General features: G+C 36.3%; 3 protein-coding genes and 1 long non-coding RNA gene across 18 annotated transcripts; 3 read left to right on the top strand and 1 right to left on the bottom strand.

Annotated features, from left to right (window-relative positions):
* Positions 1-1520: 1520 nt before the first annotated feature.
* On the top strand, positions 1521-4138 carry LOC138880716 (uncharacterized). Its single transcript, XM_070160890.1, has 4 exons — positions 1521-2240; positions 2372-2488; positions 3909-3968; positions 4130-4138. Exons 1-4 carry the CDS (start codon positions 1521-1523, stop codon positions 4136-4138), a joined length of 906 nt encoding a protein of 301 aa, XP_070016991.1.
* A 5649-nt stretch (positions 4139-9787) lies between these two features.
* LOC104237770 (CBL-interacting serine/threonine-protein kinase 6-like) lies at positions 9788-11551 on the top strand. Its single transcript, XM_009791990.2, has one exon. It carries the CDS (start codon positions 10123-10125, stop codon positions 11419-11421), a length of 1299 nt encoding a protein of 432 aa, XP_009790292.1. The 5' UTR covers positions 9788-10122; the 3' UTR covers positions 11422-11551.
* Positions 11552-20653: 9102 nt separating this feature from the next.
* Positions 20654-22447, top strand: LOC138880717 (uncharacterized mitochondrial protein AtMg00860-like). Its single transcript, XM_070160891.1, has 3 exons — positions 20654-20747; positions 22083-22194; positions 22237-22447. Exons 1-3 carry the CDS (start codon positions 20654-20656, stop codon positions 22445-22447), a joined length of 417 nt encoding a protein of 138 aa, XP_070016992.1.
* A 20488-nt stretch (positions 22448-42935) lies between these two features.
* Positions 42936-53682, bottom strand: LOC104237768 (uncharacterized). Of its 15 annotated transcripts, none has more exons than XR_011403686.1 (9): positions 53316-53682; positions 52956-53026; positions 51515-52460; positions 51303-51406; positions 48835-48944; positions 47770-47883; positions 46469-46518; positions 44528-44589; positions 42936-43116 (listed from the first exon to the last, which is right to left on the bottom strand). It is a non-coding gene; the product is annotated as an uncharacterized lncRNA (long non-coding RNA). The 15 variants fall into 15 exon arrangements; XR_011403690.1 differs by having other exon boundaries at positions 51515-51562; positions 52386-52460; positions 52956-53682; XR_011403688.1 differs by having other exon boundaries at positions 51515-53026; positions 53478-53682.
* Positions 53683-72089: the final 18407 nt, after the last annotated feature.

The following is a 72089-nucleotide window of genomic DNA, read 5'->3' on the forward strand; positions in this document are numbered from 1 at the left end:
AATTCCATATCCTGGGCTAGCCATTTCCTATATAAAGTGGTTAGGATTTTAGGAAAATTCGTTCATATAAAATTCTAATTCCCGTTCAATTTTTTCTTGTTGTTAAATTCTGAAGCATTTTTTTCATAATGTCTGAAGAGCGCAGAATAAGAATTTCATTATATTGGGGAGGGGGGTGAGGTTGTGATGGAGAATAACTCTGTGAGATATAGTTTATCTCCACAGGGTCATGTTAAATTACCACTTACAATAGAGTACGATAATTTGATATCGTTGTTATGCAAAAAAATGGGTGTGAGGAAACGTTTAGTGATACTTAAAGTAATCGGAAGATATCCGTATTTCGTCACTCCGCAAGGGGCTGCTTTTTACTCGGAGTTAAACATTTACGATGATGAAACTTTGAGGGATTTTTTGAGGACTCCGGATGAATATCGGGAATATCTTGTAATAAATATGTTGGATATGTACATTAAGGTCGAAGACGTTCTAAACAATGAGGTTGCCGGACAGGTTCCGGATAACCCCCAGTCATCGGGTGGCTATACTGGAAGGTTTTTGCCGGATAGGTTCGGGATGAAAGAGTTTTCCTTGATTTAAACTTATCCCCGCCTGCTTTACATAATTCACAAGACGAGCGGTAAGCTTCAATTTTTCTTTGTGTTACGATGTACATTTTTATTGTATTGAATTTATATTAACGCTCATATATTTAACAGGGGGTATAAGCCGGATATGAATTTTATAAATTATGAATCCAAGCATAGTTTTGGTGTGTTGGATCATGGTGGTCCATCAGGGAGCCATCACCTAAATGAAAATGTCCATCATGAAATTTCATCCCATTACGACTTGTAGGTGAAATGATACGGCTATATGGAAAGTATTTCTTAAATTCAACATCTTATTATTTTGTTGATTGTACATTGAAAACGAGCAAGTTGAACCAAATGTACTCACTCAATTGCCCGAAGATGACGTATTAAATCGGGATCTGGCAGATACATAAAGTGAGGAAGAGAACAGTGATTACGACAACAATGTTGATGAATCTGGAGACGAGACACCCTTTCTTCGTGAGGATGGTGATGAGGAGGACGAGAAGGAAGGAACTGATTTGACGAGAGAGTATACTCCACCCTCCCAGACGAAGAGTGTACGAGTCCCAAATGCCATTTCATTCAAGGGAAATTCCTTACCTTAATAACTTGCCAATCATGCCGGATGTGGAAGCTCTCACAAGGGATTTTGATGAAATTCGGACAGCAATGTGGGATGAGTGTAGACCAACGGTGCTGGCAAAGGGCATGCTTTTTCCTGATAAAGCGCGCCTAAGCAGGGCTTGTAAAATGCACAACGTAAAAGAGTATCGTGAGATGACGGTATGGGAGTCAAGTCCGGTTGTATACAAGGTTGTTTGTCGTAGGTGGTTTTGGCCATGTCATTGGATGTTGCGTGCGAGCAAGAAGAAGACAGGTCTGTGGAAAGTGGGTAAATACATTCCTACCCACACATGCAAAATGGACACATTCAACGGGAATCACTTCAACTTGGACATTGACTTGATTTCCCTTGTTCTTATTCCACACATCGAAGCGTCCATAAGGTATAAAATCAAAGAGTGCATTACAGCAGTCCACCAGGAACATGGACATACCATTACTAAAAGAAAGGCATATCTCGGGGACAAACGAGCGTTTGAAATAGTCTATGGTAACTGGAATAAGTCATTTGTAGATCTGCCTAGGTACATGGCTGCACTGCAACAGTTTAACCCCGGGACGGTTGTTGAATGGAAGCTTGAGCGGATTCTAGGTAAACCAGAATATACATTCAATTACGTGTTTTGGGCGTTTAAACCAGCAATTGATGGTTTTTCGCATTGTCGGCCCGTAATATCCATAGACGGCACTCATGTCTATGAAAAGTACGATATCAAGTTGTTGATAGTCGTGGCAGTAGATGCTAATGGACAGATATTTCCTCTAGATTTTACTATTTGTGCCAATGAAAACCAAGAGACGTGGACGCTATTTTTGAACTACTTGAAAGAGCACGTTGTCAAACAGCGTTCCAGTATTTGTCAAATATCTGATCGGCACGGCGGTGTCTTAAGTTCTGTAGAGAACTTGTTTGCATGGCAAGAACCTTATGCCTACCATTGTTACTATGTTAGGCACCTTAAAGTCAATTTCCAGAAGGCACGTCCCAATAAGGATGTACATGATTTGATGTGGATGGTAGCAACAGAACACCAACAACATAAATTACGAAGGCACATGAAATATATCAGGCAAGAAGACGAGGCAGCCTATCGTTGGTTAATGCGACATGACCCTGAAAAGTGGACTTTGCATGCGGATGGTGGCAGACGATGGGGAACTCTGACTACAAATGTGTCAGAGTCTTTCAATGGGTTATTGAAGTCGGCAAGAGGATTGTCTGTCACAACCATGGTGCAGATGTCGTTCAAGCAGATGGCGGAGAGGTTTGTTGAAAGGTTTGCAGCTGTAACGTCATTGATGAAAGGGGTGTTGAATTTATGCAAGTGTCGATGCAGAGATTTGAGAAATACAGACGGCGAGCGCATTGGCATTCATTTTTGCAATATGATAACGAAAGAAATATTTTTGAAGTTCGCACCGCTATCCATCAAAATCGGGGTAATAATGTACATACTGTAAATGAATCTACAAGGTTTTGCTTTTGTGGGAAATGGTCCATCTACCACATACCTTGCTCACATGCCATCAAGTGCTTTCAACAAGTTGGTTTAGGTGTAACCAACTATGTTGATCAACAATATAGTGTTGCGAAGTACCTAAACACATATAGTGGGCAGTTGCAGCCAGTGGGTGCTGAGCATTATTGGCCGCCTGAACAATTTAAAATAGTGTGTAACAAGTCCTATTTGCGCCGAATACATGTGAAGAAGAGAACGCGTATATAGAACCAAATGGATGTTAGTGATACCGTTTATGCACGCAGATGTGGTATATGCTCGCAAACAGGACACGACCGTCGAAAATGTCCTTTGGGTGACAACAGTAATCAAGCTCGAGGTGGGTGTTCTTCTATTGTGCCTAACTATCAATGAGTTGTAATATTTAGTTGTTTTGTTTATGTTGCAAGATTTATAAAATAAAATTATGTTTGTTAATTATGAGTTGAATTTCTCCATTTCAGTTTTTTAATGATAATAAAAAAATTTATATATTCGGAAGAACTAGAAACAACATTGAACTTTCATAAATCTGATTAATTTATGACTGTGTGTTGTCTTGTCGATCTGATTAATTTATGATTATGTGTTGTCTTATCGATCTGAAAAAGCTGCCCAACTAACATAAAATTGTTTCATACCCGTTAGAACATTTAACACGCAAAGCATAGCGCAGGTAAATACTACTTTATGTATATATATAGCGCGGTTAAATACTACGTTATATGTGTGTGTTGTTTTGTCGATTTGACAAAAAGTTGTTTCGTACCCGTCAGAACATTTAACACGCAAGTCATATCGTTGTTAAATATTATGTTATGTCTATATATAACGCAGTTAAATACAACGTTATGTGTGTGTCTTGCCTATAAATGACGAGCTCATTCTACATATTTTCTTCGCTCAAAAGTAACTAATAGCAAATCTTCCTTGAAAAGCAAGTTTTTTTAACAGAAAAATGTCTCAGCCTATTTATGTCCCAAGGTGCAAGTGCGGAAAAAAATTCCAGATGCAAAGTTGTTGGGATAATGGTGCAGCTGGACGCTGCTTCTGGGAATGTTTGAACAAGTTTTATAAGGTTCCCGGCGAACCTATTTGCGATTTTGAGGTATGGATTGATTAACCTTGTCATCAGGAATACTATAAAGGATTGTTGAACGATCTTAATGATTTGTGTTTAAAACAGTGGGAACGTGAAAAACAACTTAAAAAAGAGGTTGTGAAGTTGAAAGCGAAACTTAAAGAGGTAGAAGAAAAAAAAAACTGTTAGAACAATTTAAGTGGTTGGAGCAGAGAATAATGGGCGGTAGTGACTAAATGTATGTGTTTAGTGTATCAATTTATCTTTATGTGTGTTGTCGTGCATTTTTATTAAGCTAAAGTAGTTGTAATGAACTTTATTTTCAGTCATTGTAATAGAATTTTACTTCTTTACGACTTGTGTTTGTGTTGTAGTACGAAACTAGCTAATTAACGGAGTAATAAAAAAGTAATGCACATATTATATAAAAGTTGTTGTTAATGTATATACAAAAATATTATTTACATATAATACAAAAAACAATTAATGTGTCACGCATCCAATGTGCTTCAACGCAGCCGCTGGCCTGAGGCGCATCGCATCCCCCCTGGGTACGCTATCGGGATCGTCATCAGAAAGTCGCCTCCTTATAGCCGGATGCGCCGCTGCATGATCATCAGTGGTGCTGACAGGATCAGAAGAAGGGGCCGTCAGTCCAGTAGAAACCTACATAAGAATAAAAAACTCAGAATAATAAAGTATATAATAAGTCACAACAATTTAAATTGTCGTACCACTATCTCGTCGGGCTCCTGAATGTAATCATCTGTCGCAGCCATGTCAACATCACGTTCAGCCTTAAAAAAGAAATTAACAAAGTTATGGAAAATAAAGACAAATTCTAATTCAATACTATGAAAACCATACATGCGAACTTGATGATGAACCATAACTCAGCCGACACCCACTGTGTAAATCTCGGGTCGGCCGCTCCTCAGCAATAGTAGACGGGTCTGGAAAGTATGTATCCCAATCCACTCCAGAAAGGTGCGTGCCCGTGATCAATAATTGACCCGACGGGGTCACCTGCGAAGTCCCTAGAGTGAGATCCATCCCAAAGCTGTATGACAGTATGTCCGTCTCATGTAGGGCACCCGGAAAATCGGCAGCAACATCATCAGCAGGGGCCTCAACGCCCCCTTGATGGGGACCACCTCCTCTCCGCCCATCGCCACGTCATCTGACACTCCCGCCTCGTCGGGAACCACCACCTCTCGGGCACCTCCACCTCGTCGGGTACTACCATCTCGTGCCACACCAGGGCCTCGCTCATACTACTCTGGCTCCACATAATCAGGAATGTGTGCCAAATGCTGATCCTCCCGGGCTTGCTGCAGTGTCCGGGCAGCCAACTCTACAAATTGGCAGCTATAATCCTGCAAGGCGTCTCTAGGATCGCCGACATAATCCTGCATCTACAGTCCCATCTGCTAGATTGTGTGTAGTCCAATAGCCTGCATAACGTATGAAATATAAACTACGTATATTGCACTAAAATACAGTTATATAATGAATAATAATAGAAAACATACCAGGGCCTCGTGTCGCCCGGCGTATGGAACGTACCGACCGCCAGCCTGATGAATAGGGTTCCCGATAAAAATTTGGGTGACGTGCCGGTACCAGGACATATACCTCTGAAGATCAACCTACTCGATATGTATAGGTGGGGGCGGAATCATCTGATCTCGATGGTCCTAAATATGGATCTGTGCCGCTAACCATGCCATAAATGCGTCATCCGCCCTGCAACGATCATCCCTCTGATAATATGTAGGCTCCCATATAGGCACCCTCGGTATATACTGTGGGCGGCCAAACTGCCGAAGTACTAGCTCCGAAGCATGATGCTCCACAATATCGAGGCATATGAGTGGGCCAGAAGTGCTCCAAATCAATCGGCCCGTCGAGCAATAAGGTGGCAGGGAAGCTATCAAATCGTCATTGTATGGCGTCTAGATGAACTATCAAATAAGAACATGAAACGTGAGTATGCGCAACACTAAGTTAATCTACACCAGGTAAGTTTAGGTACATATTTACCTGTGCGCCCTCCAGCAGATCCAACACATCCCTGTAGAGGGAGAGATTATGATGAGCATCATACTATCGTGAAAGTGTACGTCGGAGAACCCACCTCCTGGCTAGAGGGAGAAACAGATGTGCTACAGTAGGAGGTAATTGTGGTCGCGGTGGCTGAAAGTGCAAGAACCACTCCCAGGCCCAAACCTAACATACAAAGTTGACGTAATGTTTAAGATAAAGTCTAACTAGGTAGAGTTGGAACTGATGAATACTTTATTTGAATATGTTGTCACATGTAGAAGCGGTATAAAACCACAAACATCTCTCCGAGTGCCCATGCTCGCCCGACACATCTGCCTATACATGTAGCCGAGAACAGCAGCACCCCAGCTGTAATAGGGTAACTCATCTAGCAACTGAAGATGATGCAAAAATCTCAGGCTGATTAGGTTCCCCGAAGTGTTCGGGAACATGACCCCTCCAAATAGAAGAAGCAACAACAACCTCGTATACTGGGTGATATGTACCTCCTCTATATCATCGGTGATATCGGGGTGGAGTAGCTCCAGGTGCTGTCTAATAGGGGTCAAAGTCAACCGACTAGCACCCGACGATGCGGTCTCGTCCTGTGGCCTGAAAATCGTGAGCTACTGCAGCATGCCCAAATAAGCATCACGCGACATAAATCTCATAACAATAGGTAGTGAAACAGACATGCCATCAACGGGCAGGCCATATAAAACCTCAACGTCCTGCAGCGTGATGGTAGCCTCGCCAATGGGTAGGTGAAAAGTGTGTGTCTCCGGTCGCCACCGCTCAATCAACGCCGTGATCAAAGCCCAGTAAACCTATATCCGCCCGATCTCAATAATCCTATAGAATCTCGTGTCCTGGAGGCGATGGACTACACGCTCGTGGAGAACTCTGTGCCTCATAAAATCCCACAGGTCGTCCACTCTCCTAGCGTGGAGAGTCAGGGAAAGTAACTCTCCCTCCCATATATGGGCGGACCTATGATCGCCCTGAAGCACTAATAGTTCACGAGAGTAAGGGCCGGGATGTATAGGCGCGTCCATGTCGTCAACTGTAAATTAAACAACATTAATTGTATGTTTATTATTTAATTGTGCAAAGTATATATAACAATTGGGTTCCAGGCTTGATATTTGAGGCCCGGTAGCACCAATTTATCATGATTATTTATGTGTGTCAAATTTAATTTTTTGATAATTTTGTGTGTGTTTGTTTTATAATTTTGAGTATTTAATTGTGCAAAGTATATATAACAATTGGGTTCCAGGCTCGATATTTGAGGTTCAGTAGCACCAACTTATCATGATTATTTATGTGTGTCAAATTCAATTTTTTGATAATTTTGTGTGCGTGCTTGTTTTATAATTTTGAGTATTTAATTGTGCAAAATATATATAACAATTGGGTTCCAGGCTCGATATTTGAGGCCCAGTAGTACCAACTTATCATGATTATTTATGTGTGTCAAATTCAATTTTTTGATAATTTTGTGTGCGTTTGTTTTATAATTTTAAGTATTTAATTGTGCAAAGTATATATAACAATTGAGTTTCAGGCTCGATATTTGAGGCCCAGTAGTACCAACTTATCATGATTATTTATGTGTGTCAAATTTAATTTTTTGATAATTTTGTGTGTGTTTATTTTATAATTTTTAGTATTTAATTGTGCAAAGTATATATAACAATTGGGTTCCAAACTCGATATTTGAGGCCCAGTAGCACCAACTTATCATGATTATTTATGAGTGTCAAATTCAATTTTTTGATATTTGTGTGTGTTTGTTTTATAATTTTGAGTTTTTAATTTTATAAAGTATATATAACAATCTACCATTATAAGAAATACTTAAACTACAAGGATTCTACGCTAAAATACTATACAGTATACTACGCTAACATACTAGTTTAGCAAATAAAATACAAAACGGCATGGAAACACTACTATCTAAATTCGAATATTAACATAAAAAATTAAATCTCAATTTTTCATTTTTTTAGAACACTAATATCTAAGTCCGGATAAATATAACATACTAGTTTTGCAAATAAAACACAACGACATAGAAACACATTCAATAGGCAGTGATATACATTATTATACAAGTTTGGACATAAATAAATCGAAATATCTCGATGTAGTGAGTGTTTTGTATGACAAGTTGAAGACGAAGGAGTTAAACCACAACAATACAATGTTCTACTACGATGTGGGACCTACGTTCAATACCTTTTGTGTGACAGGTGGGGCCCATAATTTTTTTTAATTAAAACGACCAGTGGTGGGGACCATAAGCAGGTGGTTTTAAAAAAAAATAAGGGAAAGGGTTCTGGTCGGGGAAGAAGACGAAGGACACTATTTAAATGGGGGTATAACGTATGAAAAGAAAACGCTATATATAGCGTAGAATAACAAGACGCTATATGTGGAAGTCAAATCGTAAGACCATATAGCGTGCAAATAAAAGACACTATACCTTAACGGCAGACGTTACCGTTAATGTATAGCGTCTTATTTTTGCACGCTATATATAGAAATGTATTTTTTTTAAACACCTATTAACGTAATTTGAGTCCAAAAAATAATATTTAGGTTCCGGACTCCTTCAACTTTTGGCTATAAGTTTTGGAAAATACAAAAAAGAAAAAGGTTGAAAATCAAAAAGGTGAAAATATTAACCTTTCCCCAGCTAATACAACTAGAACTTTTATAAAAATATATTAATAGAGATAATATAGAAATAAAAATTAGAAATTTTAAAAACTATAGATTAATTCTAATTCTCTTTGCCCGTTCGCATTGACGGAGGCAGAGTTCCTATAAAAAAGAAAACACGTGAAGAAATTGAATGGATTCAATATCTAATATATGTATATATAAAAAATTAATCTTATATACACAGTGTAATTTTCGTGCGACTGAGGATTAAGCTAAACCCCCTTTCTCCCCCTAGCTCCGCCCCTGTCGTTCGATTTCAAAGAGTAAAGGGAATACATCAAAATGTCATTCTTTAGTAACATTTTTTTTAAATGCGGCATATTAACATAAATACAATATTTTTAAACCTTTTTAAACTACAAATGTGTGATTTTTCATATTTTCATATAATTTTAAGAAAAATTAACCCAAATAGCTGTCACTCTACCACTTAAATTAAAAATAGCCGGTGAATGTATAATATATGCATAATTTATGTTTTACATGTGTATAATTATATATAATTAATGTATCATGTATATGACTAGAAAAATTAAACAATTAATATGATCTACTATTTGTGTAAAAATTCCTAATTTTAAAATATAATTTGAGTAAAAAAATCACGTACTCCAAAACTAGATGGTTGAAATAAGAAAGGACAACAAGCATAAATTAGTATAATATGAAGTAGATACTAGTATTTTAGTATTTGAACTGAATTTTAGTAACTTTTTTATTTTCTTAACAAACCTTCTAAATGTGAAATAAGACCCACTAATTTTTAATATCTAGGGTGAAAGTGTACTATTTTACAACTGTACCCTTGAAACAAAACCTCAATAATTCAGCCTATAAAGTCAAATTTTAACCATTTTAGTTACTCTATATTTAGCTATTTAACTAAAAAAACCTGAAATTATTGAATAATATGCCAAATGCGGCAATTCGCCACGCAGGGGCAAAATAGTCATAAAAATACCAAACCTCGAAGTGACCAACTTGTTCACGTCACTGATCAAGCCAACCTAGCTGAGTCCTAGCTGTTAGTACACGTGTCACTCTATAATTGCCTAAAATATCATGCAGATTCCTTTAACATTCTCAGATCTCGACACGTGTTAAATCAACCAAAACCGTAGCCATCGGATCGTAACAACTATTTTCCTTATTAATTGACGATTTTACCCTTGAACTGACTATAAATTTATGCTTAGGGTCTCCATTCAGAAAGATTAGAGAAACAACAAAAGAAAAAATACCATTGATTCTCTGATTTTTTTCTGTAAACCCTAGCTAAAAAATACCCTAATTCTCTTTCGGGAATGCAGAGAGATGAGAGGTTATCGGTTTTCTGATCCCCTTTTGACTGCCGGAAAAATCCAAAAACCAGTCGCCGGCGGCAGGAATTGCCACCGGAAACACGTAGAAGACGGGTGAACCAATCACCCGTTTTCCCCCTTTGTGTCAACCATTTCCTTTTTCCTTTACAGAAACAGACACCCTTTTTAATCTTTAGCCTCTTTTTTACAAATTCAACCAAAATCTTTTTCTGTTCCAAAAAATGGCACCTGAGGAGAAATGCATGGCTTTGTATGGAAAATACGAGCTCGGCCGCCTTTTAGGCCATGGAACTTTTGCTAAAGTTTACCATGCACGTAACGTGCAAAACGGCAAAAGTGTGGCTATGAAAGTTGTGGGCAAAGAAAAAGTGATTAAAGTTGGTATGATGGATCAAATCAAACGAGAAATCTCCGTTATGAAAATGGTGAAACACCCTAATATCGTTGAGCTTAACGAAGTCATGGCGAGTAAAACGAAGATTTACTTCGCCATGGAGTTCGTTAAAGGGGGTGAATTATTTGCAAAAATAGCCAAAGGCAGGTTGAGGGAAGATGTGGCTAGAGGCTATTTTCAGCAATTAATCTCGGCTATTGATTTTTGTCATAGCCGTGGCGTTTATCACAGAGATCTAAAGCCTGAAAATTTGTTGTTAGATGAAGAAGGAAATCTTAAGGTAACAGATTTTGGGCTAAGTGCATTTACTGATCATTTAAGACAAGATGGGCTATTACATACAACATGTGGAACTCCTGCTTATGTTGCTCCTGAAGTGATTGGTAAAAAAGGCTATGATGGTGCAAAAGCTGATATTTGGTCATGTGGGGTAATTCTTTATGTCCTCTTAGCTGGTTTTTTACCATTTCAAGATGAAAATATTATGGCTATGTATAAAAAAATTTATAGGGGTGATTTCAAATGTCCACCTTGGTTTTCATCAGAGGCTAGAAGATTAATAACCAAGATGTTGGATCCAAATCCAAATTCAAGAATCACTACATCTAAGATTATGGAGTCAACTTGGTTTAAAAAATCAATGCCAAAAATCTTAAAATCCAAAGAGGAGGAAGAATTTTCTATAGGAGATGATATAAATTGTGTTGAAAAGGCTAAAGATCTCGAGACATTAAATGCGTTTCATATCATTTCTTTATCAGAAGGTTTCGATTTATCGCCATTATTTGAAGAGAAGAAGAAGATGGAGAAGGAACAATTGAGATTTGCTACAACAAAGTCAGCAAGTAGTGTTATATCAAAGCTAGAAGAAGTGGCTAAAACTACAAAGTTTAGTATAAAGAAAAGTGATTCTTGTGTTAGGTTACAAGGGCAAGAAAGTGGAAGAAAAGGGAAATTAGGAATTTCTGCTGATATTTTTGCTGTTACATCTTCATTTCTTGTTGTTGAAGTGAAAAAAGCAAGTGGTGATACGTTGGAGTACAATCAATTCTGCAGTAAAGAACTTAGACCTGCACTTAAGGATATTGTTTGGACATCAGCTACTGGAAATTCTACACTTGCTTGAGGATAAATAAATAAATAAAAAGGTGTAGAATATTCAGATTTAAATTTCCCTATATTGGGAATTGTTGATTAATTGTTATTTTCATGTTGTTAGAATTATTTGAGGTTGAATCTCAAGAAAGTTTCATGAACTTGTATTTTGCATTTACTATTGGTTGTTTTTGTTTGCCAAATGTGTGTGGTGCTTTAATGGTTTGTGTTTGTTGTGATGTTTGAATATTCAATCAATTTTCTAAAACTGCTGCAACTTGCAGAACTCTTTGTTTTAGTGACAACTGTTTTTTTTAAATTCTTTTTAACTTATAAATTTTATGAATTGTGTGATCTATAGGTTCTGACTTTGAACCATAGAACAAGGGTACTGATGCTTGCATCAGTTAGGTTGCTACATCATGTCCCTAGGGATGCGATTCTTTCCCGGATTTTGAGTGAGTAGGATGTTTCATAGGCTGCCTACATCATACCCTAGGGATGCGACCCTTCCCCAAATTCTGTGTGAGCGGGATGTTTTGTATACCTAGCTGCTCTTTAACTTATAAATTTTATGTCTATAAATCATGAGTTCGAGCCGTAGAATCAGCTATTGATGCTTGCATAAGGGTAAGTTGCATACGTCACCCTCCTAAAAATATGATCCTTTTTTGAATTATACATAAATACAGAATATTTCGTATACCAACTGCGCTTTTAACTTATACATTTGATGTCAATTGTTAGTCCAACGATAACACTTCTATGGTAGGCGATGGTCCAGAATATTCGACAGCATATTGTCCCCTTGTGATGATTGTGAAAGGTACCGTGAACTTGTTAGTCTTTTATTTTTGGTTCAATTATTATTATATTTTGGTGATTTAAGTGATTACTACTCTGAGCAGCCCTACCACGAGTTTATTATAAGAGTTTAAGCTTTACTGCAGGTAAAAATTTTTTTTTATCCAATCAGGTCGCTAAAAGGCAATTACAGGTAATTTTAAGGACCTATCGAATTGAAATCGTGAGACAATTTGGTTCTCTAGATCTATCTGTCGTCCTAGAGAAGGGGCATGATATTGAAATTATTGAATCGGAAAAATAAGTAGGAAAGGAGTGGAACGAAAGCAGACGTATGACTAAACACTACCCGGAAGGATGCCTTAGATTATGTGTCAAGAAGGAGGTAGGATATTCTTGAAATTAGAGGCTGATGTATCTAAGAAAGTTTGTTGAACTGAATTTCTTTTGTCTTGTACATCTCCTTTTGGTTGTTTCAATGTTCAAAATGTGTGAGCTTTGATGGTTTTGTGTTGTGACGCTAAGCTGTTTTTTAGTCCAATGATAACACTCCTCTGGTGGGAAATGGTCCATAGAATTCAGTAGTATATTATTGTCTCCTTGTTTAGAGGGAAACGTTAACGTAGCTGGTAAAATTACCGTCATGTGATCAGGTTACGAATTCGAATTGTGAAAACACTCTTACAGAAATGCAGGGTAATGCAACATACAATAGAACCTTGTAATCTGGCCTTTTCCCAAACGCGCATAGCGAGAGTTTAACGCAACGAGCGATTTTTTTTTGTTATTGTTCCCTTGTGACTTTGAAAGGTGCTATGAACTTGTTAGCTTTTCTTTTTACTTGGGTGATTTGAACCACCTCCACTTTCTGCTCACCAAAGCAATAGTATTTGGCATAATTGTGGTGTCCGGATTAATTTATATATTTTTCAATTAAGTTTATTGGATATTTGTTACCTTATACTAGTATAGGTACCGAATAATTATGTCTGCTTTGCCGTTACTAGAATTTGAACTTAAAACCTTATTTGTTACCACTAGACTACATCCTTAAATTGGATGATAGTTAAAAGATATTGAATTTTGAAGGATAAATCACATGCAGCTTGAATATTTTCTTTTTTAACGACTCAATGAGTGGTTTATCATTTTGGTCAATGAAGAAGTGAGATCTAGTTTTAGATATATATGAAGATTAATAGTTTCTTTTTTAATAATGGTTGTTCAAGCTAACGTACATGACGATTTCATCACGTATCCACCATCTTCCACTAACATAAAAAGATTAAAAATTAAAATTACAACTTGGTGATTTAAAGAAATTGAAAATTGGAAGGATAAGTTGATAGGTGCCTAATTTTATTACTCCATCTGTTCAATTTAAATTACACATTTTGCTTATCGGAAGTCAAACTATATAAAATTTGACCAATATTTTAAAATATATATTTTTTAATTATATTTACATGAGAAAAATTATAACTTATAGTATTTCTCGTATAATTTTGAATATTTAAATTTAAAATTTAAAATATTGCATTTAACTAATTCAATTTAGCTTCAAAATTTAATTAAATTAACTATAAATAAGTAAAATATATCATCTGAATTGAAACTGACGGAGTACTTTATTTACAGCTCAATGAGTGGACTAGTCAAATTAGAAGCGACAATCAAATTGGGTCAATGTAGAAAATAAGAGAGATGTAGATTTAGATCTATTTGAAGATTAAAATTGCATTATCTTTGGACTCAAATTTTATCATGTCACATGCATAAAGAACAAGTACGTCATTCTTTTTGTAGTTTTCTTATTAATTAAGATTAGTTCGAGTTAAGTTGCAAAGATGGGGTGATAATTTTCGTGTAGTTACACTAAATTTACAAATAGAAAAACATGTCTCTTGCAAATAAAGTTTTTCATTTAATTACGCTTGAATAATAATAACTATTATCAATGGCGGATCCAAGATTTTAAAGTCGTGGGTGCGCACTGATAAAAATTTTGAAAGAAGAGGAAAAAAGAGTTTAGTTATGGATGCTCAATCAATATTTATCTAAATATTTTTATAATTACCTATATAAATTTACTAAATCTTGTCAAAGATAATGGGTACTTGAGTACTCAAAATCAGCATGTAGATCCGCCCCTGACTATTATTTGTATTAAAATTTTGTGTTGAGATTCAAACGATATATAAGTATTTTAAAGTTTATTCGGAGCTTAATTAAGTTTTCTTATTTCCAAACCAAACGACTCCCATACATTAGCTTTCCCTGAAAAGGAGGAGATTCAACCGCACCGCACCTTCCAGTATGATTACTTTGTTACGACTTCACTCCAGTCGCAAGCCCTGCTTTCGACATTCATCCCCTTGCGATTAAGATATCGACTTTAGGCATAGCCAACTCCTATAGTATGATGGGCGGTGTGAACAAGGCTCGGGGATGAATTTACCATTATATGGTTGACCGGCGATTACTAGCGTGATTACCAAAAGATGTGACCAAAAAATATTTAAAAAAGAAAGAAAGAGAATAAAATAGCCTGAAAATTACCATATTTATTATCTGCTTAATTAACTTTGTAAATATATCAAAACTTGCGCAAATCTTTTTTTTCATTTTTAACTTCAAATAATGTTTTTTTCCAATTTTATCCAAATGGGCTCTGAAGAGTATTCCCTTTTGGGCTACAAAGTACCAATATATTTATTTATCTATTTATTATTGTTATTAATTTTTTTTTGTGTGTGGTTATAGTTAGCTGTTTCTGTGGGAGTGACTCGTACTTTCTCAACATTAAAAGGTTTTTCTGGAAAAAGATAAAATTCTCCAGGGAAAGCAATTTTGCTTTTTTCTGCTTTCCGTATATAAATTACTAATAAAAGATAAAGTGGAAAACTATACGAAAAATCAACTTTCCAAATTATTGTACTCCAAAGATGAAAAAATATCCAAGTGAAGAAAAGGCCACGTCAGATATATTATGGAGCAGTACTTATCTTATTAACTTACTTTAACTTTTTCTTTTTTATGTTTAATTTATTTTTTCATCAGATAGATAATTTTCATGTCGTTTTCGTGAATACAGTTTTTCTTACTTCTTGTATTCTATAGAAGGCTTAAATAAAAGCTTCAATAATGCAAAGTATTTGCACAAAATTATCAACATTTAAAAGTTAAAACAGTCGAAAAGGTTCAAATAACACTACAATCCTATGAAGGTGGAAAATATATCAGATTCTATTGGACGATTTGAATTGGAATATCTATAACTATTTAGTCAAAACAAGAATTCATTTTGATTGAACTGTCTAGTTTGCTTTGTTAATTGGTTTATTGTAAGGTATAACTCATTGCAAGATTCATCGACCTCCGGTTGTCCCCACCCAATAGCCAATAGGCCGAAAAAGGTTGCAATTAATTGCCCTTTCCCATTATCATCAAACAAAAAACTACCATACACGCCTTTTGCCGGCAAGCTACCCACGCCTACCTCCTAGAATAATTAGTCCTGAGATTAGTTATATCGTGATTTTATTCCAACCAAACATGAGATAAATTTATCTTAAATTTAATTACGGAATTAATTATCTCTTATCCCTCGTGCTAAGTGAGCCCTATATGCACAAATTATCAAACGGTTAAAACGATAGAAGTAAAATTTACAGCTAAACATAAAATCCACTGTAAAAGTAAAGCAAACTCATGTCTTTAAAATAGGAAATTTCTTGTTCATAAGGATGTGACTCATCTATCTACAACTTGAGGCTAAAAAGTTAGAAAAATATAGTTGAATGACATCAATTGGGGTCCATGACCATAGCCAAAAATTAATTAATGAACAAATATAGGAACATTTCTAACTAGAGCTAAGGCAATCAGCCAAAAATCCAGCTAGTGATGTCAAAAGCTAGAAGTGTCATTTTCAATAATCAGACTATTCGATTGCTAAGATAACAAGTGGCATTTGAATTAGTCACTAATATCTAGCTCAAAATTGAAGACTAGAATTGAACTATATTGAATCTCATGTTGTTTCTTTGCTACACTCGGTGGTTTAGCCATCGATTGATAACTGATTGACTGTAGGTTTGTATCCTACTGGCAGGGGTATTTATAGTCGCACGTGAACTTATGATCTTTCGGCCAAATTAGATATTTTATATGTACATATGTGATGACCTATCACTTGTTTTAGAAATAAATTCTGTGTTTCGAGTCCTTAAAAACCCCTTTATGTATCACCTCGATTTGTGTGCGCAGTCCGAGTGTGTAGCCGGAAAGCCATTATGTGAAAATCTGTGAAAAATAATGAATTTTAACTTTAAAATGAATTAAGTTGACTTCGGTCATATTTTGGGTAAAGGGACTCGGACCAGTGATTTGACGGTCCCGGAGGGTCCCAAGGAAAATATAGGACTTAGGCATATGCCCGAAATCAAATTCTGAGGTCTCAAGCCCGAAAAATGAATTTTTAAAGAAAATTATTTTATGAAATATTTATGAGTTTTTGAAAATAAAATGTGTTTAAAATTTGACGGTATCGGGCCCGTATTCTGGTTCCGGAGCCCGGTACAAGTCTTACATGTGGTTTAAGTCGAGTCTGTGAAATTCGGTAAGGAACGGACTTGAAACGATATGAATTGGACCGTAACTGAGAAAATTGAAAAATTTGAAGTTCTTAAGTGATTTCATGATTTTGATGCTAAATTCATAGTTGTTGATGTTATTTTGGCGATTTGATCGCACGAGTAAGCCTGTAGGGTATTTTTGAGGTAGTGTGCATGTTTGGTTTGGGGACCCGAGGGCTCGGGTGAGTTTTGGATAGGCGTCGAAGTGTTTTTGAACTTAGAAAATCTGGTTTTCTGCTGTTGCTGGTGTCCAGTTCTTTTGTACTATGCGATCGCATTGTGTAATTTCAGGGGGGCCTATTTTATGCTATGTGATCGCATAGCTTCTTCCGCGATCGCAATGGGTTAACCCAAGCCTGGGAAGGGAACCATTTTTTCCTCTATGCGATTGCAATGCCTAGTCCGCAATCGCAGTGCCCAATCCCCCTTACTCTATGCGATCGCAGAGACCAATTTTGCCCAGTCATTTAAACAGTAACAGAACATACGGGATTTAACTTAAATTTCATAACTTCTTCTTCTAAATTCCAAATTGGGCGATTTTTGAAATAGAACTTCACCACAAATCCGTAGGTATGTAATCTTAGACTCATTTTCTTCAATTTCCATTAACACCCATTAGATTTATAGGCTTAAATCATGTTCTTAAGGGTAGAAAATTAGGGCTTTGGTTAGAGTTAGGACTTTTTGTATAATTGGGATTTAGACCTCGTTTTGGGGTCGGATTTTGGAACTAATTACATAGTCGGGCTTGTGGGTGAATTGGTGATCGGGTTTTGGTCCGAACCTCGTATTTTGACCAAGCGGGCCCGAGGTTGATTTTTGAATTTTTGGGAAGAATGATAGGAAATCTATAATTAAGTATTGGAATTGGATTGTTTAGCGTTTATTGATGTTATTAAGTCGATTATGTCTAGATACAATTGATTTGGAGCCAAATTCAAAAGGAAAAGCGTTGTTTGAGGCTTGAGTTGGCCGTGGAAGTTCGAGGTAAGTGTTTGGTCTAACCTTAGCTTGAGGGATTATGAGTCGTGTCTTATTTGCTACGTGTTAACTGTGGAGTACGACGTATAGGCATGGTGACGAGTATTTATACGTTAGTGTCAAGCATGTCCGTGAGTCTTGTATTGTAATTGTTATGACTTCGTTGTGGTTTATTGTGCTTCATATGAGGATTGTCATTATTGTTCCCTTGCCGGGATATTATTATCATTATTGTTCCCTTGCCGGGATGTTATTGTCATATTATTGTTCCCTTGCCGGGATGTTTATTTTGGTACTATTGTTTCCTTGTGGGGATGTTGTTGTAATATTATTGTTCTCTTGCAGGGATGTTGTTATATTGCTATTGTTCCCTTGCCGTGATTCATTTATGATTGGTGTTGATAAATGAAATGGGAGCGGGTTGTATGCCTGCAACAGTAATATATGAAGTGGGAGCGGGTTGCACGCTTGCAACGGTAAAATATGAAATAGGAGTGGGTTGCACGCCTGCAACGATAATATGTGAAATAGGAGCGGGTTGCACGCCTGCAACGGTATCATATGAACTGGGATCAGGTTGCATGCCTGCAACGGTATTACATGTGTACCTATTCTTCTTATTTCTTTATCTTTACTGGTAATTGATTCATGGCATTCCTTATATTTCTCTATTGTTGTTCCATTGTTCTATGTTACTCCCCGCGGCATGTTTCCCCCGCCCAACTTTAGCTGTAATTATCTGCTTATATTTCCGTTGTATATGTTTTAACTGCATAGGTTTATTTGGTAGTCTGGTGCTAGCCTCGTCACTACTTCGCCGAGGTTAGGCTAGACACTTACCAACACATGGGGTCGGTTGTGCTGATACTACACTCTGCACTATGTGCAGATACTGATACCGGAGAGCTTGGACCGCAGTGAGGGTGTTGTCTTCAGTCTACACAGGCGACCCGAGGTAGTCCTGCAGACGTCCGCGGGCCTTGGCGTCTCCTCCTATCTTTTCTCTTACTGTTTTTACTTATTCGGAGACAGACTTATGTATTTCATTCAGACTTTCTTTGTAGCATTCTTAGACCGTCTATGAAGCTGTGACTCTAGTTCTAGGTAGTCTTGTTTAACAGTTGTATTGGATATACTCAGTAGTTTTATTGTTTTTCTTCCGCTTGTCATAAATTTCACTGTCTTTAATTATTACTTATAATTGTTAAAGGATTAAAATGGGAAAAGGTAAATTCTTCAAACAGTCCGCTTGCCTAGCTCACATTAGTAGGCGTTATCACGACTCCCGAGGGCGGGAAATCCAGGTCGTGACAAGTTGGTATCAGAGCTCTAGGTTACATGAGTCTCATAGTTCACAGACAAGCTTAGTAGAGTCTGAGGGATCGGTACAGAGACGTCTGTATTTATCCCCCAGAGGCTACAGAGTTAGGAAAAAAATTCACATTTATTCCTTCTTGTCATACGGTTTGGTTTCTCAATGCTAATTGAATTTCTACTCTAATCTTTCGCAGATGGAGAGAACACGCACTTCTTCATCCACTGATCAACATCCCGAGCCCCCAGCAGCAGCTCCCACGAGGGGCAGAGCTGAGGCCGAGGCAGGGGCAGAGCTCAGCCCAGAGCAGCAGCACCAGCGGCGGAGCCTCAGGTTGACTTTGATGATAAGGTTCCGGCCCAGACAGTTCAGGTGGGCCCAGCTCAGATCTTAGAGGGGTTTATTGCTACCCCAGTACTCCAGGATGCTCTGGTCCGCCTAGTGGGCCTTTGGAGAGTGTCACCTGGGTAGGCTTGCTTCCTGTAGCACCAGCCGTCTCTCAGGCTAGAGGAGGAGCCCAGACTCCTGCTACTCGCACTCTGGAGCAGATGGCTCCCCAGTTTCAGACTCCAGTAGCTCAGCCGGTTAGAGTAGTTCAGTCGGGTGTAGTAGCCCAAACCAGTGATGGAGCAGCTATGTCAGTCGATGCTTTGTGGAGATTGGACAGGTTCACCAAGCTCTTCACTACTACTTTCAGCGGTGCATCTTGTGAGGATCCCCAAGATTATCTAGACAATTGTCATGAGGTTCTTAGGAACATGGGGATAGTGGAGACCAATGGGGTCGACTTTGCTACTTTCCGCTTGTCTGGATCCGCCAAGACTTGATGGAGAGATTATTGTTTGGCTAGGCTAGCCGGATCACCAGCTTTGACTTGGGAGCAGTTTACTCAGCTATTTTTGGAGAAGTTTATCCCTATCACTCAGCGAGAGATCTACTGGAGGCAGTTTGAGCGTCTCCAGTAGGGTTCTATGACCGTTACTCAGTATGAGAATAGATTCATCGACTTGGCTCGTCATGCTCTTATCATACTTTCCACTGAGGGAGAGAGGGTGAGGAGGTTCATTGAGGGACTTATTTAGATGATTCGACTTCAGATGGCTAGGGAGACAGGGAGTGAGATTTCTTTTCAGGAGGCGGCCAATGTGGCCAGGAGAGTGGATATGTTTCTGTCACATGGAGGTGGTCAGGGGTCTGACAAGAGGCCTCGTCATTCAGGCAGATTCAGTGGTGCCTCGTCTTAAGGTAGGGATTCGTATGGTAGAGGCCATCCTCCTAGGCCTTTTCAGTTGGCACTTCAGGTCTCTCACGATGCTTCAGGTGGTCGTGGTTCTCATATGTAGTATTATGATAAGCAGTCCTACAGTGCACCACCGGCTCATATCAGTGCACCGCCGCTTTAGAGTTTTCAAGGTCGTCAGCCCCAACAGCCGAGGGCTTGTTTTACTTGTGGCGACACGAGGTACATTGCTAGATATTGCCCTCGAGCACCGAGCAGTTCTCAGCAGCAGGGTTCCCGTGCTATGGTTCAGGCACCAGGTGTTCCACCGCTCGCTCTGCCAGCTAGGGGTGTGGGTAGAGGTGCTAGAGGTGGAGGTAGAGGTATTAGAGGTGGAGGTTAGGTAGCTAGAGTTGGAGGCCAGCTAGTAGCAGGCCGTCCCAGAGATGTAGTTTAGGGTGGCGGGGCCCAGCCCCAATGTTATGCTCTTCCAGCAAGGCCTGAGGCTGAGGCTTGCGATGCAGTTATCACAGGTACTGTTCTAGTTTGTAGTAGAGATGCTTCAGTTCTATTTGATCCAGGATCTATGTACTCCTATGTGTTATCTTATTTTGCACCGTATTTGGTCATGCCTAGTAATTCTTTGAGTGCCCTTGTATATGTGTCTGCACCGGTGGGTGATTCTATTGTGGTAGATCAAGTCCATCATTCTTGTATAGTTGTGATTGGGGGTCTTGAGACTCGTGTAGATTTGTTACTTCTAGACATGGTTGATTTTAATATCATACTGGAGATGGACTGGTTATCACCTTACCACGCTATCTTGGACTATCATGCCAATATTGTGACATTAGCCTTGCCGGGTTTACCTCGTTTAGAGTAGAGAGGGACTCCTGGTTATTCTAACCATAGTGTTATCTCTTATATAAAGGCTCGGTGTATGGTCGAGAAGGGGTGTTTGGCCTATTTGGCATATGTTCGTGATTCTAGTGCCGAGATTCCTTCTATTGATTCTGTGTCTGTTGTTCGTGAGTTCCCTAAGGTATTTCCTTCAGACCTGCCGGGTATGCCACCCGACAGGGATATCGACTTTTACATTGATTTGGCTCCGGGCACTCAACACATTTCTATCCCGCCGTATCGTATGGCCCCGCCTGAGTTGAAAGAGTTGAAGGAACTGTTGCAAGACCTGCTTGAAAAAGGTTTTATTAGACCTAGTATTTCGCCTTGGGGTGCGTCAGTGTTTTTTGTTAAAAAGGATGGATCGATGAGAATGTGCATAGATTACCGGTAGTTAAACAAGGTTACAATCAAGAATAAGTATCCATTGCCGAGGATTGATGATTTGTTTGATCAGCTTCAGGGTGCTAAGGTATTTCCAAAGATTGACTTGAGATCTGGCTACCATCAGTTGAGGATTAGGGCATCCGATGTCCCTAAGACAGCTTTTCGCACTCGGTACGAGCATTATGAGCTCTTGGTGATGTCATTTGGGTTGACAAATTCCCCAGCAGCTTTTATGGATTTGATGAACCGAGTGTTCAGGCCTTACTTGGATTCGTTCGTGATAGTCTTCATTGATGATATTTTGATCTATTCCTGCAGCCAGGAGGAGCACGAGCGGCAATTTAGAGTGGTTCTTCAGACTTTGAGGGATAGTTAGTTATATGCCAATTTTTCGAAGTGTGAGTTCTGGTTGAGTTCAGTTGCATTCTTGGGTCATGTTGTATCAGCAAAGGGTATTCAGGTTGATCTGAAGAAGATAGAGGCAGTCAAGGACTGGCCTAGACCCCCATCAGCTACAGAGTTCCGGAGTTTCTTGGGATTGACAGGCTATTATCATCGGTTTGTGGAAAGGTTTTCGTCTATTGCAGTCCCGATGACCAGGTTGACCCAGAAGGGTGCCCAGTTCAGATGGTCAGATGAGTGTGAGGCGAGCTTTCAGAAGCTCAAGGCAGCTTTGGCTACTGCACTGGTGTTAGTTTTGCCCACAGGTTCAGGGCCTTATACAGTTTATTGTGATGCATCTCGTATTGGACTTGGTGCAGTGTTGATGCAGGATGGCAATGGCCTATGCTTCGCGGTAATTGAAGATTAATGAGAAGAACAATCCGGTTTTGTAGTTGGCATCCATTGTTACACGTTGAAGATTTGGAGGCATTATCCGTATGGCGTGGCATGTGAGGTGTTCATGGATCACAAGAGTCTGCAGTATTTGTTCAAGAAAAATGAGCTAAATTTGAGGCATGGGAGGTGGTTGGAGCTGTTGAAAGACTATGATATTACCATATTATATCATCCGGGAGAGGCCAATATAATGGTCGATGCTTTGAGTAGGAAGTCAGCCAGTACGGACAGTCTTGCTTATATCCCGGTCGGTGAGAGGCTGCTTGCTTTGGATGTTCAGGCTTTGGCCAATTAGTTCGTGAGGTTGTATGTTTCTGAGCCCAATCGTATATTAGCTTGCACAGTCGCTCTTTCTTCTTTATTAGAGCATATCCGAGATTGGTAGTATGATGATCCTCATTTATGTGTCCTTAGAGACACGGTGCAACAGAGAGGTGCCAAGCAGGTTACCTTGGGAGATGATGGAGTTCTGAGATTGCAGGGTCCAGATTGTGTGCCTAATGTGTATGGGCTTCGAGAGTTAATTTTAGAGGAGGTTCATAGTTCTCGGTACTCTATCCATCTGGGCACCGCTAAGATGTATCAGGATTTGCGGCAGCATTATTGGTGGCGGAGAATGAAGAAGGAAATTGTTACTCATGTGGCTCAGTGTTTGAACTGGAAGCAGGTTAAGTACGAGCATCAGAGGCCCGGTGGTTTGTTCCAGAAGATTGAGATTCCTGAGTGGAAGTGGGAGAGTGTCACTATGGACTTCGTTGTTGGACTCCCATGGACTCAGAGGAAGTTCGATGCAGTGTGGGTTATTATTGATAGGCTGACCAAGTCAGCACATTTCATTCCTGTGGCAGTCTCATATTCTTCCTAGAGGTTAGCTGAGATCTATATCCGGGAGATTGTTCGCCTTCATGGTGTGCCCGTGCCTATCATTTCGGATCGAGGTACACAGTTTACCTCACATTTTTGGAGAGTAGTTCAGCGAGAGTTCGGCACATGGGCTGAGTTGAGCACAATGTTTCATCCTCAGATGGAGGGGCAGTCCGAGCGGACCATTCAGATTTTGGAGGATATGCTCCGAGCTTGTGTCATTGAGTTTGGCGGCTCGTGGGACCATTTTTTGCCTTTAGCAGAGTTTGCCTACAACAACAACTACCAGTCGAGTATTCAGATGGCTCATTATGAGGCTTTATATGGTAGCAGTATTGGTTGACGGTTGGATGGTTGGAGCCGGGGGAGGCTCGATTGTTGGGTATGGATCTGGTTCAGGATACCTTGGACAAGGTCAGGATAATTCAGGATAGGCTTCGTACAGCTCAGTCCAGGCAAAAGAGTTATGCCGACCGCAAGGTTCGTGATTTGGATTTCATGGTCGGTGAACGGGTATTGCTTCGAGTGTCGCCTATGAAGGGTGTGATGAGATTTAGGAAGAAGGACAAGCTTAGCCCTCGGTTCATTGGCCCATTTGAGATTCTTGATCGAGTGGGAGAGGTGGCTTATAGACTTGCGTTGCCGCCGAGCTTATCAGCCGTGCATCCAGTATTTCATGTGTTCATGCTTCGGAAGTATCACAGCGATCCATCCCACGTATAAGATTTCAGCACTGTCCAGTTGGACAGGGACTTGTCTTATGAGGAGGGGCAGATAGCTATTCTAGACCGGTAGGTTCGTCAGCTGATCGAAGAGTTTTTCTTCTATTCGTGTTCAGTGGAGAGGTCATCCTGCTGAGGCATCGACCTGGGAGTTCGAGTTCGACATGGGAGCCGGATCCCCATCTTTACCCCGACTCAAGTACTTCCTTCTTATGTTAGTTCGAGGACGAACGATTGTTTTAGAGGTGGAGAATGTGATGACCACGCAAAAGGTCATCACTTGTTTTAGAAATGAATTCTACGTTCCGAGGCCTTAAAAACCTCTTTCTGTATTACCTCGATTTGCGTGCGCAGTCCGGGCGTGTAGCCAGAAAGCCATTATGTGAAATTCTATGAAAAATGATGATTTTTACTTTTAAAATGAATTTAAGTTGACTTCGGTCAATATTTTGGTTAAACGAACCCGAACCAGTGATTTGATAGTCTGAGAGGGTCCGTAGGAAATTTGGGACTTGGGCGTATGCCCGAAATCGAATTCCGAGGTCCCAAGCCCCAGAAATGAATTTTTAAAGAAAATTATTTTCTGGAATATTTATGAGTTTTTGAAAATGAAATGTGTTTAAAATTTGACGGTATCGGGCCCGTATTCTGGTTCCGGAGCCTGGTATAGGTCTTACATGTGGTTTAAGTTGAGTCTATCATATTCGATAAGGAACGGACCTGAAACGACATGAATCGGACTGTAATTGAGAAAATTGAAAAATTTAAAGTTCTTAAGTGATTTCATGATTTTGATGCTATATTCATAGTTGTTGATGATATTTTGGCGATTTGATACCACGAGTAAGTTCGTACGGTGTTTTTGAGGTAGTGTGCATGTTTGGTTTGGGGCCCCGAGGGCTCGGTGAGTTTTGGATAAGCGTCAGAGTGTTTTTGGACTTAGAAAATATGGTTTCTGTTGTTGCTGGTGTCTAGTTCTTTTGCACTATGCGATCCCATAGGAAGGTCCGCGATCGCATAGTGTAATTTCGGGGGGGGGGGGGCTATTTTATGATATGCGATCGCATAGCTTCTTCCGCGATCGCAACGGGTTAACCCAAGCCTGGGAAGGGAATCATTTTTTCCTCTATGCAATCACACTGCCTAGTCCGCGATCGCTGTGCCCAATCCCCCTTACCCTATGCGATCGCATACCCTTGTTCGCGATCGCAGAGATCAATTTTGCCCAGTCATTTAAACAATAACAGAACATACGAGATTTAACTCAAATTTCATAACTTCTTCTTCCAAATTCGAAATTGGGTGATTTTTGAAATAGAACTTCACCACAAATCCATAGGTATGTAATCTTAGACTCATTTTCTTCAATTTCCATTAACACCCATTAGATTTATAGGCCTAAACCATGTTCTTAAGGGTAGAAAATTAGGGATTTGGATAGAGTTAGGACTTTTTGTATAATTGGGATTTAGAACTCATTTTGGGGTAAGATTTTGGAACTAATTACATATTCGGGCTCGTGGGTGAATTGGTGATCGGGTTTTGGTCCGAACCTCGTGTTTTGACCAAGCGGGCCCGGGGTCGATTTTTGACTTTTTGGGAAGAATGATAGGAATTCTATAATTAAACATTGAAATTGGATTGTTTAGCATTTATTGATGTTATTAAGTCAATTATGTCTAGATACAACTGATTTGGAGCTAAATTCAAAAGGAAAAGCGGTGTTTGAGGCTTGAGTTGGCCGTGGAAGTTCGAGGTAAGTGTTTAGTCTAACCTTAGCTTGAGGGATTATGAGTCGTGTCTTATTTGCTACGTGTTAACTGTGGAGTACGACGTATAGGCATGGTGAGGAGTATCTATACGTCTGTGTCAAGCATGCCCGTTAGTCTTGTATTGTAATTGTTATGACTTCGTTGTGGTTTATTATGCTTCATATGAGGGTTATCATTATTGTTCCCTCGCCGGGATGTTATTATCATTATTATTCCCTTGCCGGGATGTTATTGTCATATTATTGTTCCCTTGCAGGGATGTTGTTGTAATATTATTGTTTCCTTGCCGGGATGTTGTTATATTGCTATTGTTCCCCTGTTGGGATTCGTTTATGACAACGGTAATATGTGAAATGGGAGCGGGTTGCACGCCTGCAACGGTAATATATGAAATGGGAGCGGGTTGCACGCCTGCAACGGTAATATGTGAAATGGGAGCGGGTTGCACGCCTGCAACGGTAATATGTGAAATGGGAGTGGGTTGCACGCCTGCAACAGTATCATATGAACTAGGATCGGGTTGTATGCCTGCAACGGTATTACATGTGTAGTTGTTCTTCTTATTTCCTTATCTTTGTTGGTAATTGATTCATGGCATTCCTTATATTTCTCTATTGTTGTTCCGTTGTTCTCTGTTAATCCCCATAGCATGTTTCCCCCGCCCAACTTTAGTTGTAATTATCTGCTTCTATTTTCGTTGTATATGTTTTAACTGCACAAGTTTATTTGGTAGTCTGGTCCTAGCCTCGTCACTATTTCGCCGAGATTAGGCTAGGCACTTACCAGCACATGAGATCGGTTGTGCTGATACTACACTCTGCACTGTGTGCAGATACTGATACCGGATCGCTTGGACTGCATTGAGGGTGTTGTCTTCAGTCCACACAGGCGACCCGAGGTAGTCCTGCAGACGTCCGCAGGCCTTAGCATCTCCTCCTATCTTTTCTCTTACTATTTTTACTTATTCAGAGACAGACTTATGTATTTCATTCAGACCTTGTTTGTATTATTCTTAGACCATCTGTGAAGTTATGACTCCAGTTCTGGGTAGTCTTGTTTAAACAGTTGTATTGGATATACTCAGTAGTTTCACTATTTTTCTTCCGCTTGTCATAAATTCCACCGTCTTTAAATTATTGTTTATAATTATTAATGGATTAAAATGATTAAAAGATAAATTGTTCAAACAGTTGGCTTGCCTAGCTCACATTAGTAGGCGCCATCACGACTCCCGAGGGAGGAAAATCCGGGTCGTGGCAACATATTTTTTAGTATTGGTTTAATTATTATCTGGTCGTATGCTCCAAAATAATTGAATGATACACGTAATTGAATACTGAGTTATTTACCGAACACAGTGCCGACTCAAGGGCCAAGCGACTGAAGTAAGGGCTTTAGGCCCCTAGGATTCTAAGGCCCCATTTGTTTTAATTAAAAGTAAAAATAGGTTAATCTATGGTAATTTTTGTAGAAAATATTTAATATTCATGGTAAAATTATAAGATTCTTATATATATAAAAAGATGAATTACTTAGTCAATGTGATTGATGGTGACTGGTGATTAATTTATATTCTAATATTAATATTTTTTTCTATCTCATAATAGATCTTGTATTTTAAATTCTCCTTCTTCGTTACCAAATTGTCTATTTTCTAAAAAATACGAACGAAAGGCATTGAATAAATTAAAATTGTATTTTTTATTCTTTCTCTGGTTCTCAAGCATTAAGCAAATAAATTAAAATTATTGAAATTTCATTCTGATATTAAGTTATCAACATTTAAAATTGGGTTCGATTATTCTAACTTGCTACTATCTTTTTCTTTGAATTTAAATTTTTTACCTATAGTAGTATATTCCTTTTTATTTTTTTTATCATAATTTAAATATGTCAACTATAAAGATGAATCAAGTTACTTAATATGATATTTTTTTAAAGTTTAAGGACTCTTAATATTGGTAAAAAAAAGGCCTCTTAATAAACTGTCTTTAGGCCCCTACTGTTCTTGAGCTGCCCCTGACCGAAAGAAACATGGATCGATTTTCCCTTAATACTTTTTTTAGTAGTGCACTCATTACTCTAAAAATCCCTGATTTGCCTCTACTGCTCCGGAGATATGATAGATTTGAATTCTTTAATTCAGAATTTAGGGGATCATTGACCGTATCCGTTTCTTGTCTTTATTTCTATCATTTTCTATCTCATTGTGTAACTTTTAATTCTGTCGAGATTAGAAAATCACCATTAAATACTTCTATCTAAATTTAAGATAATCTTTTGTGGCATAACTTTGGGGCTATTTATAGCCAGCTGATTAAAAAGTCTCAGATATACTAATATAGTGAGAGGTTCAAGATTCAAGGTTCAGAGGATCATCCTATTATTTAGGATTGTTGATACCAAAAATTACTTGTAAAACTGAATATTGGATACTTATAAAACAAAGGATTGTTTTTTTTAATAATGGGAATGTAGAGTGAATCAAGCTTGATAAACCTAAACTTCATGATCCAAAAGCTAAACAATTGAAATGAATATAATTTAGTTTGGTCGGAATTTATTTTATTGTTTGTGAAAAATCTAAATGTGACAACTCTTAAAGAGATGTATAATTATCTCAATTTGTGCAACTTTAGATCTTTTATATCACAGGTAGATCTTGTAGAAATAGGAGTCATGTGACCTGCACTGTGTAGAAAAAGAAAGAACTGTTATTTGTTAATTAAGTCAGTTAGTGGTAGTTAGTTTTAACAGTAAGATGGCAGTTGTCATAGGAGTTAGTTAGAGTTAGTTTTTACTGTATATATGTAGCTAAGATATAAAGATACACATTCTATATATTCTATACAAAATACAATTTCTCTCTAAAATGTCCTCTTCTTTGCTCCTTCGTCTCTAATGGCAGATTTCGTTTGTATAAGCTCAAATATTCACACGGTATCAGAGCTATCAACTGTATTTGCGAGTTAGCTTAGTATATTCTAAGAAGATTCTGCTTCAATTACTCTTTTTGATTTCCAATTGAAAATTCAACAATGGCGAAAACAGATTTGGATTATAATCATCCAATGTTCCTTCATCCTTCGGAAACAACTGGAGCTCCGATAATATCGATTCAATTGATCGGCTCAAAGAATTATACCACCTGGAGTCGAGCGATGGAAATCTAGCTACTTGGGAAAATAAGCTAGGGTTAGTCGACGGAACTCTAAAAAAAGAGGAATTTTGATACAGAGCTAGGTCACCAGTGGAATCGATGTAACGCAATAGTTTTAGGATGGATTCTGAGCTCGGTGTCAAGGGATTTGATAACAGGAATACTGTATGTGTAGAATGCTAGGGCAGTTTGAAGATATTAGAGAAAGGTTTGATAAAGTGAATACTTCACGAGTGTATCAATTTCATAAAGGAATAGCAACAATTACACAAGGAAATGAGACTGTGTCAGTGTATTTCTCAAAGCTTAAGAACCTATGGGATGAATTTGATAATATAGTTCCACCACCACGTGACTGTGTTAAATCGAAAATGTTTATAAAATTCATGGAAAAACAAAAGGTTCTACAATTTCTGATGGGATTGAATGAAAGCTATGAACAAGCTAAAAGTCAGATTCTAATGACTAGCCCTACACCAAGTATAAACAAGGCATATTCAATGCTTGTTGAAAGGGAGAGTCAAAGATCAGTTGTGAATTCCTCTATGATTAGAGAAAGAAGCGAACTGGCAGATCTATTAGATGGAAAAGGAATTGACTATCAGAACTATAAAAAAACAAATAAAAACTGGAACCTAAATGTGATTTCTACAAGATGAAAGTTCACACTAAAGAAGGATACTACCAGATAATTGGATACCCACAATATTTTAAAGGAAGAAGGAAAGGGCCTATGAATACAACTTACAATGTTCGAATTGAAAACATGAATCCAAATTTGGCAGGAAATGATACAAGAAGGAATGAGACACAGGATAAAGCAGGAGTTGGGCATGTTCTTATGGCACCACAACTTACTGCAGAACAATACAATCAAATCATGAGGCTTCTCAATCAAGCATCACCACAGACACAAGATATCATGACAAATATAACAGTTATAGTACATTCCTTTCTAGCTTGCATAGAAAAGGAAAACTGGATAATTGATACAGGAGCTACCAATCATATGGTAACAGATCTAAACATATTGACTGATGTAAAGATAGTGAGTTCTGATTGTAGCAGCAAAGTACACTTACCAAATGGAAATGTCACTAATGTATCACAAATTAAGCTCACAGAGACAGGGGAGAAAAAAATGTGTTGTTTGTCCCAGATTTTCAATATAACCTTCTATCTATTTCAAAGGTAACTAGAGAGCTTCACTGTTTTGTAGCTTCTTATCCTGACTTCTATTTATTCCAGGACCTCTCTAGTGAGAAGGTGAAGAGGATTGGTAGGGAAAAGGAAGGCGTCTACCTACTAGTCCCACAAGCCACTATTAGGTCTGGAACTGAGAAAAGAATAATAGTTAAAGGTTTTGATATAAAAAAGGGATATGGAGATGTCTCATTGTGGCACACGAGACTAGCACATGCTTTTGAAAACTCACTAAAGGAATTATTTGGATGTAAGGTTGAAAGTTGCAAGAATGTAATAGATAGTTGTGACATTTGTCCACTAGCTAAGCATAGTAGATTACCTTTTCCTTCTAGTAGCAATAAATCAAGAAGAGTTTTTGAATTGCTTCACTTGGATGTATGGGGACCATATAACACACAGACTTTTAATGAAAATAGATTCTTCTTGACTGTTGTAGATGAATTCTCTCGAGTAACATGGATATTCTTGCTGAAATTTAAGAGTGATGTGTTTTTTGTGCTAAAACATTTCTTCAAATTGATACATGTTCAATTTGGTGCCACAGTGCAAACTATAAGAACTGATAATAGTGATGAACTAGTAAGTTCAGACATGCAGGATTTAGTCAAAGGATTAGGCATTGTGCATCAGAGAACTTGTGTACACACATCTCAACAGAATGAAGTGGCTGAGAGGAGGCACAAACAGCTTCTTGAGGTTGCTAGAGCAATCAGGTTTCAAGGGTACATACCAATCCAATTATGGGGCCATTGTGTATTGGAAGCAACATACATCATCAACAGATTACCATCTGTAGTGTTAAATAGGAAGTCTCCCTATGAGATGTTCTTAAAAAAAGAAGCCTAATATCAAGCATTTAATAACAATTGGATGCTTATGCTATGTTAGCACACTCCCAAGACTTGAAAAATTTGATAGCAGGGCCGTCATGTCAGTCTTTATGGGATACTTAGTAGTCACCAAGGGGTAATATTCTATATGAATTGGCAAAGCAAAAATTCTTTGTCAATCGAGATGTGATATTTAAGGAAAATGTTTTTCCTTTTAAAGACATTCAGGAGCAAACATCACAACATGAGGATCAGGGATCACCTTTCTTTTTTACAAATTTTCCATTACCTACCAATGAGGTAGATCCTAATTTTTCTGGTCCTGTGGATTCTTCATCAAAGGAAGACTTAGCAAAACATGCTGACCCTGTAGAGGTTGATAATACTCCTTTAATTCCTGAAGCAACTGAGCTGATACTTCCTTAGAGTCACCACCAAATATACCTGATACTACAGATGTCCCAAGCTCTTCAGCAGCACCAGGAATTTTTCTAAGGAAGTCACAAAGGTAGACCAAGGAGCCGATTTAACTATCTGATTATGTTACACCTCATAGCATGGCTAATGCAATACTGTATCCTATTGAGAACGACCTGTCCTATGCAAAATTATCTGCAGCCTATCAAGCTTACATGAGATCTTTCTCTTCTATTGTTGAACCAAGTTCTTTTCAAAAGGCATGCAAGGATCCTAGATAGGTAGAAGCTATGAAAGCTCAAATCCAAGTATGACAGGACAACAAGACCTAGGAATTGGTCAAGGCCACATGGGAAGTCTGTAATTGGATGTAGATGGGTATACAACATGAAGTTGGAAGCTAATGAGGAGGTTGAGAGGTTCAAGGCAAGATTGGTAGCCAATGGCTGCAACCAGAAAGAGGGCCTTGACTATCAAAAAACTTTTTCACTAATGGTTAAAATAGCAATTGTCAAGACTGTGCTTTCACTAGCAGCAGGGTATAACTGGCATATACATCAACTAGATATATAAAATGCTTTCCTATAAGGGGATCTTCATGATAAAGTGTACATGGAACTCCCTCAGTGATTTTTAAGTCAGGGGAGAATCCTATGGTTTGCAGACTTATCAAATCCCTTCATGGGTTGAAACAAGCTAGTAGATAATGGAATCTAAAACTGATAGAGGCACTCTTACAGTATGGTTTTACCCAAAGCAATCTAGATCATTCCCTATTCATCAAACAACAGGATGAGGACATTGTCATTCTATTACTCTATATAGATGACATGTTAATGACAGGAAATAATTTGAGGTTGATTGGGGAAACCAAAAATTCATTACACAAAGTATTCAAGATCAAAGATTTGGGTGACTTAAAGTTTTTGCTGGTAATGGAGTTCAGCAAGTCAAAGAAGGGGATTCTAGTTAATTAAAGAAAGTATGCTTTGGAGATAATTTTAGAACTAGGCCTAGGAAATGCAAAGCCAGCATGGACACCTCTTGAGGCAAATGTCAAACTAATAGTTCCATAATATGACAAGCTAATTGGCAAAGAGGATGATCATCTCCTAGAAGATAAAGGACAATATCAAAGGTTAGTAAGAAAGCTATTATACCTTACATTGATTAGGCCAGATATTGCATTCTCAGTACAGACTCTCAGCCAATTCCGGCAACAACCAAAAAAATCTCACTGGGAAGTTGCAGTGAGAGTTGTAAAGTATGTCAAGAGGGGACCAAGTTTAGGGATCCTACTAAGTAGCCCCAGATCAAACAAGTTGAGTGTCTTCTATGATGCAGACTGGGCATCATGTCCAAACACAAGGAAGTCGGTGTCTAGTTTTCTAATCAAATATGGAAATTTATTGATTTCCTGAAAGTCAAAGAAACAAAGTACTGTGTCTAAAAGTTCAGCTGAGGTAGAATATAGGAGCATGGCAAGCGCTACATCAGAATTGGTGTGGGTTGCAGCCCTGTTGAAGGAATTAAGAGTAGAGGTTACATTACCAGTTGATGTATACAGTGATAGTAAAGCAGTAATACAGATAACAACAAATCCAGTATTTCATGAGAGGACGAAGCATATAGAAATAGATTGTCATTTCATCAGACAAATAGTTCAAGAAAGATTGGTAAAACCTCATCATATAGGCACAAGGGATCAAGAAGCAAATATTCTAACAAAGGAGTTATTTATCACGCCCAACTGTAGTCCTAAAAAGGATAAGCGGTCACTGAAAATATAATCCGGTCTAAAAATCTGGAGTCGAATCCCACAGAGAACTAAGGCTTTGCTATATCTATTTAATATCACTAAAAAGACAAGTTTGAACAATTTTCTAAATTATAAAGATTGAGAATTATATTTTTAACTAATTAACTAGCAAATACTAGAAAGCGGTAAAATTATCAACTAACGAGACAAATGGTTGGAGACTAAATTAAGGAGGTCTAGAGTTATGATTTTCCCAATTATCAGAATCCTTCTAGCTATGTTCCCTACAATTTTTTTTGCCAATGTATTCTCTACTGATCGTGAGCACTTTAGGTATCGTAATTATCTCTCGAGCAACTACAATAATTTACTAGACATATTCTCTCGAACTACGCTAGTTGGCTTTATCTAACCGCTCATTATGACCACGTCAAGGGTTTGTTATTTCTAAACCTGCCTTTAAACCTGTTGTATTGATTTCTCACATACGTTAGGAGTGACATTGTTCAGCAACCACCTAAATATGTATCCTTTCTCAAGCAACACATAATAAATAGGCACAGTCAATCACTGGCTATTCAATCAACAATAATAAACACATAGTTGAACAAGTAGAGAAATCGAACGGCTCAATTATATAAAAACATAACAAGAATTTATCCTACAAAAAGTTCTATCAAAATCCTAGATAACAAACTAGCTATTCATAATAGTATGTAAAACTATAATACTAAAAGTCATAACCAACAATGAAAAATAGGAAGAGGAAGGAAAAACTCGTAGAAGAATTTTGTGCCTTGCTCCTATTGTGTCTCTGCCTCCTTAGGTCGAATCTGTGTCAAAAGTATGTCCAACCACCTCAAAATACCATTTTTCCATATATATATATACCAAGTAGGGTCAGGACCAAACAATTATACCTTCTCCTATGCGAAAAAGGATAATTTTTCAGGTCTAGACGCCCACGGTCGCGGTCCGGGCACGGTATTTTCCCAGCGCACTACCTCAGTCCGCGTCCAGATCCGCGGTCGAGGTGTCAACCGCGTTTTTAACCCTGTTTCATTTGGAATTTGAAAAAATGTAAAACATGAAAATTGTAGCCCTTTGAGTTAGCTTTCCATCCATATATTATATAGCCCAAATATAGTTCGGAGAAAATATTTACATCTATTTTACTAGACAGTGCACAATATGCCTACTCGAGTCTTCGTTTGTTCTTAACTATCAAATTTGACCCCTGAACACGATCCCTGCTTAATTTCTTGGGCTTTTGCTCAGACTTCAAAGCTCAAAATCATGTGAATTCACTCCATAATATCTATATAAACTCGAAATCACTCCTACAAGGCATAAAACATACAGTTAGTGCAACACTAGCGATTAAAGTTCAAACTCAATTAAAGTGCAGTAAATTAGATTGTAATAAGCGACTAAAATACACAATTATAGCTGATCATCAGTTACCAAGAGCTCAACATGAACATCTAGTTGGAAAGTTTGGAGTGCTGAATGTTTTTGCACCCACCAGCTTGAGAGAGAGTGTGGAAATAGGAGTCACGTGACCTGCATTGTGAAGAAAAAAGAATCATTATTTGTTAATTAAGTCAGTTAGTGGTAGATAGTTTTAACAGTAAGATGACAGTTTTCATAAGAGTTAATTGGAGTTCGTTTTTACTGTATATATATAGCTAAGATGTAAAGATACACATTGGATACATAATACAATTTCTCTCTGAAATGTTCTCTTCTCTGCTGCTTCGTCTCTAATGGCAGATTCCGTTTGTATAAGCTCAAATCTTCAACAGATCTAGACATAGATATTACAGCACAAACGAAAAAAATTTAATAACCAAGAAACAATATGTACAGCACAAACGAAAAAAATCTAAAAATTCACTTTATAAACATCAGACAATTTGATAAACTGGTCTTGAACACATTGATTTAAATCTTGAACAGTATTAACTTAGATTTATATAATTGGGTAAAAGAATATTTATATTATTAATGTAATTTAACTTGTTTTAGTGGGTTACTTAATTATCATATTTTCTATGTTATTGGTTCCACTAAATATGAACAGTGTAATAAAACAATAAAAGTAGAAGAACAATATTGAAGAGAAAGAGAGATGAAATTCTTATTGAATTTTGGGATGATTTACAATGGCGTAAGCACCTCTATTTATAGGGGAAAAATGACTTAGCCACAAAGTAAAACTCTCTAAAAGATAGACATTTACTCTAAATAGAATTCTATTCATAACACTCCCCCTTGAATGTCTACTCAACAAATAATGTGCCTCGTTAAAACCTTCACTAAAATAAAACCCAATGGGAAAAAAATTCTGCAAAAGAAAAAAGAGTACATATATTTAATAATACGCCTTTTGGTTGCTTCGTTAAAAACCTTGCAAGGAAAACCCAGTGGGACAAAACCTTATAAGGAAAAAAGAGTGCAACGCGTATTAAACTCCCCCTGATGAGAGCATCATTTCACATCCTTGAGTCTTCCCATCCCAATCTTGTGTACTAGCTTCTTGAAGGTTAACGTCGGTAGAGATTTTGTGAACAAATCAGCCATATTATCACTTGAACGAATTTGTTGCACATTGATATCGCCATTCTTTTGAAGATCATGTGTAAAAAATAACTTTGGTGAAATGTGCTTTGTCTTATCTCCTTTTATGAATCCCCCCTTCAATTGAGCTATGCATGTTGCATTGTCTTGATACAAAATCGTGGGTAGTTTGTCACATTTCAAACCATATTTGTCTCGAATAAGATGTATTATAGACCTCAACCACACACACTCTCGACTTGCTTCATGAATAGCAATTATCTCAGCATGATTAGATGAAGTAGCCATAATTGATTGCTTAGTCGATCGCCGAGATATTGCAATGCCTCTACAGGTAAACACATAACCTGTTTGAGATCGAGCTTTGTGGGGGTCAAATAAATACCCCTCATCAACATAACCAACAAGATCGGGTCTGCAATTATTGCCATAAAATAAGCCCATATCGGTAGTCCCTTTTAGATACCGCAATATGTGTTTGATTCCATTCCAATGTCTCCTTATGGGAGCAGAGCTATATCTTGCTAAGACATTAACTGAAAAAGTTATGTCAGGATTCTCTTCTTGAGGTCAGAATGAATCCTTATTCACATCAAGTGATCGAACAACCATCAAACTACTTAATGGATGTGCTCCATCTATGTAAAACCGTTTCAATACCTTTTCTATGTAGGCATATTGAAGAATAAAAATTCCGTTTGCCAAATGTTCAGTTTGCAGACCAAGACATAATTTTGTCTTTCCGAAATCTTTCATCTCGAATTCCTTCTTTAAATAATCAATTGCCTTTTGGAGTTCTAAAGGAGTTCCAATAAGGTTTATGTCATCAACATATACGGCAAGTACAAAAAATTCCGATGTTGTTTTCTTTATAAAAATACATGGAAAAATGGCATCATTTATATAACTTCCTTTAATAAATATTCACTAAGACGATTATACCACATTCGTCCTGATTGCTTTAAACTATACAAAGATCTTTGCAATTTGATTGAAAATATTCCCACGACTTTGAATTTTGTGCGTTAGGCATTTTAAATCCCTCGGAAATTTTCATGTATATCTCATTATCAAGTGAGTCAAAAAGGTAGGCGGTAATTACATCCATTAAATGCATGCCAAGATTTTCATGGACAGCAAAACTAATGAGATAGCGGAACGTTATAGCATCCATAACGGGTGAATATGTCTCTTCATAATCGACACCAGCCCTTTGTGAAAATCCTTATGCAACAAGGCGTGCCTTATATAATTGTACCTCATTTTTCTCATTCCTCTTGCGTACAAAGACTCATTTATAACCAACAGGCTTAACACATTAGGTGTTTGGACTACAGGCCCAAAAAATTCACGTTTCGCAAGTGAATTCAACTCTGATTGAATTTCTTCTTGCCATTTTGGCCAATCAAGTCTTTGTCGACATTCTCCAATAGATTGAGGTTCAAGATCCTCACTTTCTTGCATAATACTAGATACAACATTATATGCAAAGACATAATCTAGCATCCACTCGATTCAAATTTGTCTCAATATTGATTGGATTTATTTATAGTTCCTTATTTTCTTGAGTCTTGGGCTCAGCGGATTCCTCATGAATCTCAGAACTTATTAAATCGTGGATTTCTTCATGAAATTATTTCGTAGTGTCATTTTGATAATTTATTTTCCTTTTTCTAGGATTTCGATCTTTGGAACATAATGGTCTGCCACGTTTTAGACGTGTTTTTGACTCATTAGCTATGACACTAGAAGATTGTCTAACAGGGACATCAATACGGATTGGAACATTCTCTGCAGGGATATGTGATTTTGTTATCCTTTTCAAATCCGTAAATGCGATTGGCATTTGATTTGCTATTCTCTGCAAATAGATAATCTTTTGCACCTCTTTTTCACAAATAAAGGCACGTGAATCAAGATGAGATAATGATGAATTTTTTCACAAAATTTTCCATTTGGTTTAACCAACTTCTCCCCTTAATTTTGGGAAAAGTGTCTCATCGAATCGACAGTCTGTAAATCGTATAGTAAACAAATTCCCTGTCAATGTTTCGAGGTAGCGAATAATGGAGGGCGATTCAAACCCAACATATATTCCTAACCTTCTTTGCGGACCCATTTTGGTGCGATATGGCGGTGCTACAGGCACATATGCTGTGAATCCAAAAATTCTTAAATGGGATATATTAGGTTCATGATCCAAAACTAATTGCAACGGGGAATATTTATGATAATTTATCAGTTTGAGACGAACTAGCATTGTTGCATGCAAAATGGCGTGACCCCAAACAGAAGTGGGCAGCCTCGTTTTCATGAGTAACGATCTTGCTATCAATTGTAGACATTTAATTAACGACTCTGCAAGACTATTTTGAGTGTGAACATGAGTTATAGGATGTTCCACTTTTATCCCAATTGATAAGCAATAATCATTAAATGCTTGGGATAAAAACTCAGCAGCATTATCAAGTCTAATAGACTTAATTGGATTATCGAAAAATTGTGCCCGTAATCGAATTATTTATGTCATTAATTTTGCAAACGCAAGGTTGCGAGATGACAATAGGCACACATGAGACCATCTAGAAGATGCATCTATTAAGACCATAAAATATCTAAACGACTCACTAAGTGGGTGAATAGGTCCACAAATATCCCCTTGCATACATTCCAAAAACGCAGGGGACTGAATTCTAACCTTTGTTGGTGATGGTCTAATAATTAACTTACCTTGATAACAAAAAGTGCAAGAAAATTCATTATTTAAAAGAATCTTTAAATTCTTTAATGGATGCCCATTTGAGTTTTCTATAATTCGTCTCATCATAATTGATCTAGGGTGTCCTAATCGATCATGCCAAAGTACAAAAGTATTGGAATCAGTAACCTTTTGGTTCTCAATAGAATGTGCCTCAATTGCACTAATTCTTGTCCAATACAGGCCACAAGATAAAGATGGGAACTTCTCAATAACCCTCTTTTGGCCAGAGACATTCTTGGTAATGATGAGATATTCAAGATTATTCTCATCTATTGTCTCAATATGATATCTATTTCGGCGGATATCTTTAAAACTCAACAAGTTCCTCTTGGACTTGGAGGAGAACATTGCATTCTCTATGATAAGTATTGTTCCTTTAGGCAGAGTTATAGTAGCTTTTCCAGAGCCTTCAATTAATTTACTACTATCAGAAATTGTAGTAACATCTGCCTTACACATACTTAAATGAGAGAAATATTTCTTCTCTTTGAATATTGTATGTGTTGTACATGAATCAACTAAATAAATATTTTTACAATTGAACTTTGATCCAAGTTTGCTTTGTGAGATATTCGTATTTGCTTAATCTTCTCAAGGAGCTTCTTAAGACGGTAGAGTCTTGTGCTGATAGCGTGTAATAAAACAATAAAAGTAGAAGAACAATATTGAAGAGAAAGAGAGAGGAAATTCTTATTGAATTTTGGGATGATTTACAATGGGGTAAGACCCCTCTATTTATAGGGGGAAAATGACTTAACCAGTGTATTAAAAAAACGCGTTCTAAAAATATCTCTAATTTTTACTTGTTTGTGCATCAAATAGTACACTAGGCATATCATCTCTATTTTATATGAATGTCTTAAAATAGTATCTTAATAACAAGACAAAGGTATACAAGGCACAGGGAATATAAAAATGCAAACTGTAGGTGGTTTCTTTATTCACTCCCATATAATTTACACATATTTCAGTATATAAATCGTTGTTTCTTTTGCTCATATTCCAATCCAATTAATCGGGTTTCAATATTTTCCATTTATATTCTGCAATTAACATGTAACCCTTTACCACACCTCACCCCCCAAAAAAATTAAATTATGGACCAATTATATGACAAAATATAACTATAAATTAGATTCATGTATTAGACTCCTGAAAATGACAATCTAATTAAGGCGACAAAGAATCTCTATTATTATACTTACTCAAAACAACAATGATACCTTGTACTTTCAAAACAAAACATGACGTTTACGTTAATCATTTTCTTAAGACTTTAAAAATATCAAATTATTCATAAATTTATTAAATGAACAGAGAAAGTACATAGGTGTAAGGCCAGAATGCTTTTGTGGTCAATAATCATAAATTTGGGGAGATATTTAGATCTGAGGTGACAATTTTATTAATAATATATTATGAACTTAAGTTTATTATTAACAATCAATTATTTAAATTTATATTTTTGGAATATTATTTCGTAGTATTTGAAATGGACGATGCAGGTTTTATTCAAAGCTAAGCAGAATTATTATAATAATTATTAAGACGGCAATGATTGAATTATGTAATTGAGATTGACAATCTCCTTAAACAACTGTCAATTACGGACCTCAACAAGTTGGAATGTCTATTTAATTATAGACTATGTATAATGATGTAATGTTATAGCTAAAAATCTTCAATGTGTCTGTACTAAATTAATTATTTAAGGAAATCTACACTATATAATCGCCACTAAAATAAATAGTCGATTACTTTATATTTTTTGTATATTAATGTATAACACACACACACAATATATATATATATATATATATAATCAGTATATATTTTTTGTATATTTTGGATAACGCCTATAATTATTTGTTGCCGATCGAATAAATGTGTTAAAAGCTCTAAATTTAATCCGATAGTTTTAATAAAATTCAGAACTTAGAAGAAAAAAAGAAATATTTACTATACAAATAGTATGCTGGATTTACTGTTATTTTTTCTAATCGATATATATATATATATTCTCGATTATTTTTTGTTTAATCGGTTGGCTATTTAGTTCAAATCTACAAAATATTTTTAGAAAATGAACATCAGAGCCCACAAACGACTAGTGATCCATTAAGTTCAAGGCCCAACCTGTAATAAAAAGTTGAAGTAAACAGTAAAGTCCAAAAATATCCACGTAGATACCCATCAAGTTCAAGGCCCGATTCCTTTTAATGATGGTAAAAATTGCACGGGGCGTCCTATTTGATCGCCTCCATTTAACTTATACCCATTTTTTTTAAAACTTTTAACTTGTACCCGCTTTTTAAACAATTTCAGCTCCCTTTCTCCTCCTCCTTCTCCTTCTCTCTTTTATGCAAGAAATCTGTTACGGCTATGTATAAGTTTGACTATAGTTAAAACCACTAATACATCTCTGTACAAAAGTGCCAGAAATCTAGGCTTCTCGTGCTGCTTTTCTAATGTAACTTATTTTCTTCGTCAGTGTGAACTCTTATCTGGATGAGCAAGAAGCAGGAAACTGTTGAGGATATACCTTGTGGTAACATTGTTGCCTTGGTTGGTCTGGACCAGTTTATTAACAAAAAACAACATTGACGAATGAAAAAGAAGTCGATACCCATCCAATCATAGCAATAATATTGAAACCCCCAGCATATTTTGGATACCATACGTTTTCCCATGCTAATAGTGTTGTATATTTTCTTGTCCAGTCATTTCTTATCTTCCACGCACTCATGGATAACATTGTTGAGTTACACCTATGCAGTTGCAGTCTTGGAACTTCAACTCTTCGCCAGTTAAAAAAACAAAAACTTCAGCTCTAGAGCTGAAGTTCCCCAGTTACAAACAAAAAATTTCAGCTCTAGAGCTGAAGTTCGATAGTTAAAAAACAAAAACTTCAGCTCTAGAACTGAAGCTTACAAACAAAAACTTCAGCTCTAGAGCTGAAGTTCGACAGTTACAAAACAAAAACTTCAGCTGTAGAACTGAACTTCAGGCCCGGCTACTAGAATGCTGAAGTTTTGCGCGATTGCCTTTGCTACTTCAGCCCCTTATGCTGAAGTTATGCGAAAAAGCGGGTACGCTTGCAATTTTTTTTTGCAAAGCGGGCACAAGTTAAAACGTGACACAAAAAGCGGGTATAGATGCAAATGCCCCTTAATAATGTGTCAGTGTGTTTGGCCCAATTCCTTTTGAAAATGTGCATGCTCTACGGTGTGTTTGGTCCAATTTTTTACATAGTGGGAGGGAACACCACACATAAGGTAATCAATAGTCAAAGCTGACGAGACAACAAAGAAGTACATTCTTTCAGTTAAATTTAACTCTATATTGATATCCCAAAGCACAGCAGCACACCATATAGCAATAACGCATCATAATAGCATAGGTTACGTACCAAACACTAGATATTTAAATTGATTGATTCAACTTATTTATGTCCCTTAACCTTCAAACATACAAAATATTTTCAAAATCATAGTTCCTTCCCGTTGAAAGAAGCCTTAAAGCAACGGTCAAGGTTGTCTCAGTGTAACCTATAGGCCACGGGTTCGAGCCGTAGAATCAGCCACTGATACTTGCATCAGGGTAGGCTGCCTACATCACACCCCCTTTGGGGTACGGCTCTTCCCGGACCCTGCATAAATGCGGATACTTTGTGCATCGGGCTGCCCTTTTAATTCCTTCGGGCTGGACATAATAAATATGCCTATGACGGCCATATATGTTCCTATAAAGTTAGATTCAGCAGCAAGAAGGGTTCTGTAGAGTAGGAGAATGCTTAGGTTCGTCTACGTGTGATTTCTCATTTGGTTCCTAAAACGTGAGGTGAGCTACTGATTCTACTCTTAGAGTGACTCACACTACTAGAAATTACAGCTACAGTAATAGATATACTAACCGTCCCTATAGGTCTATTGGGACGGATTTGGACGCTTTCCGGGATTCGGCGTTACAATAGGTCTATTGGAACGGTTATTTGCAACGGTTTGAAAATCGCCTTCATAGATAGGGATATTGTAACGGTTTGGACTGCTACCATTACCCTATCTATAGGAGCGGTTTTCTTTTTTGTTGGGACGGTTATAAACCGTCATGGTATACTAATACAATTGATTTTTTAAGTCTATTGCAACGGTTTTGCATGATATATTGCAACAGTTTTATGATATATTGGAACATTTATCAGTACCAGAGATATTGTGACATATTGGAACGGTTATTAAGTGTTGCTCTTATTAATTGCTAGGTCTATTGGAATGGTTATATTCTCTATTGCAACAAATTATAATTTCCAAAATTTACGGAAGCAAAATGAGAAATATTTTCCTATTCTATGAAATTGTTTACACCATATCCAACTAGCATTACCCATGTACAAAAACAAAATATGGATAGATACATTGTTTGGTCAACAATTCAAATGTCAAAATAGATGAGTTTGCATACAAAAAATTCTAAACTAAAATATCCTTAAACATAATAATAGAAAGTCTAATAACGATCAACAACACTCAAGTAAAGTCTTCTCACTGCTTTCATCCGCAATCACTGCACCTACAAAAGACAATGAGAAATAATTAAACAAAATTTTTAGGATAATTGAGTCATAAACCAAAACAACAACAGAATATGCTATTACGAAAAACAACATTATAACCAACAACTTAACATACTGCGGCTTAGGAACAAGCAAATTAGGTCCATTTCCATAACTATTGTTTGCATAAGCAATATTGGTGGCTGCTACAAGGAACAAGAGAATGCAGAAAGCTAGCAAGTAATTGCTTGGAGCCATTGTATCTGATTTTGACTACTGGCAAGTAATTACTCGTTTATTTCGTAGCAAAAGAACAGTCCCATCTTCATTATGGATCACTCATGTTCTTCGGTACAAGCCATTCAGATATATATGACCGAACTTTTCTTTTTTTAAGAAACACAAGTGGCTCATGAAGCAGGATAAATGATTCAACCAGCTAAATGGTCCGCCATCTCCAAAAAAATTCTTAACAGTAGAAAATCAGCAACTTTTGCAAAATGGAGGAGGAAAACAAAGTTTTGTGGCTACTGCTGGGCGAAAGGAAGTTGGTGATCGAGCAGATGTGCAAGTGTTGGATTTAACTACTGATAATCAAGGAATATCAGTAGGTAATGCAGCAGGTTCATTGAAACTCAAACTCCCAGCTGTTGCTTTGAAGGTTAGTGCTGATGCAGTTGTTGCTGTTTCTGGGCAGAATTGTCAAGGAGGGGCAGGACATGTTCAAAATGGTGCAAATTTGGTTAAACACATAGGCAGTCCAGATGGGGACTGTCAAGGTCCTAAAGCTGTTAATAGTGCAATCAATGTTCCAGAAAAGACTTTTAACCGGTCTCCAATTTGAAATTTTAATTTTACATTGAAGAGCTAAGAATGAACCATGAACAATCATGAATCTCTCTTGGACTTGTTGGAATGGTTGAGAGGTGAACCGAAGGGCTTGGATGTGATTCGGGTCTATCTTGTGAAAATTGAAACTTGAAGAACTTAAGAGAAAGTTTATATTTTGGTTTGGATCTTGACTCTTAGATTTGAAGTTTCCGAATATGTTTTGAGCTCTTGGACAAGTTTGTATATGGTATACTACACAAACTTATTGTAATGATTGGACGGGATTCCGGGGGTCTCGGTGAGATTTGGGGTGTTCGAGAGAGGTTTTGGAATATCAGGTTGCAGAAGCTCGTCTTAGAGGTGGCGTTGCGCGGACCCCAGATGCGGAGTCAGTTGCTATTTAAGCCACATTTCGCACAGACTTCATTTTAAATGCTTTTTTAGGAAAAAATGAAAATATTTTTTTTTAATGCATCCGGTATCCGAAACTCACTTGAAGATGTGATTTTTCTGCATAAACAAGTCCCATGCTTATAAGTGAGTGGAGTGTGGGAGAGGGATACGAAACGTAACAATGTAGGAGAATGGATCACTTACCTTAATCATACTTGAATTAAGGTTACACTGATTTTCATCCCTCCGCTTCAGCATCCAAATCCCTGCAAATATCATTTTAACAAAGAATAGCTTAACTACCTATATACACATTCTCTAATTAATGCACAAGATTAACAAACTTCTCCTCCTTTATCTTTTCCCCTTCTTGACACTAATCACCATTAAAAAACTTCCAATAAGTGAAGTGACTAATTTATCCCTTCCTTACCTACATCCAGCCTGGCATTAGAGCACTCCAAGCCATTCTAGACCACCACGTGAAGACATAAAACCAAATTGTCATAGAATATAACTACAAAAGAGTCGATCAACAACAACAACGACAATAATAATGACTCAGTGTATTCCCACAAGTGGGGTTTAGGGAGGATGAGATGTACGTAGCCTTACCCCAGCCTTATCCCTAGAAAAGAGTCAATCAATGCACAAAATTAAATCTAGACCTTTGAATTATATATCCAAGTGGTATAGATTGTAAATTTCGACTTGCAATAGGACTATATTCTTTTCGATGTATGGCATTTGGTAAAGCCCACCTTACAAACTTGACATACGTTGCGACTTGACATAGCCCACCTTCCAAACTTGACTACGTTGCGACTTGACATAGCCCACCTTGCAAACTTGACATATGTTGCGACTTGACATAGCCCACCTTCCAAACTCGACTACGTTGCGACTTGACATAGCCCACCTTGCAAACTTGATATACGTAGTGACTTGACATAAACTAGAAATAGGACTATATTTCTTTCGACAATATGGAATTTAGTAAACCCCAGTCACCAAAAGGCCCAAATAACTTATTTCTTCTTTTTTCCTTTTGATTTGGTATACCCGCTCACTAGAGACCGATAGTGGTTTTTCCCACTCTTCCCCTCAATGACTCGAACCCAATTCTACCTGGATTACTCAAAGCACTCCCATCACTATTGACCTTCACAAAATTTGTTTCAGGTCTTTGCCAGATGACTTGAATGACAGAGGTGTGGTTCTTAATTTGTTCAACTATCGGTTTTAGTTCATTCCAGTTGAACGGCCATGTGATATGAGGGAAACAGGTTCTCAGCATCACTGAAACATCTGAGTTACTAGAGAACAAGACCCTGGCCACGGAGGATGACTTTACTCCATACTTTGCACTGCATATGTTCTTCCAAAGGTTACACAGCATGCCTATTATTAATCTTTTCCATTATTTTATGCATTTTATTCTTTACTGGAAATAGCTTTTAGACAATCAGATAAAGATTATGAATTCACAATTTTGCTAGGAAGTGAAGAAACTACCATCACGTAATATATAGTACATTCAATCCTATCATCAGCTGATCATTTTACTGGTTTTATGTTTTGCTTATCCAATTCTTTAAAATACTAGAAGCTTTAGAACCATGTGATAAGGAAACGATGGCAATGACGTAAAAATATATTCAAAAAAAATACAAAAAAGCTCCATTGGGAAGCACCAAGACATGAATTAGAAACAGTTGGCTGAAGATTTAATCATGAACACAGTGTATTGAATAGAAAAAAGTTTTTCATTTATGAGATTGCATAAACTTATAGGAGTATTATCTTTTGGCCAAATATTAGTAAACAATTGGCATTTTGAAGGAGGTCACGGGTTCGAGCCGTGAAAATAGCCTCTTGCAGAAATGCAGGGTAAGGCTGCGTACGATAGACCCTTGTGGTCCGACCCTTACCCGGACCCCACGCATAGCGGGAGCTTAGTACACCGGACTGCCCTTAGTTGGCATTTTGAAGGACTAAATATAACTATATATTCAATATAACTTTACATGCCTTATCTTGCAGTTTAATTTATTATGCTATTTGGATAAAAATTGTCACTTCAGATAAATGTTAAATTACGCATACTCCTGTAACAACTTTGTAAATGAAGCTTAACAAACTTACAGCTTACAGAACTCCAAGCTCAGCCAAGGAAATGGGTAGCCAGCATCTTCCTAGAGCAGTAAAAAGTAGAGCATAATTTAGAGGAGAAAAAAAAAGGAATAGAAACAACTGGAGAAGACAATCTTGGAATCCAAGAGTTGAAGTTAGTAAATCGACAGTAGTTTTTTCGTTAAAAGGGCAGCCCAGTGCACTAAGCTCTCGTTGTGCAGGGAGTCCAGGGAAGGACCGGGCCACAATGGTCTATTGTACGCAGCCTTACCCTATATTTTCTACAAGAGGCTGTTTCTACGGCTCGAGGTCACACGGCAGCAACTATACCCGTTACGCCAAGGCTCCCTTCCACTTTTTTTGTTAATTAATCAAATATCATCTTATTGATATATGTTAGAGTATCACACATTGGTTGAAGAAATGAGGAGTTGTCTCCTCGTATAGTTTTGGACAATTCTCATCTCATTAGCTATCTTTTTGAAGTTGCAATATACTAAAGGTCAATTTTCTTAACATGGTATTAGCACCAGGCCCATCCCTTGATGTGTTTCCTAATGTTTGTGCCCTATATTAACCACACTCTAATTAATCCATGTCTGAGCGTCATGTTCCACATCGGTCGACGGAGGGGATATTGTCTCCTTATATGATCTAATCAAGTAAATCTCACCTCATGAGCTAACTTAATTTGGGGTTAAACTAGACCGAACAATATCCAAGATTTGTATAGATGCCACCAACTAGCTATTCTAGGGGTGACGTTTAATTGATTGATGGATTAACATAACAATTTATACAAAAATTTGCAAGTCGCATCAATGTTACACTGGTCTTGACAACAAGTGGTCAGACATTTATCATCTCATCAGATTCACCTAAGTGAAATTAAGAAATTAAACGAATCATCATGCTATCAAGCATTGTAATCTTGGTACATCAATGAACTGCAAGAGAGACGTTGCTAGAAGTATGAATAGCTAGAGCGGAGAGATTTTAGCAATGCATGATGACAAGTTCTAAAATCAAGTGAAATGGTGTAAACTTACATTTCAAGTTCCAGAAAAATGTCGCATGGACAAAAGAGAAGATAATAATTCTAATTCAAGTAAGAGCTAATTAAATTGAAATTGCTCTACTATTACCTAAATGTTAGAAGATTTTCATGAATCTTTGCACAACAAGCCTAAAAGACAAGCCGAGAAGGGAGAAAAACCTAGCAGCATCCATATCAACGAGGGAACAAAGCAGAAAAGGGTCACCGCTAATATTCTAGGTAAGGGATTTAGGGGGAGAAATCGAGTGAGGTTTACCGTATCGAAAAATTCCTCCTAAAGCCAGCATAACCTCGTGCGCTTTGCTCTGGCTGCCTTTCTTCTTATCATTAATATGAAATGCTTGGCATACCAATAGTTCATCTTTAGATTCTGCATTGTACAAGCAAGAGCTGCTTGGTTACCAATAACATTAGGCACAGGAGAACAGCTACAACAACAACTATGCCTCAGTCCAGTTGATGTGTTTCCTAATGTTTGTGCCCTATATTATAACCACGCTCTAATATCCATGTATTAGGGTGCAAGGGGATTTTATAGCAGCCCACATCAATTGGCGCTCTAATTGGGTCAATCTCACCTCCTGAGCTAACTTTTGGAGTTGAATTAGACCCAAGTTCTATTTTCTTAACAATATCCAAGATTTGTATACGTGCCACCAACTAGCTATTCTAAGGGTGAGGTTTAGTTGACTGATGGATTAACAGAACAATTTATAATAAAAATGCAAGTCATCTCAATGTTACACTCGCTTTGACAACAAGTGGTCAAATATTTATCATCTCATTAGATTCACCTAAGTGAAATTAAGAAACTAAGGGCTTGTTTGGTACAAGGGATAAGGGACGGGATTAAATTTGAGATATATTTTTCCCTTCAAGAGGGTGGGATAACAATCTCGGGAAAATTAATCCTGGGGTAACTTGTTTCCCAACCAAACGACCCCTAAATGAATCATCATGCTATCAAGCATTGTACTCTTGTATATCAAATGAACTGCAAGAGACGTTTCTGGAAATCCAGTAAAATGGAGTAAACTTACATTTCAAGTTCCAGATAAATGTCACATAGACAAAAGAGAAGATAATAATTCTAATTCAAGTAAGAGCTAATTAAATTGAAATTTCTCTACTACTACCTAAACGTTAGAAGATCAAATCATGAATCTTTGCACAATAAGTCTAAAAGACAAGCCGAGAAGGGAGTAAAGTCTAGCTAGCGATATTCGTATTAATGAGGGAACAAAGCAGAAAAGGATCATGGCTGGGGGTTTGTGGGTGGGGGGTGGGGGGTGGGGGGTGGGGGGGTTGAGGTTTACCGTACCAAAAATTCCTCCATAAAGCCAGCATAACCTCGTGCACTTTGCTCGGGCTGCCTTTCATCATTATCATTAATATGAAATGCTTCGCATGCCTATAGTTCATCTTTAGATACTGCAATGTACAAGCAAGAGCTGCTCAGTTACCAATAACATTAGGGCGGGGAGAATAGCAAACTGCAACAACTGCGCGTCAGTCCAAAATAAGTTGGGAGTCCGTTATATAAATCGTCTCTGAACAATAACAATAGGGGAAAAATTATATCGTTATAATAGAGTATTCAACATTTTTTTCTGCCAATACAAAATTCTTGCTAACCTAGTGAGAATACTTATCCAAGTCCAACTAGCAAAGAACGCAATAGAAATTGTGTATTGAAGAACATTATTAGAATTCACAGCCTCTAACACTCAAACGTATAACAAATATCCCACTTGAGCTGCTTCCTATATTCGAAGTGTTTTTAATTCCTTAATTTTGTTGCGAGAAAACAATGCTAGATCTCATAGTTGTTAATTCTCTGTCAAATTAAAGAAAATTGAGTTAGGCATAAAGGACTTCCCAACTAGAAATTTATAGATGTACCATCACACCACGTCCAAATATAGTGTTCTTAAAGGTAGGGTAAGGTGTGAGTACACACTACCTTTCCCAGACCCCACTTGTGGGATTACACTGGGTTTGTTGTTGTTGTTGTTACCATCCTACCATGTTCAAATATAGTGTTCGAACACTATTTCCTCCACCAAGATGCTATAGAAATTGCACCAAGTCCTCACAAAATGCCTATATCTAACATAGTGTCTTTTTATTATCTTGAGCCGAGGATCTTCCGGAAACAGCCTCTCTACCCCTTCAGGGTAGGAGTAAGGTCTGCGTACACACTACCCTCCCCAGACCCCATTTGTGGGATTTTACTGGGTTGTTGTTGTTGTTGTTGTCTCCAATAGATTGGTAGTGAATAAGCAATTTTACTATCACAAGCTACAGTAACACCATTTACCCCTCCCAATAGTCACAGCTAATAGTCAATTACTACTAAAACAAACAAATAAAATATACCAGTAAAGAAACACAAAGATGAAGATACTACTTTCTAGAGATGTTTTCCAACAACAACAACAAACCCAGTGCAATCCCATAAATGGGGTCTGGGAGGGTAGTGTGTACGCAGACTTCACCCCTACCTTATAGGGATAGAGAGGTTGTTTTCAATAGACCCTCGACTCAAGAAACTTCTAGAAATGTTGTCCCAATACCAAATTTCAGACACATGGTTGTCGGTTAATTTCAAAGGAGACTCATAAATTACTCACTTCAGCAAGACCATAATCTGCTAAATAATTTTGGAAGTCTACATGCAGTATCTATACTTTTTCAACATACAAACTCGATTAAGCCACACAATCACTTGAGAGAAATGTGAAATAATTTTCATTATACAATTTTTGAAAAATGATGGAGCAACATGTACTTAGAGCAAGTGCAAAAGTTATCAGTCTCCTTTTGGACCTTTTATACTTGTAAATTAGTCCCTTATGCACTCGTACATAATATTTCCACAATTAAGTCATTTATAAGATAATTACAAATAGAACTATACGATAAACATTAGTCGGTAATCTGCTAACATGACATAATAGGCTAAACTTCAGTGAGAGTAGTGTATAACCTTACACTGTCAGTGTATATAACTTAAATCTATTCAAGAAAGTACTAGCTCAAGTTTTGAAGAGGAGCCTAGGAGCAATGGTAAAGTTGTCTTTGTGTGATCTAGGTTACGATGGAAGCAGCTAATAATACTTGCATTCCACAGCTAATAATACTTGCATTAGGATAGACTGTCTACAACACCCCTTGGGGTGCGGTCCTTCCCCGAATTTTACATAAATGCGGGATACTTTATGCACCGAGCTACCCTTACTAGCTCAAGTTTACAATCCCAAAGTCAAATATTTGTGTCAAACATATCCATTCAGCTGATATAAACTAGGACTAAACTGATCCCAAAAAGAACTCCATATTTACTACATCTCAACAAGAAATAGAACATAGACATGCAAGTGGTGCAAAGCCACTTCCTTTATCAGACAATTCACCAATTGCAGCAGTGAGAGAAGAAAGAAAAACATACACCACCACCACCACCACCACCACCACCACAATGCTTATACCAAAAAAGGGACCGACTAGATGAATTCATGTCGCTCCATTTAAGTTAAATCCAATCCCAATATCATATAAAATAATAACAAAATGTACTAGAAGTTCTCACATTTTCTCTGACGAGACTAAAAGACTGAAGAAAGCATTGAACCTAAACTAAACATATAAATCCCAGCAAATTGATATTGGTTGTACAGATCTTTTTCTTTCATTGTACCCTATTTTTCACTAGATTTGCATAGATTCCGAGAGATTTTAAATTTACTAAGACAACGGAAGAGAGAAAAGCATGATAAAATCAAATACCTGTTAATCAAAAGAAGAGAAAAAAGCTGCTTGATGTCGCCACCGGCAGGCAATAGTGGCTATCAAAAAGGGTTAGAATATTTAAGTGTAATTACAACGAAGGGCTGCAGTTAACAAAGAACAAAATGAATTATATTCTTTACAAACAAAAAGAACTAAATCAAATACAAACAAGTGAAAATTATAGCTCATTATTCATGTAATATTCTAACCTGTACATGGGAAAATTTTCTCCAAACTTCATACCAAAAACTGGAAGCCTACCTCCGCAGAAAAGGAAGCAAAATCTTATCAAACATAGGAGTCATATTCAAAGTTCTAATCTTTACTAATTTTCTTCCTAGCCTCAACTATGAAATTAAAAAGCATATCATTACCAAAATTAAAGAGAGATTAGCTTGTCAACAAACCTACATAAAATATTAACAAGAACCCACATAAATTTAACCAAATCCCTTCATACTCAAAAAAACAAATCCGAGATTCATCAACTTAAAAGAATATCTTTAAGAATAAAAACATTTTTAAGATTCCTCCTTTTTATCTGAGAAATTTATGCTCATTTTTAAGTCCCATATTACCACACTCAAGAAAAGAAAAATACAATAACAACAACGACCCGGCCGTAAAATTACACGAGTAGAATCTGGGAAGGCTAGTGTATACGCGGACCTTACGTCTAAGGCTCTATCCCTACCCAAGGCTGTTTCCGATATACCCTAGGTTCAATAAGACAAAGAAAAAAATACAGCCGGAACAATAAAGCAAGATTGTCAAGAGCAAAATCAAGAAATAAATCAATGAACTTATAAATGAGCTAGAAAAGGTAGAAAGAAGAAAGTTTTCCGTTAAAATCATAAAAGTGAAATTTTTTTTCAATAAATTTCTCGATTTTTGCAAATAAATGTACTGAAGCCGTAAAAAGAATTAGTTATCCGTTAAGACAGAACAGTAACAAGCGTACCTCCCAAATCTAACATTCGTCCTCTTCATCAGAGATATGGAGTAATAAGTTCATGAAAAGACACGCTTAGTACAATATTTAATTGGTAAAAATTATTACTAAAAGTCTAAGATTCTTACCTGATCTGATAACTGTTCTGATTCTTCTTCTACTAAGTAATTTTTTTTTTATAATAAACTTCAGCTTCTTTCAGTCTAATCTCCAAAACCCACCAAGAGAACATAAATACAAACTGGTAGAAATAAATAGTATATATAGAGAGAGAAAGAGAGAACTAGAGAAGAACACGTCAACTGACTTAAGTGTCAATTTTATTATGGTGCAGTAATTTTTTGTGGTTAACAAGTTAACAACATAGCAAATATGTCAGTGGCAATGTTGACTGTCGTGTCCATCAATCTTGTAGGCTATAGCTACTGTTTTCTTTAGACAGATGTATATATGTTAGCTAAAGATCAGAAAGAACAATAATAAATTATCTTACGTAACCTACCGCGGATTCAAAGTTTAAATTTTACGGTTCAATCTCCAACATTTTTAGAATTGAAACTATCTACTAGCTTTTATAGTTTTGAGAAAATTTATTGATAAATTTATATTCCGCATCGAAAATACTGATTTAGTTGAGAGATTTTACCTATAAATTTATATTTTGTATCGAAAATAATAACTCAGTTGAGAGATTTTACCTATAAATTTATGTTTCGCATGAAAAATATTGGTTCAATTGAAGCCAGCAATCCTACGCTGCATCCGCCCCCTGCAGTTTGAACAAGTGTTGGCTGATTGAGTGGTGGAAGCAAAGCAAAGCAAAAAAGAATGGGGGAAAAGTATAGAGAGAGATGACAGCAAGAGAAGTGAGCACACGCAAATGACAGTAATATAATCTATATACAATTGCCTGCGTGTGCTCACTCTCTTCTGTCAGTCTTGATTCTCCTTGTCCCCCCTTCTCTTAGTATTTGCTTCACACCCAACCACAAACATTATCATGCTAAAATTCAGATCTAAAACCAAAACACAATCCCCTTTTATGAAGAAAAAAGAACCTAGATAACATATCTTCTGACTTAAACTCACAGCGTCTAAATTCTGAATCCACTACTATCACGGCCATTAGGGTTTTATGTGTGTCTGAATTGTGTTGGAATACACCATACCCTAAACTCTAGTACTACTAGTAGTAGTAGTAAAGGAAAAAGATCTTTTACTTCTTTTCTCTGAGTAAGATGTTACATGCAGTGGACAGAACATACACAAAACCCCATTAAAGAAACGAAACTTTTGACAGATAGAGAAAATATGATGTAGGGGAAGAAAGAAAGGGGAGGAGATAATGGGGTACTGTGGCATCATGTGGGCAGTAGTAGTACAAAATGACTTCTTTTTCTCACCACTACTAGCTAGTTGACTAATTTGTTTTGTTTTGGTGTGGTATGGTATCTCATCCAATTAATTAAAGGACAAAAAACATAACACACACTAAATGGATTAAAATCGATCAAAAGTTGGCGATATAGAGAGCGAGTCTTGAAGGTGCTCACGGTGTAGTGGTTTTGTGGGGTTGCTTAGCTGTCGATGCCGGGCTGGTCACTGTGTTTGGACCTATGTGATCAAAGATAAGTACCGTATAACAAGCTTTCAAAATAATAGTCGAAAAAATATAATATATTTTTTATAAATTTTTGTTTATTTATATATTCCATATGTTAGATACATTGTCATTATTAGTATTAGGATTGGCACTATTCTTGTAATTTTATATCCCTCGATCTCTATTATTACTTCTTGTATTATTTGCTTCCATTGTCTTATTACCTTATTGTTGCTATTGTTTCATTTTTATAATTCTTGAGCCGAGGGACTTTCGGAGACAGTCTCTTTACCTTCATAAGGCAATGGTGAGGTTTGAGTTTGTTGTTGTTGTTATATGTCATACACAAAATTATATAAATTTTATACAATTTTTCGGTTATCGAATGTAAATAATTTAGGCGGGGACTAAAAGTGAAAAAATCCATTAAGGAGTCCTTCGTTCACACGAGAATCATAGCAAATGTGATGATCCGACAGGCCATCTCATGTTTTAGAATCTAATTCTGCGCTTTTAAGCTTTAAACACTTCATTTTATCCCTCCTCGATTTGCGTGCTCATCCCGGGCGTGTTTCCGAAAAGTTTTTGTGTCACAAACTGATAAAAATAAGAATTTTGCCTAAAATTTTTATTTAAGTTGACTTCGGTCAACGTTTTGAGTTGACTTTGGAAGTCTCTAGCCCGAGATATCGAACCTTGTCGAAATTTGAATTGTTTGATTCATTGTTGACTTTTTGGATATAGGGTTCGTATTTTGGTTCCAGAACTCGGTATAGGTCCAATACCATATTTATGACTTGTCTATGAAATTTGGTGAGAAATAGAGTTGGTTTGTCATGATTCGGAAGTCCGGTTGTGAAAATAGAAGTTTCTAAGTTTTCTTGAAAATTTCATTTGATATGGTGTTCAATTCGTAGTTCTAGGTATTATTTTGGCGATTTGATCGCGCGAGCAAGTTCGTATAATGTTTTTAGACTTGTGTGCACTTTTGATTTAGAGCCTCCGAGGGCTCGGGTGAGTTTCGGATAGGCCACGGAGAATTGAACTTAGAACATTATTGGTGTGCTTCAGTTCTTGTTGCAGGCCTCAGACCTCGCAATTGCGAGGTCAATCTTCGTATTTGCGGCCACTGATGGGTTCGCATTTGCGATCGACTCATCGCATTTGCGATGAGTAGCTGGGGAAGCCAGAGTTCGCATTTGCGAAGTAGATGTTGGGTAGGCAGTGATCGCAAATGCAATCATTGGGTCGCATTTGCGGATGCATCAAAGTTCGCATTTGCGAGCCATTCTTCGCATTTACGAAGATAGCAAGGTTGTGATGATCTTCGCATTTGCGATGGAATCTTCGCATTTGCAAATTCCCAAGAGCAAGGTGGGAAGTTCTTTGAGGGAAGGATGTCGGGGGTCTATTTGGAAACAACCTCTCTACTTCAGGGTATGGGTAAGGTCTGCGTACACACTACCCTCCCCAGACCCCACTAAGTGGGATTATACTGGGTTGTTGTTGTTGTTGTTACATTTGCGAATCCCAAGTCGCAAATATGACACCTGCAACTAATCAAACCTGACTTAGATGGATTTTTGATTTATTTTTCAAATTTTCAAACTCGAGAACCCTAGTGGCGATTTTCCAAAGAACCGTTCTTCCCCAAATCATTAGTAAGTGATTTTAAACTAGTTTTTTCAATCTTTCACTACTTTTACTAAGATTTCAGCCAAAAACTAGAGCTTTCATGGTAAAAATTGGGGTTTTTTTAGTAGAATTAGGGATTTTTGAAAATAGGGATTTAGACCTCAAATTGAGGTCGGATTCCAAAAAAAATTACATAACCGGGATCGGGGTTGAATGGGTAATCGAATTTTGGTCCAAATCTCGGGTTTGGATCAAGCGAGCCTAGGTGTTGACTTTTGTTGACTTTTTTATAATGACTTAAATTGAATTCTTTACAATCGTGGGTAGTTCCTAAGGCTTAATTTGAATCGTTTGGTTGTTAAATTGCTAGATTCTATTGGTTCGGAGACTTGTTTAAAAGGCAAAGCGGTGGTTGAGCTTTGAGTTTGGTCTTTGCAGCGATGTAAGTGTCATGGTTAACCTTAACTTGAGGGATTATGATTTATTTGTCTATTTGCTACGTGTTTAGATGTTGGGTACAATATATATGTGAGGTAACGAGTACTTATGCGTTGTTGTCGGGCTATAGCATGCGGGTGGGACTTGTTCCTGTAATTGTTGCTTTCTTTGATCATATTATCCATGTTTAGACTAGTATTGTTAAATTGATCGTTCCTATCATGTTTACGGATCTTTTGGTGATAATTGAGTATTGATTCCGAGTTTGAGGTTGATATTGTGGAACCAAATGTTGAACTCGTTATTTCATATCACTGTTGTTATTTGTTCATTGCTTTATGGTAAGAGAGAGTGTTAATGCAGGAAGGGTGATGTCGTAACATATTGTGAGTGTTAATGCACGAAGGGTGATGACGTGCCTTGTTATGAGAGTTAATGCACGAAGGGTGATGCCGTGCCGTTTCTATTGATTTTATGGTGAGGTTGAGAGTAAAAGCATGAAGGGTGATGCCGTGCACTTTCCTTTACTGTGTTTATTTGTTCTTATTGGTTCAAGGTATATTGGCTGTTATTAGCGCTATGATTCTCTATCTTGTATTCCCATGAGCATGTCCCCCTCCCGATATTACTTGTCTAGTTTCTACTTGTTATTGTTTCGTACATATACTGTTAAATTGCACATGTTTATTATGTGTGTGTCTTTTCATAGCCTCGTCACTACTTCGTCGAGGTTAGACTTGACACTTACCAGTACATGAGGTCGGTTGTACTGATATTACACACAGTACTTCTGTGCAGATTTTGGTGCTTGCCCTAGCTGATCGAGAGGTTAGGAGTTGGACTTGATCGTCAGGAGACCAAGATAGATATGCTGGAGTCCGTAGACCCTGGAGTCTCTTCCTAGACTTATTACTTTACTGTTTCTTTTTCTTTTAGAACAGTGTACTTTCTTTCAGACTTTGTTTGTAGTAAACCGTAGTAGCTCATAAGTTGTGACTCTAGATCCTAAATGTATCAGATATTATGGGTTTTATACTATTCCGCAAACTCAGTTTTAGCTTTTGTTTAGCTTAATTATTTCTGTATTAAAATTGGATGAAGTTGACTTGAGAATTCTCTAACGTTGGCTTGCCTAGCAAGTGAAATGTTAGGTGCCATCACGGTCTCGAAGGTGGGAATTTCGGGTCGTGACAGCAAAGTACCAATTCGATTGTCGACATATTGTTATCCTTAATTAAAGATCTCGAATTCGAACTTTGTCAGTTAAAAAAAATTAAAAAATTGCAATTTTTAGTGAGATTTGTGCTACATAAATGTAAAATAATCGGACCAATAAATTTTGAATACTAGATAGTTAAACACTGCCCTCCGATCGAATTTAATTGATTTTTTGGTTGTTTCACACATATTAAATAATCCATATTTTAGTATCAATTGACAATAAAATTGACCATATTAACCTTCATTTGTTCGTTGAAAATATAACATATTCTCCTAGGCTCTTTACTCAAAAGGTAACTTTTGAACAAAAAAAGTTAACTCCTTATTGATATCTGAAAAAAATTAAATATTGTGAAACAAAAAAAAAAGGCCAAAAAAATAATTAAAATTGACCGGATTAATTTTACGAGTATTTATTACTAATAGTTATCAGATAACTTTGTCCAGCAAAATTTGGATAAATAACAGAAATTACTTACTAGTAATATTTTTGCCTTGCTCGAATGTGAACTTGAGATCTCATGGTCTTCAACCCACTCAATGACTTCTAGGATACACCATTGCACTGTACTCCTTATTGATGCATAAATTATGTTTTAATCCTTCCAACCACACATTATGCTCTTTCTGTTTTAATTTAGACGTAGTAGTTTGAATGGGATCAAAGTTTAATATAAAAAGATTTTTGAAATTATAATCTTAAATACAGTAAAGCAGTTATGTGTGTTTGAAAAATATGATTCTAAACATGTCATAACGTTTGTGTAACTATAGAGTTTATCATTAAGAATAAAATAAAAGTTTAAATTAAATTATTTTAAATTTAAAAGTATTTTGTTAACTTATTGATAAGGAAATAGTGACACAAATAAAAGGAATATACTTTATCTGAGATTTTATTTTTAATTTCTCGAACCAAACAAAGCCTATATCTATATTTGACTTGGTATTCTTGTGGATGATTCGTGACCGTTGATGAGAGGTGGGACCACCGCAATGAAGATGTCATCGGAAGTTGGACCAGCAATGGGGCTGCGTCATCCCAGGGAGACAGGATAAATAAATACAGCACCCAACGATTATGTTTTTTTAATACTAAAAATCTCACTTTTCCTTTTATATTTTTTCTATTTTTTTCCATTTTAATCTTTCTTTTACTCTCTATGTTCCATACGATATGGCTCAACCACACCAGCGAAGCCATATGGTTATAAGGGTGATCAGTTGACCGCCTTTCGTCAAAAAATTAAACGGTGTACATAAATAAAATATTATTTTTTAAAGATATATAACGTATATTGAATATTCTTTGTCGAAATTTTTTATTCACTTCTTTTAAAATTTGAATACCCTTGAATAAATTTCTAGTTTCGTCACGGCTTGACTCAAGGTTCCAAGATCAAATTGTTTGAATTGTTGAGTAAATTTACATGTAGATTTTTCAAATCATTGGGGAAAAAAAATATGTCTAACATGATGGAATATATACCACAGCGGAAGCAATAACAGAATCTTATTCACATGTAATCTAAACAACTAGCACGTATGGAGATTTTAGGATTACCTCTTGAAGCGTAAACACAACAAATCTAGGTCGTTCTCCAGTTCCTCAGTTGAAAACACACTAGCAGCTTTCCACAGTCTTCTACTGTGTTACCCAAACAATAACCGAAAAAAAGAGAATTTTGGGTGGGCAAAATTCTAGTAGAAACCGCAGTCAGAATCATGAAAAAAATGTCCAGCCCTTATATCCATATATATAGCTGCGTTTTTAGGTCAAAACCGTTTTCAAAACCTGTTAGGTTTCCTTCTCCCGCTAAGGGACGATTTCCACGTTTTCTTTCCCACTAAGTAACAGTTTCCACAATTTTCTATTATTTAGGCACAGTAGGGACCACAAAATTTAATTAACAAGGCTTCCTATTATGATATTAATTTCGAAATTCTGAAACTAATTTCCATCATAATAAATTACGAATTATTCCACTAAAAATTCGTAATTGCACTCCTTAGTTCAATTTCGAAATTCTTCCATAAAACCTTATTTAACTCCCCATGTTAAGATTCAGATACTAATCAATCAAATTAAATTACTGACTATTTAATTTATTGATTACTTCCTTTAGACTTACACTTAACTTATTTCATGTGTCGGATACAAAATCCACCGGCCGGGTTTACACATGAAAACTTATAAGCTTTCATAAAGGAGTATCATCAATCTCAAAATTGAGACATGGATTCCATCAACTAATTATTACTTCGCCAATGTATATCATTGTTATCCAATTTATCAGGCTTATTGACTCGCGAAAGAATCTCGCCTTTTAATAAATCAAAACAACAAGTGACATACACAGCTAATAATAATTATATCAGGATTAAGAGTATAAGTACATTAAATGGACTAGAGAAATTATTTTATAAAGTCAGTATAAAATACTCATCTCTACTTGATCCGTTCAATACATACAAAATGTACTAGCACAAGAAGTTGGAATTAAACCATTCCCATAATCAAGATAAATTATATTTAATCTTGTGCTACAATCATTCCGATGATTTGTCCAATTCCATCATTAGATTGTGAACATTAACTTTTATGTCTTACAAGAACCGATGATTTAATCTTCCGTGTATAAGCTAAACTCTATACACTAAATCATCTACTATGTAAGCAATGGACGCACAAACCAACACATGATCTATTTAAAATGAAACTTTATTGAATTTAAACAAGTAAATAAATAATTGTTCATAAAGAATACTATAACAATACGCATGGCTTATAGTATATTCTAACATAACAATTAACAAAGAGGAGTATTATAAGTTACTACAATTTAAAATATTTTTGTTAAAGTAAGGTGAATTAATTTGTGTAAATTTGCAATCAAGAACGAGAAATTAATACAGAGGTTCGATATTCATTACTCAATCATAAAACAAATAAAAATATTATTAGGGATGATTTATAATCGATTAAAAATGGAATCTTTACACAAATTACCAGAGATCCAATTTCTTTGGTTTCAAATTTTTTGGGATAATATTGTAAGGAATTGAAAATAAAGTTGTTTAATTTCAAATAACTTAGGGGCAAAATCTGACGACGATGGCATTTTGTACTTATTTTATTAACGACAAGGAAATTGTTGTGTCAGAAGAACAACAACAATAATATACCTGGTATAATTTCACATGTTGGGTCTGAGATTGTGTTAGAAAAACGAAGGACAAATTTATTCTTTTTGAATAGTTTAAGAGCAAACATGGACCTTTTACCTAAAAAAGATCATGGGGAAATAAATTCTTTTTTGCCTATTTAGACAGTGATAGTCTGAGGTAAATCTAAGAGTTAAAACTTAAATTTTATGAGTTTAATATTTTACCACATCCATCTAACTTATTGGATTTAAATTTATTATCGGTACTCGTTTAATACATATCTAAAATTTAAATTGAAACTACAACAACAACAACTCAGTAAAATTCTACTATTGGAGTCTGAGAAGGGTAGTGTGTATGCAGACTTTAATCCCTGCCCCAAAGGAGTAGAAAGACTATTTTCCGAAGATAAAGATGTAAAACCTTTATTCTAGATCTGACCCTGGTGAAAATATTACATAAATTGATATAAAAGAGTATGTATTTTTTTATTTGCGAAAACAGTATTTTAAAAAGCGAGAGCGTGAGGCGAGGCGTTTTACTTGATACAGGGCGAGGCGTAAGCTTCGAGACAAGCCCCACGGATCTTTAAATTTTTTTAATTTATAAATTAATAATATAACATTATAACATAAGAAATATAAACACTACATTCAAAGTTCAAGAAAACTGAAAAAAATTTAAAGAAACTCATAGAAAATAAAATATCTAACAAGTTTTACAAATATAGATAATGCAATAATGTTAAAATTACTAATAAATCAATTATAATGTCTTTCAAAGGGTGACCGCTCCTGCGATTCCGCTTCTGCGGAAGAGGAGCCGCATTTGCGGAACTTGGGCTCCTCCCCTTGGACCGCATCTGCGGGCTTGCACATGCGGCTGGCCAACCGCAGGTGCGGTTATGACAGCAAATGGAGCTTCAGCTCCTTCTCAAATTTTCAACTTAGTTCGAGCCTCGTCCGATTGACGCTCGGGCTCCCCGGGGCCCCGTCCGAATATAACGACAAGTTTGGAATCATAAAACGGACTCGCTCGAACCCTCGGAATGCCCGAAACAACATTAAAACTAAGAATCACACCCTAAAACCAATTGAATTAAACTTATGAATTTCAAGTTTTTCAATCTACTTCCAATGTGCCGAAACGTACTTATACTACTTCGAATGATACCAAATTTTGCGTGCAAGTCTTAAATGACATTATGGAACTATTCTCGGTCTCGAAATTCCGTTAGGACCTCGATATCACAAAAACCCGCTCCAAACCAAATTTAAAGAACTTCGAAATCCTTAAGGAATCAACTTTAACTATTAGGCGCCAGAACGCTCCCGGGTGATCCAAAACCCGATCCGGACATACGCCCAAGTCCGAAATCATCATATGAACCTGTTGGAACCTTCAAATCCCAATTCTGAGGTCGTTTACTCAAAATGTTGACCGAAATCAAACTTGGCATTTTAAGCCAACCTTAAGGAATCAAGTGTTCCGATTTCAACCCAACCTCTTCCAAATTCCGAACCAATCATCCCCGCAAGTCATAAATCATTAAAAGCAAGTACGAAAACTCTTATTTAGGGGAACGAGGTTCTAGAAAGTAAAACAACCAATCGGATCGTTACAGAGGCGAGTCCCAAAAAAAACCTTTTAAAATACGGTGGAAAATACTAAAGAGGGCATGCGTTTGGCTTTTTTGAAATTAAAAATTGTTAGAGTGAAATTTAATCAGTACTTTATTCAAGGTAGTGATTAGCCAGGCTCCTTGAAACAAGGCGAGTAGTGATTAGCTCACCTCGGGGGACATTTTAAAAATTATTTTCTCACTGTTTTATGGGTAATTGGGAGCTTTATTTCTGTTTATTTAGTTGGGAGGTTTTTTTAATACTATAGATAATCTTATTAAGGAGTCACGGCAAACCTTCTTGATTGTGTAACCCAAATTAAATTATGGCCGAACGATATATCAACTTTTGGCATTTCCACTTCACAATCACTCGTCAAGTTTTTGAATCTAACATTTTTGTCAAAGTCTTCAAATTATTAATACATTCACTTATGATCTTTAAGATCTTTTGGTACTATGGATAAGCAAAATATTTTTGGTATAAAAATTTAGTACTGTCTTATTCCTTGTTTGGTTACTGATCATGAAATACGTTATCCAAAGATTAAAAATAGAACCGAAATAACTTATACCTGCCAGAGGGTGGAATAATAATCGCATGATAAGTTATCCCAGAATAAACAATAAAATTGACAATTTCATGATTAATATAACGTAACAAACAATCAATAAGAAATAATATCAGGATAACTAATCTCAGCATAACTAATCACAACATAACTTGTCTTCAAACCAAACGACAAGGACGGCTGGAGCCTAAGGCCACCAAGGTAACGACTTTAGGCCCCCAAAATACTTAGGGCCCCAAAATCTATAAATAATACAGTATTTATAATATTTAATAATTATACACTATTGTTAAAATTTTAATTTTTTTTGTTAAAATAGTTATAGCTAAAAGTTTTACACATCTTAAATTGTAGTTACTAGTTATTTCCTGTCTTTAATTCGTCCCAATTTAAATTGGTTTTCTTACAATGTTAATTAGAACAAATTTTCTTTATTCTTTGACTGCCTTTGTAGATATTTTCAAGCTACAGTGACAAGTAATTATTATAATTTGTCCTTAACATTGAATTACTCTTGCAACATAGTAGTTATTATAATATTATTTATTTCAACTTATATTTGAAATTAAAAGTGCTAAGAGAACTGTGTAAATAGAAGAATACTCTAATTGGCAAACTCAATTAGGGAAAAAGTGTGAATCAATTACCGTTAATAATTTCTGTATTAGTTGCCTCGTTTGAAAAAACTTTTCAAAACTAAATCGATAAAGTTCAACATGATAATACAAGAGAGATTAAACAAATTGGTTAGATATTGACAATAATTAAAATTGATTATAACTTCTTTAAATTTCGATAAATTATAAGAGTAAAAAAAATAAAAAAATTTAAGGCCTCACTTTTTATTTTTGCCTTAGGCCCCATATTATGTCGAGTCGCCCCTACCAAACGACTTCTTCAAAGTTCATGTGAATGCAACATTTTATTCTTATGATCTATCTATTATCAAGCTAACCACCATTACTATCAACCATCTCCATAGTCAATCACCATTATATACTGTCTTTATCACTCGTCTCCACAAAATCATCGTTATGTCAACCACCACCACCACCACCAGAAGACCACCATCTGCCTCCACCTTATAAACTACGACCTTCAACTATTTTTACTGTACGATCACAATTACTATAGCTCTCTATCTTTTTGAGATAGGGATAAGGTCTGCGTACACTCTACTCTTTCCAAATCTCATTAGTGGGATTCTAGTGATTTGTTGTTGTTGATCACTATTACTGTATCAACCACCCCCAATATCAATTCTCATTTAGATGCTGAGAAAAATAATGATTTTAATTATTATTATTATTCAAATTTATAATAATACTATTTTAATAATTAAATGTGTATTTAAATTCAGATATAACACTTATGGTTGTCGTGACATTATTGTCAAATAATTGGACAAACAAATTAGAAATGTCTTCAAATTTGTTATCATCAATACATTGTGGAATGAGCTTTTAGAACAATATGTCCAATGCCAAATTATTTCATCATTGAAAAAGTCATTGACTCGACAAAAAGATCTGCATATGAAAGTCTTTGAGTTAAAAAGTTAGAAAACACATAATTATAATAAAATTAAATTAAAAATTGGAGGGAGTGGAGGCTAGAGCCTCTAGAAGACTTGTGATTTAACAGATAATTCTAGGGGAGATGTTACTAAAGATATTGGACATCTTTGATTGAGACTTTTCGCCAAGAATTGCGTCTGTCTGACTGCAATCACTACCACTCTCCTGTTTTCCTTTCTTTCTTTTTACCATGATTCATTATTTGTTTTTTCTTGATATATATATAGAGAGATTATAATGAAAATAACATCCGGTAGCCACTTTTAAACATATTATTTAAAATATATACAATTTATAATGTATTTAAAGATTAACCAATTCGCTCAAATTTTAGGACACGACGTCGTGAAGTTTAAACCTCAAAGTTCAAACTTAAGGACACCGTGTCCTAAAGCTCGAAAATAATGTCCAAATATTCGAATCTTGTGTCCTGAATTTTAAATTAGTAGTTCATAAATTCAGAACGTTTAATCCTGAATTTAGCAGTTTGAAACTCAGGAGGTCATGAATTTCAAATTAGCAGCTCAAAAATTTAGGATACTAAGTTCTGAATTTCAAATTAATAGCTCAACAATTCAGGATATTTAGTCCTGAAGTTTTGGTGAATTGGTGAATTTGTAAATATATTGTAAATTGTGAATATATCTTAAATAGCAGACTTAAAGTTGGCTACAGGTGCACCTCACCCTAGATTATATACAATTATATCCATATTATATGTAAATTATACATACATTATATATCTGCTGTCTATGCTTGGTTTAAGTGGTTATGTGCTGATTATGTTTAAAAAACTTCGCTATTATAGTAAATTGTTATAAAACAATAAAAGAAAAATATCGCAAAGAGAGAGAGAATTCTTATTGCTTTGAGATGAATTACAATGGAATATGACCCCTCTATTTATAGGGAAAGAGTGACTTAGCCACCAAGTAAAATCTCTAAAATCTCTCTAAAATATAGACATTCACCTTAAATAAAATTCTATTTATAACACACTCCCTTGAATGTCTATTCAACAGATAATGTGCCTCATTAAAACATTAAATAAAATAAAACACAGTGGAAAAAAATTATAGAGAAAGAAAAAGAGTACACATATCTAGCAATTAGGGGTATTCAAAACCGAACCGAAATCGAAACCCGAATGGATAATCTGTTAACCCGTTAAGAATATATATATATATATATATATATATATATATATTAAATATCAAAAACTCTTCCACTTCAGTCTTCCACTCTTCCAATACTCTATCTCTAAGTTCTAACGTCGTATTCCTAAATAATCATAATTATAAAAAATATGTAACATAAACCTTGTTAATTACTTTACAAATGGCAGAAAGTTCATATATAACTCAATTAGTAAATTTGTAAAGTAATTACCGGATGAAGCACGGGTGTCTCCAGTAAGTGGACACCTTCTACTCTGCCAAAGAGTTCATTGCGTAAAGTTCAATATCAAATTTATGGTAAATGACAAAGTGAAAACCGACATGAAAAGTCATATGGGTACAATATTCACATGAGTAACTGCTTAATTTGTAAATTTATATGCATCTAAAAGAAGCAGAACTAAGTTGAGACATACTGGTATAAAACGAAAATTCAACATATGAAGTGCATGGAAAGGCTTTTGCTTAAGTGCTATAACAACAGAATATATTCTTAAAAGTTATATATAAAAGTGTTTCGTATGTAGATTGAATTAGGTTGATAAACCGTCCGATAACCGTCCGATAAGATCTAAACTGATACCAATCCGCCCGATATCTTATCGGGTGGCTAGCGGATTAATACATTTAAAAGACGATAACCGATAAGCCAAACTGTTAAGAGTAAATAACCGCCCAATCCGCCCGATAAGCAGCCTTACTAGCAATACGCCTTTTGGTTGCCTCATTAAAAACCTTGCAACGAAAATCCATTGAGACAAAACTTTGTAAGGGAAAAAGAGTACAACGCGTATTAACTCCCCCTGATGAGAGCATCAATTCACATCCTTGAGCCTTCGCGTTCCAATCTTGATACCATCTTCAAAAGATCGTTAGTAGAAATTCGATAAACAAATCAGTAATATCAGCTCGTATGAATATGTTGCACCTTGAAATTATCATTCTTGATGGATATGTAATGTCTTTATATAATGTCGTGGAATGACGTTTTCAATATCTTCATAGAGGCATTCTCGCTATCACATTATCATGCTTATAGTTATAGCAAGATACAAATGTGCATAAATTGCACTCAGGATGTAGTACTTCATGACCAAGAATTGTATATGTTTTAAGCGATTTAAATCCTTCAAGGATTGTCATATAAGTTAAGTCATTTAATAAACTTTAATTAAATGCATATCAACTTTTCATATCATGCTAGACAAATGAGATATCGAAAACTGATTTCACATATCATTGACTTTATACTTTCAAGTGTTTGAACTGCATGTCCAAAACTACATGTCTTTAATATGAAACCAATTCTATTTGAATTGTGTCTCTTCTATTTGGTCAATATTTTTGTGTCTGTATTCGACAAACTTGAGGTCCTCATCTATACATAGCGTTATGATAGATGTCGTCGACGAACATTTTATATCGGTTTCAAATTTTTCATAAAGACATAACGTATAGATCTCTTCATTCATTTTTTAGGTACCTGAACCTCTCCTGATATATTATAAAGCGTTATGTCATGTGATACTCTAGATCACTTGCCTCCTTATTATGATCATTTTGATCATTTGCTCATCTTCTTTATCGAGGATTTTATTTGAAACCGATTGTCTATACGCTTTAAACGTACCATTGTGATGACCCAAAAGGTCATCACTTGTTTTAAAAGTAAAATCTGTGTTCCGAGGCCCCAAAAACTCCTTTCGACTTTAAAATGGATTTAAGTTGATTTCGGTCAATATTTTAGGTAAATGGATCCAGACCCGGAATTTGACGGTCCCGTAGGGTCCGTAGAAAAATATGAGACTTGGTCATATGCCCGGAATCGAATTCCGAGGTCCCAAGCCCGAGAAATGTATTTTAAAAGAAATATTTTTTCCGGAATTACTAATGAGTTTGGGAAATAAAATGTATTTGAAACTTGATAGTATCGGGCTCGTATTTTGGTTCCGGCTCCCGGTAAAGGTCGTATTTGTGAGGTAAGTTAAGCTTGTGAAATTTGGTAAGAAACGGATTTGAAATGACGTGAATCGGATTGTATTTGAGATAATTTGGAAAATTTGAAGTTCTTAAGAAATTTCATGAATTTGATGCTAAATTCAAAGCTATTGATGTTATTTTAGTGATTTGAAAGCACGAGCGAGTCCATATGATGTTTCTAGGTTGGGTGCATGTTTGGTTTGGAGCCCCGAGGGCTCGGGTGAGTTTTAGATAGGCCACGGAGTGAAATTTTCACTTAGGAATTTGCTGGTATGTTGCAGGCTTGGCTCGCAAAAGCGAGATCACAAATGCGAGCATTGTATCACAAATGCGAGAAGTGGCCTGGGCTGCCTTATTCGCAATTGTGAAGGAATGGTCGCAAATGCGACATCGCAATTGCGAAGGCACAGTCACAAATGCGAAGATGCATGGTTTTCCTCAGGGTTCGCAAATGCGAAACCATGTTCACAAATGCGAAGTTAGCAGAAGTATGGATTCGCAATGGCGAACCCTGGTCGCAATTGCGACATCTGCAACCTGCAATTTTATAACTTAGCCAAAAATCTTTCATTTTTCATACTCTTTCAAAACCAAAACACTCTAGGGCGAATTTTCAAAGACAACTTCTTCCCCAAATCAATTGTAAGTCAATTTTAACTCGTTTTCTTCAATCATTAACATTTTTCAACTCAAAATCAATGATTTTCATGGGAAAAATTAGGTGTTTCGGGTAGAACCTAGGTTTTTCAAAAATTAGGGATTTGGACATCGATTTGAGGTCCGATTTCAAAACAAATTATATATTTGAATTCGTGAGGGAATGTGTAATCGGGTTTTGGTTTGAACCTCGAGTTTTGACCATGTGGGGCCGAGGGTAATTTTTGACTTTTTAGATAAACTTTAGAAAACTCATTTTTATGTGTTAGAATTGATTCATTTAGCATTTATTGATATAATTAAGTAACTCGTGGCTAGATATGAGCAATAGGTGGTGGAATCAAGAGGTAAAGCGATAGTAGAGGCTTGAATTGTGTTCGTGGCATCGAGGTAAGTGTTTGGTCTAACTTAGCTGGAGGGATTAGGAGTTGTGTCTTATTTGCTATATGTTACTTGTTGATTACGACGTATAAGCATGGTGACGAGTATTTATATGTTGGTTTCAAGCATGATCGTGAGTCTTTAATTGAAAATGTTGTGTTCTTAATAAATACTACAATGCCTAAGTTGTTGATTCTCTGTGTTGAGCAAGGATTATGATTATTCTCGTGGAAATTAATTACGATTGAGTATCAGTGCTAGTAGATGTAGTTAGATGTTGGAACAAGTTTGGTTATAGTTGAATTTCCCTTGTCGGGACGTACTTACTTATATTGTGATTCCCTTACAGGGATAGTGTTATTTCTTTATTGATCCCTTGTCGGGACTTTCGTTGTGATTGGTGTTGAACTGATATGTGGATCGGGTTGCACGTCGCAACAATATTATATTTGGATCGGGTTGCACGCCGCAACAATATTATATTTGGATCATGTTGCACGCCGCAACAATTATATAAATGGATCAGGTTGCACGCCGTAATGGTGATAAATGAAATGGATCGGGTTGCACGCCGCAACAGTGTTACTATTTTTTTTGGAACGAGTTGCGCGTCGCGACAATAGATAATACGAAGTGCTCATAGATTGGTGACGAGTTCCTTATTGTTTTGCTTTGAATTCTAAGTTGTCCTTATGTTTTTTTCTCTTAAATTACTGTTGGTATTGATATTTCCCCCAACATGTACCCCTTCCCATCTTTACTTGTCTATTCTTGTTTTATTTTCCATTGCATATTATATAACTACTCAGGTTTACTTGGTAGTCTAGTCCTAGCCTCGTCACTACTTCGCCGGGGTTAGACCAGACACTTACCAGCACATGGGGTCGGTTGTGCTGATACTACACTCTGCACTATGTGCAGATTCCGAAGCGACATCTTTTGGACCTTAACATTAGGTGGCTGCCTTCAGTCGAGTTAGAGATCCCGAGGTAGTATTGTAGGTGTCCGCATGTCGAGCGTTCTTTTCTATCTTTATATGTATTCTGTTTTCATTTGCTTCAGAAACATATTGTACTTTTCTTTCCAGAAATTGTATGTAGTACTCGTAGTTGGTCCGTGATATTGTGACACCGGATTCCGGGTAGATATGTATGTTAGTATTGCCATACTGGTTTTGGCTAGTTATCAGATTAAGTCTTCTGCATGTATTTATTTATCGTTAATATTTCATCGTTAATTTAAATTGTTAAAAAGGCTAAATAAAAGAGTTAGTGATTCTATATTATGCGACTTGCCTAGCTTTCACTAGTAGGTGCCATCACGAATCCCGAGGGTGAAAAATCCGGGTCGTGACAACCATAGATTTTGTCCTTCTAGGACTTATTCTAATAGGAGCATTTGCAGTGAGAGTGTAGTTACTTTCTTTAGGTCAGCAAATGCATATAGTATGCTTTTCAATATATTGCAGATGAATTATCTTTTTATGAATTTCAAGTTCATATTGTTTTATTCAAGGATCTAGATGTATAAATGATAATTCATTTCACGTAACTTTTTCTTAATTGTTTATCCTGTCTCCCTCTCAAGTTAGAAAAGCTAACTTGCTTCCTCAACTTTGGAAATTCACCTTTGTACGTTATGGTGTTAATCAAAATATACACTGCACATCAATAATAATAAGATGAAATTATTTGATTTCTGACCTCGAATCACTTGTCAGAGGAGAATGTAATATACTTTCGTATATAACATATATTAAATTGATATAGATAACTTTGTTCCAATAAGCAACAATTTAGCTATTGAGTGGAGATACTCAATAAATTATTTTGCTAAATTAACTTTGATGTAAACCAACTTCTCAAGATAAACTGATTAGAATAGAAAATTTGAAAATTATGCTCTAAATTAAATTATTGAGCAAGTTACCTCACAAATATCAGGTTGCGGGTTAATAATAATCGCACATATAACCATCTCATAGATGCATCTTATGTGGTATACATGGCAGGTGAATGAGCCCATATTAACCTTTGATATTTTCAGTATTTATGGGATTCAATCCCAATTTTATTGGTCTATCAATTAATGAGAACAACATAAGAGAATTCGTACAGAATTTTCTACTTCTTTAATGTTTACCTATGTGAATTCTCTTATATTGTTGCACATCATACTTAAATCAACATGGCTAAACCAATTATGCCAACTGAATAAATTATCAATATTGACAAAGTTCGAGTTTACACCATGACATGTGCAATTATCAATAAACTTCAAGTTTATTGTGATATGAGTTTTTATATCAATAAACATCCACTATTGTGGTATTCTTTTATTTGTGTAGTACAAACTGAAAAATAAAGAGGGTAACTTTTCACATACTAATTACCTTGCTACAAGTTGTAATAACAGAAGATATTAAATCTTTCCTTTATTTATAGTCTCAAACCGCTTTTGCGAATACTTTAGAAACTAAATAAGTTTCTTTAGGACTTACTACAACACAATGCATTATTGATAATTAATTTTATTCCTCCAAAATAGTAATAATTGGCTCTTTCAGAGTTCTTCATTAATTTGGTACTACCACATATTCATCAGTATCCATATGGTGAATATCTCATTTAAAAAGAAAGTTATACCATTATTGTCATGATCAAAATCATTATAGGCAAGATATGTCGCTTCTATTACTTTTGCCCTATAATAATCACATTGCCATAATATTTTAGCATAATCACAATAGTGATGTGATCAATGATTATTCATTCCATAATAATGGAATTATTTTCTTAATTCATCTCAAACCTTCTTCTAGATGTGAATGTGGTATATTTACTACAACTAGCACGTTCATATTCTTTCAAGAATGATTATGTTTTCGTAAATCACATGTTGTTACATTCACATCATGAATGGACCATAATCATACATATGTGCTTTACAAAATTTCATGTCAAATCGATGACAAACATTACTTTCACAGAGTGAAAGATTATTTTGAGAATCCTTATTATTCTCATTACCACGATGATTACGATTATAATTTTGTCTATTGCCATATCCACATCCATTGTTACCTTTACGGTAATAATTTTATCTTCTTTCAGACTTATTACATATTGCTATCACATTCTCTTAAGAGAATAAGAATGAAGCAAATTCAATGGGATGAGTTTCCACTTTTTTACCCACAATCATACATGTATTGATCATGGCAAATCAGAGAAATTTTACCACTTCGAGTGGTTATAATTTCTTACTAACTCCATCCAAAGAGATCTTAGCGGAATTGCTACAAATGAAATTGAGCACAATAGAGTTATAATCAAAATTATTATCGTTCCTTGTATTTAAAATCAAATTATAGAATAAAAGAGAAAAATACAGTAAAATACATACCTTAAATCCAGAATTTAATCATGATGGAAGTTCATGGAACAATTGACAATCATTATACTCAATCCCAAAACTTCTACTCAATTGGTTAGAGTCTCGTAACGTGTTATAAAACAATAAAAGAAGAATATTACAAAGAAAGAAAGAGAAAATTCTTATTGCTTTGAGATGAATTACAATGGAATATGACCCTATTTTTGTAGGGAAAGAGTGACTTAGCCACCAAGTAAAATTCTTAAAATCTCTAAAATATAAATATTCACCTCAAATATAACTCTATTTATAATAAAAATATTATTATAGAGGATGACACAGATAGTTTGAATGTATATGTCGTTGACTAAAATCAAGCTGATATGCTCATTTACATGTAGTTTAGTGAATTTCGAGAGAGATCTT

The sequence above is a fragment of the Nicotiana sylvestris genome, chromosome 11 (genome assembly GCF_000393655.2).
Source record: "Nicotiana sylvestris chromosome 11, ASM39365v2, whole genome shotgun sequence".
Taxonomy (NCBI): domain Eukaryota; kingdom Viridiplantae; phylum Streptophyta; class Magnoliopsida; order Solanales; family Solanaceae; genus Nicotiana; species Nicotiana sylvestris.

Excerpts from the sequence above, each read along its gene's own strand:
- LOC138880716 (XM_070160890.1), top strand. The coding sequence starts at position 1,521 with ATGGACACATTCAACGGGAATCACTTCAACTTGGACATTGACTTGATT. Across the intron at positions 2,241-2,371 it reads TACATGATTTGATGTGGATG|ACGATGGGGAACTCTGACTA; the intron begins GTAGCAACAGAA and ends GGATGGTGGCAG. Across the intron at positions 2,489-3,908 it reads TTCAAGCAGATGGCGGAGAG|TGGGAACGTGAAAAACAACT; the intron begins GTTTGTTGAAAG and ends TGTTTAAAACAG.
- LOC104237770 (XM_009791990.2), top strand. The coding sequence starts at position 10,123 with ATGGCACCTGAGGAGAAATGCATGGCTTTGTATGGAAAATACGAGCTC.
- LOC138880717 (XM_070160891.1), top strand. The coding sequence starts at position 20,654 with ATGGTTCAGGCACCAGGTGTTCCACCGCTCGCTCTGCCAGCTAGGGGT. Across the intron at positions 20,748-22,082 it reads TAGAGGTATTAGAGGTGGAG|CAAAGGGTATTCAGGTTGAT; the intron begins GTTAGGTAGCTA and ends ATGTTGTATCAG. Across the intron at positions 22,195-22,236 it reads TTGACAGGCTATTATCATCG|GTTGACCCAGAAGGGTGCCC; the intron begins GTTTGTGGAAAG and ends CCCGATGACCAG.